Genomic DNA, 72,089 nt, shown 5'->3' with positions numbered 1-72,089 from the left:
TCTTCTTTTATCTCTCTGTCTGACCTGCAGCAATTACCTGGCGCTCCAGCTCTTTGTTAAAGCCCTCTCTTCCCTCCAGCCACGCCACGCTTCCCTCTTCCCTCTCTCCTCCCTCTCTCCTCCATCTTGGGCGCCTCCACAGCAGCCCCCTCATTCTCCAGCTCTCGGCCATCTTTGAAGGACCCTAAGCAGTGCGTCTCCAGGGTGTTCCTCTGAGTGGAGCACCATTACGTGAACTTTCCACCGGCTCAGGAGATTTCACAGATCGAGCCTGTTCTCCAGTTTTTGCAGGACAGGCTCTGTCGGAGCAGAGGTAATTAGCTCCCGATTTTATCTTGGATCCTTCCACTTGGGGTGGGGGGGTGAGGGGGGGAGGTAATGTGTTTTTTCCTAACGCAGTGATGTATTGGAGGACTGCGGGGGGGAAATGCAACCTGTCAGAGATGAGCTGTTGTGGGTTGAGAGCCACTCCCACAACACACACATGTTCCCAGAGCCTTGTATTATTAATCACAGACCCTCATCCATCACCTCTGATGCAGTTTGGAGAGCAGCTCGTGGCTTTGGTATCCTCCACACTCCTTAATGCATAAATCTTCTCCTTGTTATTTTTCCACATCTCACATTTTCTCATTTCAGATCTGATGGGGTGGAGACAGTGAGGCTGTTGGGCCGATCCAATCGAACTGGAGCGACTCTCTACGCCTTTCGCTGTGGTCCTTGATTGGTTTTCTTGTTTTTTTATATCCATGATAAAACATTTTCTGTATAAAGCATCAGAAAAAGATCAAGAAGACAACGAGTCCACTGTTCTGAAAGCAGCTCAGAGCCTTGAGCTAAACGCTAAAGTAACGCTCCTAACATGCTTAATAGATTTGCAGCTATTTGACATAGATGCTATATATAAAAAAAATGAATGACGTGATAACTCCCCCAGAGACAAGCCGAAACATCTCAACTCCCCCCTAGTGGCTGGCGGCAGTAAAGATCATAAACCCACCTCCTCCGTGTCAGTTGATGGGATCAGAGCCAAACTAAAAATTATTGCTGTAGATGAAGTTCCACTTGGAAGGGATCCGGGGTTCAAGAGTCTTTGGACCGTCCTTTGGTGCTTGAGGATAAATTGAGACCTCACCAATGTCAGCTAACCCTCGTCCTCTGGGGATCGTCTCTTCCAAATCTCTCTTCAAGATCCATCCTGCGCTCGTTGAGATATTTAAATCTTGACCAAAGTCACATTCATTCGGCATGAGTTAAAAGACCCAAAACCCAAAGTTGCTGTGAGAGTATTGTTTCATAATCCAGTTCCTTGTTGCACAGAGCTTTACATTTGGTTCTTCTTCAAACTTTATTACTTTGTTTTAGCCAATTGTCGCATGTAGTGTAATACGTGACTATCCAGGGAACTGGTGGAAATAAGTTGTTTCTTGTTTCACTGATCTTTTCAATAATCACATGTCTTTACCCAGTTTCTCTTCCTCTCAAATACCGACTCTATTGTTTTTTCTATTTATCTGTCCTCCTCGTTTTTCTTTATTATCTCCTGTGTACAGCACAACACACTCTCCTGAATCCTCCCCTTCTCTCTCTGTCTCACCATCTCACCCTTTCTAGAAAATACCATCTCCCAGTTAATTTGTTAAACTCAGGAATTGTGACATTTTAACACAAATGTCCGTCTGTGTGAGGAACTGAATCAAGCTTGTGTATTTTATCTGTTTTCAATAAACTAACACACCTGGGAGACATCCAGTGTAGGTGGAGATATTTCACTGGAGGACTGAAGAGCTGTCGATGAAAAGTCAAAGAGAAATCATCCTCTGGGAAACATGAATGGACCTAATGACATTTAGATGGTCTGTATTTATAAAGTACTTGTATTTATAAAGTACTTGTATCCATAAAGCTCACACACATTCATACAGTGAATCTAAATGCAGCACTTTCTTTATCCTACATCTCCTGCACAGCCGTTAGGGGCAGTCTCTGGATCAGTGTCTCGCCCCAAGGATGGTTTCGGCACGATGGGATGCAGAAGTCGGGGATCAAACAATCAAATGTCTGGTTATTGGACGACCCGTTCGACCACCTGATCCACAGGACCGATTCACAATCTTTATCTGAGAGGAGATCTCACTCTGGACTGAAATGGTGAATCAGCAAACAGACCAACATTCAATTTACGTATTTTAGTTTACACCTATTTTTACCATTAAACAACATGACACCAAGACAACATTAAATCTTTCAATTTTTAAATAACCATCCAAACATATGATATCCGTGAGGTCGGATATCATAAATACATTTCCAATTGTTATTTACTTCTATTTCACAGCCTCGACTTTGTTTGAGGAAGGTTATTCGGAGTCATCTGAATATTGAATACATTTGGTCTCTGATCTAATTGGAAATATATTTCCTTTTCCATTTCTTTTTCCTCTGTGTTTTGAAACAGTCCGACACGTTTCCTGTAGCAGTGAACGAAAAACAGGAACCAGTCATCGGCTGCTTATTCTCCTGATGATGGACTTGTTTGTTTACTGTAATTATACCAACACCTCAAATTATTCATGTAGCAGTTTATTGATGTTAAATTGCTAAATGCAGCAGCTGCAATTACGCAGACATTCAGCGTTCATGGCTTTTTATTCTCTGCTTCTTCTCTGCATCAAACAGAAAAGCACCGTCAGACGTTCTCTTCCCTGGCTGGACGTGTGCTTTCATGTTTTACACATCTGCACGGAAAACACCAGGAAATATGGACTTTGTTGGAGTCTTTGTTTTGCCCTTTTCACCACAATCCTATGCCTGTCCTCTTTCCCTCTCTGCTTTCTGGACGGGAACCTCCTCCACCAGCACCAGCACCACCACCAGCACCAGCACCACCACCAGCACCAGCACCAGCACCACCACCAGCACCAGCACCAGTGGAGTAATCGGTCTGGAACAGGGGTCCAGGTGCAGCTCGGCGGGGGAGACTCCTCCTTCCCCCGGAAAGCTGCTGATTACAGGACAATTAGAGTAAACACTAACAGCCGAGCTGGATCCTAACACAGCGTTTATCAGTCGGCAGCCCGCTTCTCTCTGGGCAGCAGCAGACATTTATCTCCATCTCCACAGAGAGACAACCCCCCCCCCCCCCCCCCCCGGGCGGCGTCCTGAACATAGCTTCACTGTAAACACGTCCGTCTCCGAAAGCCGTTTAATCTGCCATCGAGTTCTGCTGCTTCGTTCTGTTTGAAAAGTGAAATTGTAAACACGGCTAATTGAGGCAGGAGCATTTCACTTTCTTCAAGGGCAAAGGTTTTCCAAGGACGTGTCTGGGATCAGTAAGTTCTATGAAAAGCTTTTCCTAATGTGAGGCTGCTCTCAGTCATGAGCTGAGCTCTGGAGTCTGAGCCTCAGGAGTCTCTGCAGACTTTCTCCTCCTGGTCCCTCGAGGACAATGTTCCCAGATTGTCTGCAGGAGTCGATGTGAGAACACAGCAGGAGGTCAACGCCGGATTCCCAGTGAGCGCGTGGGGGGTGGGGGGGGGGGGGAAACAAATGTCTCATTTTGAAAACACGGTGTCACACGTAGAAGAAGCCGAGGAAGATGTCGAGGGAGATTCTTAAAGATTCTCCGGGAGAATTTAAAGTTACTGACAATATTCAAAAACAAATCATTCATTGATATTTTCCTCGATGCAAATCAAGGAAAAACACGTTTAAAGCCGAGAGCGACTTCAGGGCTAACGCTAATCCCATCTTAATAGAATTTATTAACGGGAAATGGATTGATAAGAGAAATTAGCGCTGATATTAATCACCTGTAAATTCCCTTTAAAACGTTTTCACAGGAACGAGTATTTCGTTTTTAGCTTCTTTTCAGACATGAAACTAAAAGAAAATTCTGTTTTGATTTGTTTACATTAGAATCTATATTCTTACATTTTATTAATAAATCCACACTACTCCATACTGCAAATATACTATAGTTTTAGAGTAAACAGTACACGTTGTACTTAGTATAAATTCAGAGACTTGACATCCTTAAAGCACTCGTCGAGGTCTATTATAAAATATTATATAATATTATGTAATTGGCACTGCAGACCTACACAAGATTATCTCCTCTCCTTGAGTTATGAGTTTAAATATTCATATAAACATGTTCAAGGTTCTTCTACCTCATTAACTGTTGATTTGCAGCAGATGCCAGAGGAAGCTGCCACATCAGGTCTGGTTGATGAAGAGAGGGGACGAAGAACCACAACATCTGAAATCTTGAGTTGATCAAAAAAGGAGTTTTTATGAATTTCTTTCCAGGAAACATCTCGTCACGGTTTTAAAGCTCAGTGATTGGACGTTTCCTTTGTTCACGCTGTTGTTCCTATGATATGTTTTAAAAACAAATCATTTTCACATAACATTGTCTCTGGAAGGATATATGAGGACGTGATAACTGCAACATTAATCATTCATCTCATGAGACTTGTGTTGGAGAGTTCTCCTCCTGCCTCATCACACAAAACCAACAGCTAAAATAAATTCATGTTAGACTGAACTTAATGTGCAGCAACTTGCTAACAAAGGTATTTATTGCTGTGTTTTCTTTGCTAATGTAAATCCACGCTGTGCAAATGCAGCATAAATATATTATATAAAGAGTAACTGTATAAAATATATATAAATATTTACCACTTAGAGTCGACATAAGGCTGCAATCTTCTCACAGGGGAATGTTCTTCCACCCCACGGTATTCTGCAGCTCTGCAAACCACCAATCAAGTAAACTGCACACAACACACACACACACACACACACACACACACACACACACAGACACACACAATCCCTTTCTGAGATATCTGGAGGCCAACAAATAAGAGCGATTTACTCTGCGATTAATGTGTTTTTAGTGTTTCCAGTGTTGTTCTGCTTCTTGCTCCCACAATGTTCCACAGCAGAGCCCTGTGCTCTTACTGCAGCGATGCCACAGCAGAGCAGTGTGCTCTTACTGCAGCGGTCTAACCCAACACATGTTTACTCTTAGTATTGCGTTGAGATTCTTAGCACGCTATTTGAGTGTTATTCAGCTTTCCTGCCTCCGGCCAATCACGTCTTTAAACTGTACTAATTTAGGTTAATGATGCCCATTCACCCTGTTCATTTCTGTGTGTGTGTGTGTGTGTGTGTGTGTGTGTGTGTGTGTACTGTACGTGCCTGAATATGCTGCATAGCCGTGAGGAAAGACAACTTCAAACACAAGGACGATGCACATCCATCTGTTCTCCTTCCGCCTCCTCCATCGTCTGTCACATCGTGCCCCCCCCCCCCCCCGGCACGCCGCCGTGAACTCTGGGAAACAAGTGTCCCGCAGCTGTGTATATACAGTACAGGTCCTGTGGCAATGCAGCCCGCTCTCTGCTTCCTCACAACATGTGATGCTGCACTGTGCCCCCCCCCCCCCCCGGCTCCAGAGCATGACAGTGTGTGATTTGATTTGTGTTTTTTTAATTCCATCGGAGCAGGTCCAGTGTTTCAGGAACTGCAGCCTCATTGGATGATATCATATTTTTAGCTTATTCCCAGTCGTTAGTGATCGGAGTTAATGAGTCGATGGAATTGAACATGAAGAGACGCAGCTGTCTCATAATCACAACAGGCCTTTGCTGCGTCTTGAAGACGTGAAACGTTTCACAAACCTAAACACAGCAACACACAACTTATAATGCAACACTTTCATGGGGCTTATCTTAACCGATCTAACTGCTGTCATCACTTTAAAAGGGAATATGCAGCATTCCCATTGAAGCATCCCACATTTAGGTTTTGTGCTAATCACCATTCAGGTGTTCTCCAGGATCCTGTGGCTTCACTTAGAGCTCATCTACAAACCGCTGTGGAGGCTTCCTGGTGCAGATCATCTGGAGGAAATTACCAGTTCGTCCAGAGAGAACTGGGAGCTCAGGGTCAACAGGGAATCACTGTCTGGGAACGTGGGTCTCGAACAGAACCTGACTCCAAGCTTTCCCATCTGTGAGTGTGAGCTCATCCCCGAGGAAACTGCTGAATCTCCTGTTTCCCTGTGTTTGTGAGGTAGTGCTGCTTTAGGTAACTGAGGGAATGTGTCAAATTCAGATACCACATTTCGTTTATAACCCTTTATGCTAATAAAACATTCTAACCTGCAGCTCGTATGTGTATGTGTGTGTTACAGCTGCCTTTCGTGCAATCTGCCGATATCTGCTGAAACAGATATTCCTCAATTTGAACCAGTTCAGCTACATTATGCTCAACGTGCGCTCAGGATGAGGAATAAGAATAAATGACTGAGAGAAGAATCCACGAGGGGCACTGACCCCAGGTCTGCTGGTTTCAGGATTCACAGCACATTGGAAATAACAAGCAGCATCGTTGTGTCACACGACAGCAGCAGCACATTGTTCACTTTCTTCCTCCCTCCGCTGTGGCTCCTGCTCATTTCTCCGCTGGGCTTTGACCTCTCCCCTCTCCCCCCCCCCCCTGAACGACCCCCTGACCTTGGCCAGCCCCCCTGTCCCCTCTCTCTCACCGGACACCCCTGCTCTCTCCGGAGACGGTACGACTCCAGGTAGATCTCCGTTCCCTCCTCGTCCACCTCCTCTGCACTGCTTGTTTGTAATATCAGTGATGCACATAGATGTAAAACGCACAACAGGCCTCAGTGTTTGTCTTTCAATAAATAATTGTCTCCTGGGCGTCCTCTCCGTCTGTCACATTTGCATTTGGTGCACCGTAATCTGGATTGCTCTTTTCCTTTTGATAACAGTCCACTGACCAGGCAGGGAACAGACATAATGGGGTGTTTTTGAAATTGACACAAACATTAAATCACAATCAAAGCCAGGATCTACAGCGCTCTATTCAAGCCATTCATGTGCTGATTTTAAAATTGCAAGCAGCACCACGCTGGGGCCGAGTGTCTATAATCACAGTGACAATATACAATACTCCGGCCTGTAGGCAACAGCTCCCTCTCCAATTATGTTTCTCTTGGCCCGAGATTGAATCTATTACTGTGTAATTGCCTCTATATCTCCAACTATCACCCGCAGCAGTTCCATGGATTATTCACACATATGGTGAGTAAATGTTTGGTGGAGATCAAAGCTATTTTTAGCTTGTTGTTGACGTGGGAGGGAGCGGTGTCCTGATGCCACCCGCAATTACCCAACAAACTTATTGAGAGGCACCATCTTATCCCAAATCATTAGTCACGGTGACTGAGGCCGTTTTCTCCGTCTGAGGATTCATCGAAGTGGATCGAGGGAAGAAAGTGATGGAGGAAAGTGTGTGTGAGAATGAAACCTCAATGAAGAGTTGTGACAAGTCCCTTCTCACCCAGGTGTGTGCAGGTCTCTGCAGCAAGTCAGGGGCATCAGTCACGCTGCCACAAACTGAACATTACTTTGATTTGATTCCACTGGGTCGTCCGTGGCTCAGCCTCTCAGACCGAACCCGACTTTGAGAATGAAATATCTGCTCCTTGACGTTGTGATTGGACCTCGCTGCTCGGCCAGGTGGAGCCGGGTCCCGTATATCACCTGTCGGGTCCTGTATATCACCTGGGCACGATGACTTCCTCCTCTCCTCATAGTGGAGCCACTTCCTTTGGATCAATACAAGTCTCCGACCTGCCAGAGGCATCGCAGAGAGTTCCACATTCCTCTGATCAGAACTTTCATCAACAGCCGACACGACTTCATCAACTGTGGGAAAAACCGACAGAAGATTCAATTTACTGTTTATACTTTTTTCCAGAGCAGGAAATATCTATTTTCGTCCAGTTTTTTAATATGTCGAAGATCAATTTCAATAAATTTGTTGACCCTTTAACTCCTTCATCCTTTTAACGCGACAGATCTTTTTTACTTCAACCAGGAAGGTGATGTTTTCGCCCCCTGTTCATTGGTGTGTTTGTCCGTCAGGGTGTCTCAGGTGCAGATGCTATTTTTGCTCATGTATATTAACAACTATGTGCATATGAATGCAGAATAATTGAAAAAGTTAATATCCAAATACATTTCAGTCTATGTGTTCCACCTCTATTCTCACTGTTTAACCAAAGCCTTCTAAAACATGATTGGTCTATATTTACAAGTAGAATCTATTTATGGAGATTACACAACACTTGATGAATGAATGGTGAGAAAAAAACCATTGAATTATTTAATATTGTGAGTGATTTGTCATTTGCACCAATGTCCCAGGGAATCCTTCATGGATCTTGATGAGTGAATATACAGGGGACTGATTTCTGTGTGTGAACTGTGGTGCGGCTTGATTGAATTTCAGGAGGCTGTTGGGCCTCGGTGTTCCCCTTTAATTGATTGTGTTAACACCGTTGTGTATTGAATGGTGTTGGAGTTGTGTGCGTAACAAAGCTCTGGTGTCACAGGACTACACTGGACAAGAAACAACATGTCGGCTCGATATCTGCAGAGCTGTCTTTGATCTGCAGCGCTTCTCTGTGGGCCGCCTCACACTCGAAGGTGTGTGTTGGTGTATGTGTCTGTGTGTGTGTGTGTGTGGATGAGAAGTGTTACCTCCAGATGCTGCCACCTTCAACGTTCAGGTTAAATCATAAATGTTGACCAACAGGCACTTTAACCTTTTCTCTTTCAAACCAAATCCTCGAGACTCGGACGCTGCAGCTTCCTGTCGTGGATTTCCCACATTTCAGACTTCATCAAACATTTTATTTATATTTATGAATTGTTGAACTTGCCTTTCGCGTTTTGTGCAAAGAGAACGTGTTTGATCCAGGACGATGACGCTGTTCCTCTGGATCCCTGCGGCACATTCACTCACATCATTTCACCTTTTCAGTGAAAAAGTGGAAATAACAGAACAGAAGTGTGATTTTCTCCAAACACCTTTTCACATCCTCACACAGGAGAGTGCTGACATATAAAAAATGCAGAATACACACTAGTGGAAAACCTCAGTCGTGTGGATCTGCAGCCGGAGAAGAACTCAAATCCTCCAGCGACTCGAGGTCAGAGCACTTTGACTAAACGCTGGTTCATTCAGATCAGAGGCTGCCGTCACAGCAGGTGATTGTTTCCTCTCTGAACGTCTGAGAGGAAGCAGGACGAGCACAAACACATGTTGCCTTGTGAGGATGGTGCAGGGACTTTTTTCTGCTAACAGCCGCACAGAGGCAGAAGAAAGAGTAACAGCTGTCCAAACTAAACCTGGAGAAGCAGCGTTCAGTGTCTTTGCTCCTCGTGTGGAAACCAGCTCCCAGAGAAACTGCAGATCAGAGACTTTCACTGTTTCCCTTTGTTTTAGATTAAATTAATACAAATTCACTTTTCTCTGAATTTATTAATCGCTGTGATGTAAACCGTTTGACTTTTCCTTGTTGTTGAAATCTGCTGTACAAATAAACTTGCCTTGCTTTTTATAATCCAAATTTGCAAATGAGGCAAATCTGAAACAGTTTCAACATTGGTGGATTTTATGCAAATACCCTCTGACCTACATGATTGTGTAGGAAACACAGAGCTAAAGTATTTGAATGTGTGATCAGTACGTTTTTTCTACAGAAATAACTAAATACCACGTTTTCAGCTGACTTCTGTTTGTTTAAATAAACTAAAAACAGCTGCAAGAATTCATTGCAGTCATTTGCAAAACAGGGATGTTGAATTCTTAAAAAAACAAAAAACGCCCAGCTTCATGTGCATCATCGTCACGCCTGTGGTTTCACTTCCAAATCTCTGACGCTAATGTTGTGTGTGGAAACGGAGCCGGCTGCTGCTGGATGCTTGTGCGTGGGCGTTCCACTGATGTTTTGACACTTGATGGATTTATTCATCTTCCTCGGCGCTGCCTTGCCCAGCAACGTGGAGCGCAGCCGTCTTGATGTGGCATCCTGTCAGAGGCTGGTACAAATGCAGCGCTGCTTTCTGATAAGAACCCTGCTGTCACTCTTTTCAGGGAACACATCAGAACTTCCAGGGAGTTTGTGTGTTTGCATAGAAAGTGCAGTTTATTTGTGTGTTTATAGGAAAAGAATGTTTCCTGACCGGTTCTGTATAAATGTATAAAAACGCTTGGACATGAGAGTCTTCTTGAGAATCTCTAAACACGGGACCGACCCAGACTGACGGAGTTGAGCTCGTGATAAGTTTCACACCGTTACACCCTCACCACACTCCTGAGTTTCTTTATCGGCAAAGCATTGGTGTGGACAGTTTCTCTTTCTCCACTAGGGGGCGTTGACAGTTGATACATTCACCGTCTTGTCAAACGCCAAGAACTTTGTCTTCACCTCCCTTCATTTAGCCGGAAGGGACTTGGACACAGATTCCTCAGGGACTCATTCATGCTTCCTGATGAGTTAGACATGTTACTGGGACTGATATCTAGTGTGTGAGCAATTTCTTGCGGATCCAAATACAATCTGGTGAAACTCTGGTGGATTTAAACGTGGAATTTCATTTGGGGAGGATTCGGCTTCACACAGTGACAAGCAGAGCAGGAGTTTGTTACCCAATCAGATGCTGTTTCCTTGAATCTAAGACAAAAGATTTCACTCACTTCCACCCGGAACTTTTCTAGACATCGGCCAGAGGAGCTGAACGTGTCCATCACGTACAGCTCGCCCCGGGCACCACCCACATCAAATGGAATATATCCAGTAGATGATAATGGACACTCTCTGGGTTATGAAGCTGTGAAGAGGCAGCAATTCCTGTATGTCCCAAGATCGTGGAGTTTATATTTATTGTTCAAATTGGTATTATTATACATAAATTATACATTTATTTGCGTCTAAATCTGAGGATCCAAACCCCTGGAAGAAACTCCTCCCTCTGAAAATCTGTGTATTTTGTGCAAAGGACAAAAAAACTGTCCGTTGTACATGTTGTAAAAAAACCTGCTTAGTCAAAAATATATTTTTGGGAAGATAAAATAATTATGTTGTAAAGCTTCAGTTTAACTTCTCACATCAAACTGCTGAACACGTTGTCGGCAGCTTTCCGGTGAGATTAATTTATTTGATTTGATCTGTTGGTCTCTCTCTGAGCGCACGTGCTTTGGGCGAGTGAAACCGACAAAACCAAAAATCAGATTCACAAAAATCAAAAGCCAGTTGCAATGAAACTCTTTTTGTTTTTCTCACCTCCAGTAAATTGGTGCAGCCGCGGCGGCAGAGGAAGACGTTCACCTCCAGTCTCCACTTGGAGTCGAGCGTGCTGATGAAAATGTTTAGTTTCCCGGCTCCAGCTGAGGAAACCCTGACGGCAACACTCTGGGTTATTTACCGTGACTCAAAGAAGAAAACTCCTCCACGGCCTCAGACGCACTGTGCAGCCGCCGTCACCGCGTCCTCGTGGGAAATTGCACGACTGATCCACGGAGCAGTCGTGTAGGAGCTGTTGTCAGTTTGGTGAACAGGCTGATTTCTGGCCTGGTTTCCTCTGTGATGAATTAGCTGCTTGTCCGATTGCTGCAATAACACTTTTTTCTTCATCTTCTAGAACAATAGCTTTACTCAAAGGTCCTTGTTTACTGTTATAAATGTCTGCGTCTGCCTCGGTGGTGTCGAGCAGCGGAAGCGACCCGTAGCTGTTTGAGCCTAATGAGGTGTCTAATGTATCTGAGAACAGTCGGGCTCTGTTCTCCACTCAGATCAGTGTTTTCATTCATCTCTGTCTGAGACACACTGGAAAGAAACATTACCGTTACCAAACCGTAACCTGTTGAGCTTCTGGATGTGTCCAAGCTGCAATCACAGATTAAATATGACTCAGGAATGTTTACTGGTGAATTCTCGTTAGAGTTTCAACGCAAAATCTGAGGGGAAATGTGAATATGGAAATCAAATATCAGCTTTTGGATTTACGGGATTCTCTACTGGGAATCGAACCTCGCTGCGTAATATATATAGAACCAGACAGAAAGCATGTCACTGTTCCGAAGAAATGTTTAATACTCACTTCCTGTTCTATAATATATGACCGTGTTGTGTTATTCTCCAGGTACAGTCGGTAGTAGCACCCACAGGAGAACATGGACGATCAGAGCATCAGCTGCCGGTTAAAGCTCTTTAAGAGATTAAGACAATAAACACTGAACGAGACACAGTAGGTAAACAGCATGTTCTGATTATCATAACCTGAATTAAGTTAAACCCAGAATAGGCAATAATCAGATTAGGATTAGGACATTAAAAATCGTCTTTTAGTCCACCGTGTTCCAGAAGCAAAAAGTGAATAGAGTTAAATACACATTCAGTGAAAGTAAGACATGCGATATAAACACGTTGAACTATTGAAAGAAATAGAAATACAGAGTGCAAACAAATTAAATGGATCAAACTTTTAGCAGCACATGTAAATATCATGACGTTTGTTGACAGAAACTTTCAGTCCTGCTAAACATGTGGCGACGCTCCAGATGTGCTGGTGTCCGTCCAATCCCTGAGCCTTTCAAAATATCTCAACAACCATTGGACGGCTTCTGGTGACGTGTCCGGACATGTGTCCTCTGTCCCCGGGAGGATGAGGATGATTAAATCCGGTGACCACATGATTTTCTCCTGTGGCTCCACTCTCAGGTTGACATTCATGGTTCGGAGTGAGATGTCTGGACAGCTGTCGGACGGATCAAGTGGGAAATTTATTTAAGGTCCCCGGAGGTTAAACTCTAAAGACTCTGATGATCCTTTGACTTTTAATCTAACGCCTTCATCAGGTCAAAACTTCACTATTTGAAGAAAAAACAAAAACCATCAGAAGTCCTGACATCTCTCGAAGTGGAGACATTCTATCCACAGGTTAATTTCCGAGTTAACCCCTGACTTAAAAGCGATTGAAATAACCAAATTCTGACCTCAACAAGGGATTTTAATCCACAGCAGCCGCTCTACATCATATATCTTTATCGGGCGGAGTTCTGTAACTGCAAAACCATTTGAAAGTCGACCCCCTGGTGGCGGCCCCCTGCAAGGTCATGAAATAAACATGATACACGTTAGAGCATTCATTCAACAGCATTTTTTGCAGCGGAAGCCTTCTGCTCAGGATAATGTCTTTACATTTGCTTTGTAAAAGAAATGTAAACAGTTCAAATAAATGGTTTAATGTAAGTATAGATTTCAAGATTCTCCCAAAAAATCTCCAATGTAGCCCCGGACACACCGTTTCTATTACAGAGTTCAAAAGGTTAAAAAACTTTCTGGCTGATGGTTTGAATATTTTCACAGAAACTCTTGTGTCCGTGCTCCTTCCTCGTGTTCTGAATAAACACCAGCTCTTCTAAAACTGCTGGCTCGCTAATCGTCCTCTGTCTCCCTGCGTGTTTCTAAATAACAGCTTCACTACTGTGAGTCAGCGCTTCTGTGGACGCAGCATCGGGGGATTTTTTGCTGCTCTGGTTATAGCTGTCAGAAATCGGGCCGTTTCCGTAGATAAGCATCGATGTAAACTACTATTAGTCCGACTTCATGTTGCTGCAGGAGAAGGGGAAGCTTTAGTTTTTCGGGGGGGAAACCGCAACACAACCTGCAGAATATAACGAGGAAACAGAATTACTGTACAACTGAGTGTATCTTCTGAAAGCAGAAGGAGTGACGGCTCTTTAGCTGGTGTCACGTCATTGACAGCAGAATATTACAGATGTCCCGTGAACCTTCAGTCTGCATCAACCCCCCCCCCCCCCCCCCCCCCGGCAGAGGAAGACCGTCGGGCTCATTACAGTGTCACAGCCGTCAAATCCACAGAATAGTTAATATCCTCTTCATTGTGAAGTTGTTTAAATCCCTTAAGGATCCACTGGCATGTCGAATGTGGCTTTAACAGGAGAAATGACAGCAAAGCCCCCCCCCTGCAAAATACAATCATAGTCTGAGTTAGGAGCAGTGTAGTGATTCTCCAGCCACTGGGACAGCACCTGCGTTTCCAGATACCATCATTCCAGATACGTCTAAACCTCTGCTTGTTTGAATATGATGGAAGTTCAGTGGGAGGTCATGAAGCGTCCACGAGAGGAAACACAAGAGGAAGAACGTGCCCTCACACATTTCAATAACATGAAGCGTGAGTGTCATCAGCCCACAGGAATCTCTGCAGATCGATCTTCAGGACCCAGACTTCATGTTGGGGTCTTGTCCTGCTGGAGACTGAATTCTGGGCCAATCAGACGCCATGGCTGCAGTAGTCTAAACCTTTAAAGTGCATTTTCAACTCCACTTGAGGTCATAAAAACTGCCAGACAACAATATTATATATTATATTGTATCTTAACAAAATATACTGTTGCACACAAATACTACATCATGCATTTTCTGTGTTGATTCTCTGTATCACTCAACTCATAAAGAAGTCATCCGAAGCAGAATCTTGATCTTTGAAAAAACTTGAATTGATAAATCCTTAAAATCTTTGGGGCGGGGGGGGGGGGGGGTATTTCTGATTGCAACTGTATATACATCCTTCTCTCACGGCTGTAAAAAGTTAGCCTACTGTATATAAATGAACTTAACATGAACATGGCTTCAGTGTAACAAGTAATCAACATGCTAGGTAACGACAAAGATTCTAAAACATCACACAACCTGATTTCTACATTGATTTAGAAAACAACAGCAACATCAGTTGTTTCAAACACATTCATGTCAGTGTAATTATAGATTTCTGTCTTTACAAAGTGAGAAATGAATACATGTGATAAAGGAAGGTCAGTGTTTGATTGACAGCTGATCTCTGTGTGGAGCAGAAACGTCACCACGACGAACTTTGATCAACAAACATGGAGACAAGAGAAGTTAAAGATTTACACAAAGAATCTAAATCACTGCTTTTAATGACTCAAGTCTATTAGAGTTTACAGAACTCAGCTGTGTCTCCACGATAATTAACCCAAACTCCAGCATAGAGAGGCCGAGTGAATGTGGTCTGGACTCTGTGGAGGAGAGTCATGGTGTCAGAGACTCTGTAGAAGGACAGAACACCTGCACTGTGATCCAGGTACACTCCTACTCTGGAGGACACAGGACCTGACACTGGAGTCTGGATCCTGTTGTAATAAAAGTTATAACTTTTTCTATCACAATATAACATCCAAGATTTATCATTTGATCCAAATCTACATTCATTTGAGCCTCCTCCTCTGCTGATATTCTTGTATGTGACTGCTACATAAACTCCCCCCATCCACTCCTGCTTCACCTCCACCTCCACCTCCCAGTAACAACGTCCAGTCAGACGCTCTCTACTCAGGACCTGAGGCCTATCAGTGAATCTGTCAGGGTGATTAGAATAAGACTGTTGTTTACTCATACGTGTTACTTTTCTGTTTCCCTCAGATAGTAACAGATGTTTGTTTACTGTGTTTGGATCCAGTGTGATTTCCTGTGAATATCTTAAGAAGTCAGCTCTGGTCTCTGGCTCTGGTTGTGGCAGTAAAACATCCACTTGAGACACAATCTGTAAAATCTCTGTCTCTGTCTCACTCAGAATGTCCTGTAGTCGACCTCTGACCTGGGACACAGCTGCTGTCACGTCCTCAAAGTTCCTCAGAGGACGGATCCTGATGCTGGATGAGTGTGTAGATTCACTGAGTGGTGACAGTGAGGGGTAGTTATGTAGAAACTGGTTGTGGTCCTCTGTGTCTGAGAGCTGCTTCAGTTCATGGTCTTTCCTCTTCAGCTCAGTGATCTCCTGCTCCAGTCTCTCCTGAAGCTCTCTCACTCGACTCACTTCAGTTTCCTGCTGGGATCTGATCTGCTGCTTCACATCAGAGCTTCTTTTCTCCAGCAGACGGATCATCTCAGTGAAGATCTCCTCACTGTCCTCCACTGCTTTATCAGCATAGCCATTGAGGGCCTCCTCCTCCTGTTGAAGCAGCTTCAGGTCTTTCTCTGTGTCCTGGACTCTCTGCTGGATTGTTTGTCTCCTCAGCCCGAGCTCTCTCTGCCTCTCAGTCCTTTCTGCTGCAGCTGACACTGTGTCGTGGTCTTTATGTTCCTCCACAGAGCAGAGATAACAGATACACTGCTGATCAGTGCGGCAGAACATCTTCATCACCTCGTCGTGACGAGAGCAGATGTTCTCCTGGAGCTTCTCCGAGGGCTTCACCAGCTTGTGCTTCTTCAATGCAGCTGACTGAAGATGAGGCTGGATGTGTTTTTCACAAAAAGAGGCCAAACAAACCAAACAGGACTTGAGAGCTTTCAGTTTTCTCCCAGTGCATACATCACAGGCCACATCTTCAGGTCCAGCATAGCAGTGATCAGCAGGAGCAGCTTGGAGTCCAGTCTTTTTCAGCACCTCCAGTGAATCAGCTAACATGGTGTTTTTCTCCAGGACAGGCCTCGGTGTGAAGAACTGTCTACACTGAGGACAGCTGTAGCTTCCTCTCTCCTCCCCATTGTCCCAGTGGTTGTTAATACAGCTCTTACAGTAGCTGTGTCCACAGACAGTAGTCACCGGATCCTTCAGTAGATCCAGACAGATCGGACAGCAGAATCTTTCTCTGTCCAGTTGAATTTCCTGCTGCGCCATTTCAGCTGCTGCCAGAGACTGAAGAACAGGTTCACTTCGTCTGAACAGCTACAGATCTCTGCTCCTCCCCCTCTCGTTCACTTCCTGCAGTGACTCATCTTCCACAGTTCCCAGCTTGTTGTTCACTGGTTCTTACACTGACACACCTGTGAAGGGAGGTGACACAGACATGTCCTGACTGGGAGGAGCTGGTTGTGTTTGAGGAAGAAGTTGTTGGTGTTTCAGGTTTTACTGCATTTCCCAGATGCCTGTTCTCTCCTGGTGTTAAGAGAAGATTCAGTGAGAGGCAGAGTGTGTTTTCCTTCATTCACAAAGCACAGGAACAATTACAGTCAAATCAAATAGATGCTTTTAATAATAATAAATCACATCTTTATTTCATAAAGCACATCTCAAAAGTAACACAGTAAAACTTGTAAAAGCAACAAATACAAACTCACTCATAGAAGAATGAAAAACTAACAAAGTAGAATAAAGGTTATATACTCATCACAGCTGAATCCAATGAAGGATCATTATAGAGTTCCCAAAGGCTTAATTATGTTTCAACTCCACTTGAGGCCATTAAAACTGACAGACAGCTTGAAAAACAATCATTATTATATATTATATTATGTCTTAACAAAATATACTGTTGCACACAAAAACTGCATCATGCATTTTCTGTGTTGATTCTCTGTATCACTCAACTCATAAAGAAGTCATCCGAAGCAGAATCTTGCTCTTTGAAAAAACATTAATTGATAAATCCTTAAAATCTTAAAAGGGGTGGGGGGGATATTTCTGATTGCAACTGTACATACATCGTACTCTCAGGGCTGTAAAAGGTTAGCCTACTGTATACAAATGAACTTGGTATTAACATGAACATGGCTTCAGTGTAACAAGTAATCAACATGCTAGGTAACGACAAAGACGTTCAACAACAACACAAAGTCATAGGTTTACTTTTCTGGCAGACAATGTTCACAACCAGCTGCATCCAGGCTCCAGCTGAGCTCGACTCGTCTGGTTTTCAACTTCCTTTAAGTTCCCTGTTACAGGCTAACTTCTGCAAAAAAGTGTAAAAATCTCCCAAATTCCTGAGTTTAAATTCCCATGGAAAGTTTCCAGAAAGTTTCCGGAAATGTCCCCCCCCGTTGCAACACTCATCAGGATCAACACAGGTTCTAAAACATCACACAACCTGATTTCTACATTGATTTAGAAAACAACAGCAACATCAGATCTTTCAAACACATTCATGTCAGTGTAACTATAGATTTCTGTCTTTACAAAGTGAGAACTGAATATGTGTGATTAAGGAAGGTCAGTGTTTGATTGACAGCTGATCTCTGTGTGGAGCAGAAACGTCACCACGAAGAACTTTGATCAACAAACATGGAGACAAAAGAAGTTAAAGATTTACACAGAGAATCTAAATCACTGCTTTTAATGACTCGAGGTCTATTTGAGTTTACAGAACTCACCTGTGGCTCCAGGATTAACCCTAACTCCAGCAGAGAGAGGCTGAGTGAACGTGGTCTGGACTCTGTGGAGGAGAGTCATGGTGTCAGAGACTCTGTAGAAGGACAGAACACCTCCACTCTGATCCAGGTACACTCCTACTCTGGAGGACACAGGACCTGATACTGGAGTCACGATGTTGTTGTAATAAAAGATATATCTGTTTACATTACATTGTAATGACCAAGATCTATCATTTGATCCAAATCTACATTCACATGAGTCTCCTGCTCTGCTGATATTCTTGTATGTGACTGCTACACAAACTGCTCCTCCCCAACCCACCTTCATCTCCACCTCCCAGTAACAATGTCCAGTCAGACTCTCTCTACTCAGGACCTGAGGCCAATAAGTGAATCTGTCTGGATGATTAGAAAAAGACTGATCTTCACTCATACATGTTACTTTTCTGTTTCCCTCAGATAATAACAGACGTTTGTTTGCTGTGTTTGGATCCAGTGTGATTTCCTGTGAATATCTTAAGAAGTCAGCTCTGGTCTCTGGCTCTGGTTGTGGCAGTAAAACATCCACTTGAGACACAATTTGTAAAATCTCTGTCTCTGTCTCACTCAGAATGTCTTGTAGTCGACCTCTGACCTGGGACACAGCTGCTGTCACGTCCTCAAAGTTCCTCAGAGGACGGATCCTGATGCTGGATGAGTATGTAGATCCACTGAGTGGTGACAGTGAGGGGTAGTTGTGTAGAAACTGGTTGTGATCCTCTGTCTGAGAGCTGCTTCAGTTCATGGTCTTTCCTCTTCAGCTCAGTGATCTCCCGCTCCAGTCTCTCCTGAAGCTCTCTGACTCGACTCACTTCAGTTTGCTGCTGGGATCTGATCTGCTGCTTCACATCAGAGCTTCTTTTCTCCAGCAGACGGATCATCTCAGTGAAGATCTCCTCACTGTCCTTCACTGCTTTATCAGCAGAGCCATTGAGGGCCTCCTCCTCCTGTTGAAGCAGCTTCAAGTCTTTCTCTGTGTCCTGGACTCTCTGCTGGATTGTTTGTCTCCTCAGCCCGAGCTCTCTCTGCCTCTCAGTCCTTTCTGCTGCAGCTGTAACTGTGTCGTGGTCTTTATGTTCATCCACAGAGCAGAGATAACAGATACACTGCTGATCAGTGCGGCAGAACATCTTCATCACCTCGTCGTGACGAGAGCAGATGTTCTCCTGGAGCTTCTCCGAGGGCTCCACCAGCTTGTGCTTCTTCAATGGAGCTGACTGAAGATGAGGCTGGAGGTGTTTTTCACAATAAGAGGCCAAACAAACCAAACAGGACTTGAGAGCTTTCAGTTTTCTCCCAGTGCAGACATCACAGGCCACATCTTCAGGTCCAGCATAGCAGTGATCAGCAGGAGCAGCTTGGAGTCCAGTCTTTTTCAGCACCTCCAGTGAATCAGCTAACATGGTGTTTTTCCTCAGGACAGGTCTCGGTGTGAAGGTCTCTCTACACTGAGGACAGCTGTAGCTACCTCTCTCCTCCCCATTGTCCCAGTGGTTGTTAATACAGCTCTTACAGAAGCTGTGTCCACAGACAGTAGTCACCGGATCCTTCAGTAGATCCAGACAGATCGAACAGCAGAATCTTTCTCTGTCCAGTTGAATTTCCTGCTGCGCCATTTCAGCTGCTGCCAGAGACTGAAGAACAGATTCACTTCCTCTGAACAGATACACACCTCTGCTCCTCCCTCTCTCGTTCACTTCCTGCAGTGACTCATCTCCCACAGTTCACAGCTTGTTGTTCACTGGTTCTTACACTGACACACCTGTGAAGGGAGGAGACACAGACATGTCCTGACTGGGAGGAGGTGGTTGTGTTTAAGGAAGAACTTGTTGGTGTTTCAGGTTTTACTGCATTTCCCAGATGCCTGTTCTCTCCTGGTGTTAAGAGAAGATTCAGTGAGAGGCAGAGCGTGTTTTCCTTCATTCACACACACAGGAACAATAACAGTCAAATCAAATAGATGCTTTTAATAATAATAAATCACATCTTTATTTCATAAAGCACATCTCAAAACTAACACAGTAAAACTTGTAAAAGCAACAAATACAAACTCACTCATAGAAGAATGAAAAAGTAACAAAGTAGAATAAAGGTTATATACGCATCACAGCTGAACCCAATGAAGGATCATTATAGAGTTCCCAAAGGCTTAATTATGTTTCAACTCCACTTGAGGCCATTAAAACTGCCAGACAGCTTAAAAAACAATCATTATTATATATTATATTATGTCTTAACAAAATATATTGTTGCACACAAATACTACATCATGCATTTTCTGTGTTGATTCTCTGTATCACTCAACTAATAAAGAAGTCATCCGAAGCAGAATCTTGCTCTTTGAAAAAACTTTAATTGATAAATCCTTAAAATCTTTGGGGGGGAGGATATATCTGATTACAACTGTACATACATCCTACTGTCACGGCTGTAAAAAGTTAGCCCACTGTGTACAAATGAACTTGATATTAACATGAACATGGCTTCAGTGTAACAAGTAATCAACATGATAATGACGAAGACGTTCAACAACAACACAAAGTCATAGGATTACTTCTCTGGCAGACAATGTTCCCAACCAGCTGCATCCAGGCTCCAGCTGAACTCGACTCGCTTCCTCTGATTTTCAACTTACTTTAAATTCCCTGTTACAGGCTAACTTCTGCAAAAAAATTGTAAAAACCTCCCAAATTCCTGAGTTTAAATTCCCGTGGAAAGTTTCCAGAAAGTTTCCGAAAATGTTCCCCCCCTTTGCAACACTCATCAGGATCAACACAGGTTCTAAAACATCACACAACCTGATTTCTACATTGATTTAGAAAACAACAGCAACATCAGTTCTTTCACACACATTCATGTCAGTGTAATTATACATTTCTGTCTTTATAAAGTGAGAACTGAATACAGTGATTAAGGAAGGTCAGTGTTTGATTGACAGCTGATCTCTGTGTGGAGCAGAAACGTCACCACGAAGAACTTTGATCAACAAACATGGAGACAAGAGAAGTTAAAGATTTAAACACAGAATCTAAATCAATGCTTTTAATGACTTGAGTCTATTTGAGTTTACAGAACTCAGCTGTGGATCCAGGATTATAAACACTAACTCCAGCATAGAGAGGCTGAGTGAATGTGGTCTGGACTCTGTGGAGAAGAGTCATGGTGTCAGAGACTCTGTAGAAGGACAGAACACCTGCACTGTGATCCAGGTACACTCCTACTCTGGAGGACAGAGGACCTGACACTCGAGTCTCGATGCTGTTGTAATAAAAGTTATATCTGGTTCCATCACAATATAATGACCAAGATTTATCATTGAATCCAAATCCACATTCAACTGAGTTTCCTCCTCTGCTGATATTCTTGTATGTGACTGCTACACTAACTCCCCCTAACCACCCCTGCTTCACCTCCACCTCCACCTCCCAGTAATAACGTCCAGTCAGACTCTCTCTACTCAGGACCTGAAACCAACCAGTGAATCTGTCAGGGTGATTAGAATAAGACTGTTGTTTACTCATACGTGTTACTTTTCTGTTTCCCTCAGATAATAACAGATGTTTGTTTACTGTGTTTGGATCCAGTGTGATTTCCTGTGAATATCTTAAGAAGTCAGCTCTGGTCTCTGGATCTGGTTGTCGCAGTAAAACATCCACTTGAGACACAATCTGTAAAATCTCTGTCTCTGTCTCACTCAGAATGTCCTGTAGTCGACCTCTGACCTGGGACACAGCTGCTGTCATGTCCTCAAAGTTCCTCAGAGGACGGATCCTGAAGCTGGATGAGTGTGTAGATCCACTGAGTGGTGACAGTGAGGAGTAGCTGTATAGAAACTGGTTGTGATCCTCTGTGTCTGAGAGCTGCTTCAGTTCCTGGTCTTTCCTCTTCAGCTCAGTGATCTCCTGCTCCAGTCTCTCCTGAAGCTCTCTCACTCGACTCACTTCAGTTTCCTGCTGGGATTTGATATGCTGCTTCACATCAGAGCTTCTTTTCTCCAGCAGACGGATCATCTCAGTGAAGATCTCCTCACTGTCCTCCACTGCTTTATCAGCAGAGCCATTGAGGGCCTCCTCCTCCTGTTGAAGCATCTTCACGTCTTTCTCTGTGTCCTGGACTCTCTGCTGGATTGTTTGTCTCCTCAGCCCGAGCTCTCTCTGCCTCTCAGTCCTTTCTGCTGCAGCTGACACTGTGTCGTGGTCTTTATGTTCCTCCACAGAGCAGAGATAACAGATACACTGCTGATCAGTGCGGCAGAACATCTTCATCACCTCGTCGTGACGGGAGCAGATGTTCTCCTGGAGCTTCTCCGAGGGCTCCACCAGCTTGTGCTTCCTCAATGGAGCTGATTGAAAATGAAGCTGGAGGTGTTTTTCACAAAAAGAGGCCAAACAATCCAAACAGGACTTGAGAGCTTTCCGTTTTCTCCCAGTGCAGACATCACAGGCCACATCTTCAGGTCCAGCATAGCAGTGATCAGCAGGAGCAGCTTGGAGTCCAGTCTTCTTCAGCTCCTCCACTAAATCAGCTAACATGGTGTTTTTCCTCAGGACAGGCCTCGGTGTGAAGGTCTCTCTACACTGAGGACAGCTGTAGCTTCCCCTCTCCTCCCCATTGTCCCAGTGGTTGTTAATACAACTCTTACAGTAGCTGTGTCCACAGACAGTAGTCACTGGATCCTTCAGTAGATCCAGACAGATCGAACAGCAGAATCTTTCTCTGTCCAGTGGAATTTCCTGCTGCGCCATTTCAGCTGCTGCCAGAGACTGAAGAATAGATTCACTTCCTCTGAACAGATACAGATCTCTTCTCCTCCCTCTCTCGTTCACTTCCTGCAGTGACTCAGCTCCCACAGTTCCCAGCTTGTTGTTCACTGGTTCTTACACTGACACACCTGTGATGGGAGGAGACACAGACATGTCTTGACTGGGAGGAGGTGGTTGTGTTTGAGGAAGAAGTTCTTGGTGTTTCAGGTTTTACTGCATTTCCCAGATGCCTGTTCTCTCCTGGTGATAAGAGGAGATTCAGTGATTGGCAGAGTGTGTTTTCCTTCATTCACAACACACAGGAACAATTACAGAAAAAATCAAATAGATGCATTTAATAATAATAAATCACATCTTTATTTATAAAGCACATCTCAAAACTAACACAGAAAAACTCGTAAAAAAAACAAATACAAACTCATTCAGCATATAAGTAGAATAAAGGTAAAGTTAAGGTTAAAGTTGTCTTTATGGCCTTGATGGACAAGTTGGTTTGTAAACGGTAATCACACACAACCCCTACACATAGACCTCAGACAAACGGCGGTTAGAACCCAGACAGAGCGAGAACGGCAGCAGCAGCAGCGTTCTGCTCCAGCTGCAGTGGAGTCCACACGTCCTTGTAATCAATGAACAGGACATTTCTCCGTGTGATCAATGGGGTTTTCAATATTAGACGTCCTGAAACACAGACCTGAGACTTGCAGCTGTACTACCAATCCCCAGGGTCCCCAAGTTGGGTCCCTTTGTCTTTCTAAGAAGCCAAATTTGAAAAATCAGAACTTCCTATCACCCTTTCATACCCTCAAGGTCCCACGTCCCTCCCGCTGCACTTTACAGCTTCATAATTGCTCTTGAATTACATGTGATTCAGCTCGACTCGGTGTAAGCGTTTCTCAGAGCCATTGTTTTCCGTGCAAAGCGAAGGGAACTTTAAACGCTTGCCTGCGTTTGCGACGAGCGAGGGACCCTGAAGTGCTCGCTGCCTCTGTCTGGATGTCAGCGTCCCTGGTGAGTGGCGCTTTTAAAGAGTACAGTTGCAATCTAAAGTTCCCCACAGGCTCTACGAAGCCTTTTGACCTTGGAGCGGAAGAATGAGGCAGAAGTCTCAGTGAATGTGTTCATTACTTCCCTCTGAACACTCTCTCCTGGCATGCAGAGATTTATTTGTGCAGAGAACTCTTCCTTCGACGAACCTCGGCATCATCATCATCTCTCTCTGTGCTCGTTCGACCTCCCCTGACCCAACTCAGAAATAAACCAAACAAATACACAGCAGCGACTTGTCACAGGTGAAGTTGAAAGTAATGAGAGTTAATAAGACGAGTTTAGCTTTTTAGTTGTTTTCTTTGTCATTTTCTCTTGGAGACGCTGAGCCGGGGCATCGGGGGGCGTTGTTCCCCCGGTCGCTCTCAACCTCACGGCTCTTTACCCGCCTGCAGATTTGCATAATATATGAAGAGCCCGGAGGAGGTGCCTCCTCGTTATAAGACATGTCATTACACTTTGTTAGCTTCACAATCTGGGCCTTTGAGTGCCCGGCCTGATAAGGTCGTTGACAGGAAGCAGACTGATGGGACGCACAACTGCACAGTCATGGGTTTGAGCATCTGCGGCTCGTACGGGACCTTTGAGGATCGGTTCAAGAGACGCATCACATCTGTCTCTTTACAGTGAGGAGGGTCTGTAGAATCCATCAATCAAGGGTAAAACTACCCAGAAACCTCAGAGAGCCACAGGTGAGGGATCCCTCTCCCAGGAGGGACACAGGTCCAGTAGATCCCTCACGTGGTTTTGAATCCCTTTCATTTGACAGGTGTTTCATTTTTATTCTTTTTATGAACTGACGTCTCCTTTTCCAGATTTTCCGTCGTTCATCTGCGTTTTCCTCCCGACGCTGTTGTTACATCAGCGTTTGGCTGTTTACTGCTCAGCTGGCAGGAGCCCGCGGTGCTTTTGTTATAAGTGTTTCCCGGCTGATTGTCATGCATACAAGTGCAACCTCCCTGTTGTGTTTTGACTGATCGTTCCAGGTGAAACTGCCAAAACACATCTTCATTGGCCCCGTGCGTCGGGGGGGGGGGGGGGGGGGGGGGGGGGGCAGGCGTTGCGATTCCCCCCACATCGCTGCTATTTACACGAGCTAACAAGGCCGGGGCAGGATTTAGACTCCTGAATGTCACGCTGGTTTTAAAGAAGCAGAATTTAATAAGCTCCCCTGTCAGGTCGGGCTGCAGCAGTAATGTGCATGAATATGTATAAGCATCTCCTCCTCACATTTAAAGGATTAGCAGCTGAGTCTGTTACCTGTTTTAGAATTGCCGGAGGAGGAGTATTTTCGGCTCTACCGTGGGAGAATTATTTATCATCATTATGATCGTGTGCTGGGGGCCATACCGCACCGAGCTAATGTCGACATTAAGGCAGAACTGGCTCAAAACAGCGGGCGCCTCTACGGCCCACCATAATTACCTGATTTTCATTTACATATTATGATAATTTGCGAGTCATACGCCGCTTTGCTCATTCGCGATCTTGAATTAATAGCCTCCGACTGTCTGGGTGGTCCGGGGTGGAGGTGTGTGTGTTTGACCCACTTCCAGGAGTCTGTGTCACTGAGGATCCAGCTGAGTCAGGTCTGGCCTCCTCACTCTCCCCTTTGTGCGCCCTCATCATCCCTGGGCCGATGTATTACCATTTACTGTGGCTGACAGTGGGAATGAACAGAGCTGCAAGTAGCACTGGCTCATTTAATCCAGGCACGAGGAACCTGAGGGGGGAGAACGGTGGGCGTTGTGCTACTGGGTGGGTTGCAGGTTCAAATCCAAGGGCAAGAGAGCACACACAAACATTTTATAAATGCAACACATGCACCTAGAAGGTCACTCAGAGGGTGCATAGCTCCTTCACAGCCCAAATTCAAGCTGCACCAAATCATCTTTCATCCAGATCCATTTATTATTCTCTGAGGAATCCTATCTCACAAATAATGGATTATATCCTTACACATTCGGAATCTGTCCAGTAGTCACACAAACGCACAAAGACGAAAACGAGGAAACAAGAATCCTTTACCCAGAAATACCCCAGGATCGATGGGCTCCATTTGAATAAACAGACAAGGGACAGATCCTTTATAGATTTTTAAGATTTTTAACAATGTTCTTCAGTTTATCAAAGTGTCTGTTTGAAAGTTTCCCTCAGATTCTTTCACACTTCAGACCTCATGAGGTGAACCGGTCGGGCGTGAACACTTAAATCCCTGAAGGCGAAGCTGAAGAAACAAATAACAGATATACTATCAATAGCACTTCTGATGTATGATCACATTTTAATAAACATGATTATCTTCAAACGAAATTACCAGATTCTGTGTGATCTCAGTGTTTTCCATGAACGTCACATGTTCCACGACTGTTTGGTAAAGAAATACATTTTCTTTTTTAAACTCATAATAGATCTCATATTTAGTATTTAGTGTTGTTGTACAGCTGAACATCCATCACTAGCACAGGAGTGATCCTGCTGTGGAAATTATTCATAAAGTTTTTACCATCCTGGCATTTGGCTTATAAATGATTTTAATTAACTAATGACTTCAAAAATTCCAGTAAGTTATATATTTCTGTCTTTGACTCGTCTAATAGCTTAATCATGTTATTTCACATGCACCTATAATATAATATGATAATTGCAGTTAGGGCGATTATCATGAATCATTATCAGAGCCAACTCCAGCCCGGTGGAGGTGTACTGCATGGCCCCTATTAAATAAACTCATAAATTAAATTAAGCACAGAAACAGTTGTTTCAAGCCTCAGATTTTTCTGACATCTTCAACCAAAATCTGTGAGAGTTCATATTTCATGATTCTCCAGCTCGTGTTGCCTCAGTTGGTTCTTTGCGTTGTGCATTGAATTCCTTGGATCACGGCTTATATAACATAACCCCCCTGGCCGACTGCTACACCTGCAGAAAGTCTAACTGTTCTTTAAATCCATGGCTGCGAAAAAAACAGGCAACTTTTGTTATCGACCCACACTGCTGAAATGCCTTTGAGCAAGCACGTCTCCCAGCGCCTGCAGGTGAACCACACAGTGGATAACATCTCAGGAACCTTCAGTGCAGCTCCATCCACTCTCTTCTCACTAATGTGGATATTTTGCAAAAACTTACTTTTTCAGAGTTCAGATTTTTAAAAACTCAGGTTTCTGTGTATCCGTGCGTACAAGTACACGTATTGAAAACGGAAATGATGACGTCACAGCTTACTTTATGTTCGGTTAGCACTGCTGGGGCTAGTTACGTTGAAGTTTGCAGCTAAATTTAGCGTCACTGCAGCAGGTTTACATCAGTCACAGGCGTCTGCCCCGTCCAACATAGGATCAGTGGTCTTCTTTGGTATCTCAGGGGTCGTTGATGTAGACTTTATCGCCACCTACTGGCCCTGCATGCTTGTTTGAACGTTTTATAGCTTTTGTGTTCTCCTCTGGACGGAGATATTAAGTCAACTGAAGGGCATGTGGACTAAATAATTTAATTAAAACATAATTTCTCTCTCAAAGATGAGAGAGAACCTGTGGCAGCTTCAGTTGTCATAAAAACTCAAAAGGTTAAGTTTGTCCATTCTGGGCTACTGTAAAAAAACATGGCCTCCTCCGTAGAGAGGAGCCGCTCCTGATGTAAATATTGAATATTAAAATATAAAAGGGCCGATCCGAGGGTAAAGGAAACAACAATTTAGATGAAACACACGAGTGAAAACATCACTAGGATTATTTTATGTTCAATTCAAATCTTACACACTGGACCTTTAAGAAAGAACTGAGCTTTAAAATTCAGGTTTTACTATTTTAGCTCCTCAGGTTTGTGTTTCGTGCCTTGAGGTTGAATTTGTGTAACTCGCATGTGGGCGAGTCGTTCTCTCCCGTCACAACCGGACTTCACGTTTGGAGATTTCCTGACGTTGACTGCCGTACCTGTTGAGCAAGCAGATTTTTATTTCACCCCTGAGACTTCACATTAGACGCGAGTTGATATTTGACTCAACTGTCGTGTCGCATTAAAGCTAACGGCAGACGAGGCGAAAACCTCTCGGAGCCGGAGCTGTGACAGAGGCACTTTACATATCAGGAGAAGAAGAAACGAGCAGGGGGGGGGATTAAATGAGGAAGTCAGATTTTCTGCATACAGCTCAGCTACTGTATCCTCGCTCACAGAAGTGTCAGCCTGAGTTCAAACAGATCTCCAGCTCGCCGGGCCTGGCTGAAGTCGCCGGTTCACTGCCGGTCGAACCCCTTTGATCAGGACCCGTGCTGCGAGGCCCCGGGGCCCTTTGGTGACGAGCAGATACGACCCAATGAGGCAGAGCAACCTGAGTCAGCTGAAAGCTAACCCCCCCCCCCCCCCCCCCCGCTGTCATAATAAGAAACGGATGAAGAAGCAGAGCAGAGCAAAACCACAGGAGAGACGACGATGACGCGGTCACGCATCCACAACCGGAGGCTCCATTGGTCCCAGGAGATCCAGCTTATTTCTCCTTAGTGGTTCTGTCACACGTAAGCAAAATAGCTCAAAGCTAATATGTGGCTTCAGCTTGAAATCATTAAACTTCCTGTTGTATTCGAGCTCTTAGTCTTACCAGTGTAACCATAATGAGCAGATCAACGTAAACAGGCATTTATGATAGATGTTTGCAGATTGACTGGGATCAAAGGGAATCAAAGGATGAACTTGAGAAGCGAGCAGAAAGAGGGAGGTGGCCGAAGCTCCTGGAGGTCAACAGCAAACGCTGCACAAGCAAAAAATAGAGACAGCTTGTGCCTCAGGACATCAGCTAATGAGCCGGGAATGTCTTCTCTCTTCAAGGATCCAGAGCACGTGATGTGAGGCCGGCAGCTGATGGTCCGTGGCAAACGATTCTTCATTATCGGACGGGAAGGGAAATCATACGATGCGGTAAACGAGGGGCTTTCGTGCCAAAGGCCTCGATGTGTTTGAGGAATGTTGTCTTTTCTAGAACTCATCAATCAATACCTTTGAAAAAAAAAAGAAGAAGAAATGAATATCAGCAGATGTTTGAGTAAAGGCCGATTTCCTCCAGCTCCAGGAAGGAGAGTTATTAACTAGATGATTCAGGGTTGTTGCTTTTTGTCTTTTCACAGGATTTGTTGACAAAATGAAACATAAAGAATGAATTCACTATTTCACTGTTGAGGTTCATGAAAAGCATTGAATGGGAAGTTAACGTCCAGTTGATGTTTCACATGGCAGAGGAAAGGGACCTCTGTATTTGATGTTCACAGGCAGTAAACTGAGCAAAGAACCTCAATTCAGTCGTAGTAAAAATGAGAATATAACCTTTTGCTAATCTGTATTTTAGAATTTACACTTTTTATGAATCATTCAAAATCACAGAATAACGGAGCCTTGATTCGTACGTTCATCGTTTTCAGTTCCTCCAGCAAATATTCCTGTTTTTGTGCAAAAACAAAAGATGAAAGGTTTTTATTTACAGAATCTCATGTTTTTCATAAAGGACTTCACTCTTCATGTCTTTCACTGACAGAGGTGACGTCTGCTGGTCTAACTGGTTGAAATTAGATAATTACACAGACAGTCCTACTGCTGGTGTGGTTTCACTGATGACAGCCGGCAGACGAAACACAGACACTTGGATGTGAAACCACTGACAGCTCCTCTGCTATTAATTAAGAAATGGTAATTAATGGGTGTTACTCCATGCAATAAGATAAAATGACAGTTTTCCCTCAGTAATGAAATGAAATTGATTTAGAAGGACGTGGTGAGTGTTTATGGATAAATTTATTTAAACTCCTTTATTGACATATGTAAACTTCACGAGTTGCACTGTGTGAGCGGCGAGTGGGCGGATTCCCTCGCTCCCGCTGCAAATGAACAACACAATTTGTCTCGTGTCCAAACAGCATCTTCAGAATAGAAATGAACAGCACGACCACAGCGGCCTGTCACGTTGTGTAGCCCCTTCGCACACTCGGGTTGTGTGACTGGGGAGGCTGCACCAGTTCTCATAAATTCCCGGCCGAGGGTGAAAGCGAACGTTGACGAGGATCGAGCCTTTATCTGAGAATGATAAATCCCCCCCCGCTGCCACACGGAGGATCACAGAGGAACCTTGAGCTGATTTATGGAGCTCAGAGAAACAGGGAGAGTGAGGAAGCCGTCCTCTGTCGGGGAATCGCTGCCATTCTTCATTTGGGTGACGTTTCACTCAACCCTTGAAAAGAGTCCCAGGGAAATACGTCACTCTCTGTCTTAAAGACCATTTTGTGGCGTTTCCGGAGAGGAGAGAGGTTCGAGGACGAGACGGCGGCCGGTCGTGAGATGCATGAGACACACGCCGGTGCAGTCGGTTTTCATTTTTATTCTTGTGGTCACGGCGCGTTATGTCAGGATACTTCCTGCCCAGCTCGGAGTTCACCAGTTCAAGCATGAATGATTTATTGAGGATGTCAGATTTCGGTGTGTCCAGACTTCTCCAACCACAGCAACTGTCAAAATACCTTATTTCAAGCATTGTCCAGGGTCCTCGTGCACCAGGCCAACCTGACCACCAGCACCAGTATGGCAGCCAGGACTAAAGCAAGTCAATGCTGGCATTAAATAAAAAATACCCCATCAAATAGTCCAAAATCAAAAAGTTCAAATCTGTAGAAATCTGTTCCCTGATTATATAAATAAAAGAAGTCCACGTTTAACAAAGAAAGAAAGTGATAAACTAATTCTTAGATCTTCTCCTTTGATCAGGATCCGGATACGCACCGACGTTTAAAGGCCTTTCTCATCTGTCCGGTAGTTTTGGCGTTATCTTCGTGACCGATAAACCAACCATCAAACAAACGGTCTGACTTCTTTCAAGAACCACCATTTAAAAAAGTTATTTAATTCATACATAAGGAGAAATCCACGTTAGCAGCGGCCGACAGACCAGCTGCTGCTGCACCAGTTCAACAAAAGACACAGGAGAAATGTGTTTTTGTGTTGTTTTTTTCTCCTATTGCATCATTTTCTCCTCCTCTACACGCAACCAACAGCGAAAACAAGTTCCCCCCCTTTCTCCGGAGGCTGCTGGAGTCAACCAGGCGAGGCAGCTTGAAGGACACTGGGTACCACTCAACCAACCAGTCTCTCCCTGAGGGCACTGAACATCACAGATCTAACGATTCGAGAGAACTCCAGGTCAGATAGTTCCCTTTAAAGCCAGTGAAGTCCGGCTCTGCACCTTTTCAGAACCTGGCAGCCGGCCGACCGTCTGCTGCCAGGTTCAAACTCTAAATCATTCATCTGCTGTTGAACTGAGCTTTGGGTGAATCTGCAGTCGTGGTTGGCTGATGTCATTAAAGCTGCTCTGACCGATGCCTGGGAGAATACTATTCTAAATTTAAGAGTTGGTGAAGAGTCTTTCTAAACTTCTAATTTCTTAAGCATATCAAGAACAGTTGTATGATCGCTGCAGATTGTTATGGATTCCATTTGAAAGTTTAATCAAACGACTTGCAGACATTAGAAGATCCAGTACACAATTATTTATCCAACAATTACTTGGTTTTCAAGTTATGAATTCACAATGTGGAACAGAAATGTGTAATTTTTCTTATTTTCCATTTTAAAAAGCTTTGTAGTCCCGTCACAGATGTGGGTTCAAGTACTTCTCTACTTTCTATAAACCCCTTTTTACATCTTCCAGCACTTTACCATGATCATTTGTAAATGATTAATGGTGTGTGTGTATAGTGGGGTCCCACTCCTACCAACTGGTTTGACACAGGGAGTAAACACAGGAGCGAGGGGGAGATTTCCATGGAGAGCTCTGACATCATTATATCAAGGATAATTGGTCCATTGAACTCTGTGTACACATATTTTATAGATTTCTAATGTGGAGCATCAGTTTTATAACCAAGGTTTGTCCTCATTTACCAAAGAAAGAGGAAAATATATAATATATATATATATATAGTACTTTCATATTATTATGCCTGGTTGGAAGTATTTTGCTTTAAAAGTATATATATATGAAGAAGGTTGGTTTAAACATTAACTTAACCCTATATATGCTATTGAACATTTCAGTTTTTTTTTATTATCATATAATACATACTGTGGAAAATCACATGTCACTTTAATGTTTCTACAGTTTCTAAATACGTCTTCACGTTGCCATCGTGCTTCATTACTTCATAGCAGCGGTACCAAAATAGTTCTCTGCCAGTTCAGCATCGTTCTTCATAACATGAATGCAGTTTTAAAGTCCCACTGCCGCTGCACCAGAGAGTTTCCACGGTCCCTCTTTTCTTTTAGACGCGTGTATCTTGCCTTTCAAATACATCCACCATCCATCTGCTGCTTCCGGAATCAGCCGCCAGTCATGTGACAGTGTTACCATCAGTCCCGCCAATCAAGTGGCCTCTGGACAGCGGGGGAGTGATGAGGTTACAAGCAGCGGGCAGGCCATGAACCGGTCACAGAGACGGAGACGTGGACACAGGACTTTCACCTCATCATAACCTCGGCTGCTGAATTGAACTCGTAGCAGTCGCATCCTTTCATTGAGACCAACACCAGGTCTGCTATTCTTAAAGCCGAAGCCCGTGTTGTGTGAGGTTTGAGTTCTCCATTCACTCGGGGCCCTGTAACATCTGGGTTGAACCTCTGGGTGATTGGCACGGGGGGAGTGATGTGGACTCATTGATTTATTTGACCGCACGCTGCAGCTCGGTCTCATTGCTTCAGAACAACAACAAACACAACATATACCTTTATGTCTTGATGCCATTAAAAACAACCACACACCCGTGATTTCTTAACACAGTAAATTAAGCGTTGAGGGAGTTTCTTGGCTCATGAACGTGTTATGATAATCTAACGTTGGCTGTAAAATGTAGATCCAGCCGCAGGAGCCAATGGAAGAAATACGCACAATTCACATTTATAATAAAACATGTTGAGCTGAAGCTGAGCTGCTTGTAGAATAGCAGACAAAACTCTTTCACGTTGATCTTGTCCATATGGAGCATTGTGGTGAACTGGGTAATGTAAAGGCATCATTGAGTGTGAACATTTACTCTGTGAGGAATCAGACTGTTGCATGTTGAGGCTGAATGAGATGCCGGGTTGCAAACATTAGCTACAGAAATAATATCTTCTATTCCTGGTGCAGCCGAGCTGGATCCCCTCTCCGATTCTGTGTTGTATAAAAAGATCTGTATTTTCCTAACTCCTCTTTTAGTCCCGTCTTTTCTCTCCGGCCGGTGAGACACTGGAGCGTTTCCTTTTCACACGTCAGGATTCACACACGACTCTCCAACCTGTCGTGAAGTGGACATGAAAGTCTTTCTGAATTCTTCTTTTCCTGTGTGTCTCAGGAAGGTGTCACGTCACGTGGAGGGAATATTTAAGGGAAAGAAAAAACAGCCTCAGCCTTCAGCTCTAGGTTCAGACTCTTTGACTGAGCTGAAAGGAACTCGGGGGAAACTCATCTGAAGGCTGAGCTGTTCTCACGACCTCCACGACGGCCGAGTCCAGTTCAATTTGTTTCTTTTCACTTTCACTTACCTTTGTTCCGCCTTTTTGTATCAGCGGGGGTTTGATAAGGTTGTTCTTCAAAACCATGAACAGAGTCGTTACTCCGTCAGAGGCCGGAGGTTTAAATTGCACAAATTAGTGAAGACAAAAAAAACGCCTGCAGTGACACACAAGCTTTTACACAAAGAACACACCACTGTGAGTTTGAATAGCCACGAGGACTTGTACATGAAAGTGGCACGTTGTTAGAAGAGTCCGAATCCTTTTGACTGGAGCTGCACGTCTCCTTGTGAAAGAAGTACTTTTAAATGGTGCCACACTGGTTTCTCATGTTATTACCATTTCTACTGCAACATGGTGATTTGGTTCATGGACAAACATTGGCTGAAACATACAAGATACATTATCTTCATGTGCAGAGCGAGTTGTTTTCTGGGTTTTAACTATGACTCGTACATTTTGACGTGAAAGTTGAGTTAACGAGTTTATCTCAAACTTTCTAAACAGCAGTGAAGTTGAACAGCTCAGTGTCCGCTCAGGCTCCACGGGTCACGACCATTATTTCGATGTAAAGATGGACGCTCTGACAGCTCCCCGAAAAGTGAACCCACAGCGTCTTGATCGCCCCCTGGTGGCTGGCTGCAGTAGAGGTGATAATCTTCACCACAACTGGTGTGCTCGGGCTGAATGATCATCTGCTGTCGTGGCTAGTAAGTTATAATCAGATCTATCATTCTTTGCATTAAAAATATAATGAATCTTCAAATGTGTCAGTGTTTGGTTTGTTTTATTTATCTATGTGTTATTTTCCCGTGCTTATTATCGCAACCTACTCTTTTAGTTCTCTGATTTGAATGAGTCTCACCCAGATCTCTTGTCATGGTCTCATCTATTCAATCTCCTCCTTCTGCTGGTGGTTGGGAGGAGGAGGCCCCATCTGGTGCAGAGTGGTGGAGCGTCACTAAACGAGCAGACGTCAAGCCGCAGTGAGGATTCAGATCTTTGCTCTCAGCGCTGTGCGTCAAACCAATTCAACAGCAGCTTAATTATGTTCAAGCTCGATTTCATTTCTATTTTGTTGCCGCCTTGAGCAACAAAGCAAAGCTGGTGATTGACTTTGACTCTCCGTCCACATCGGGGTGAACAGACGTGATTCAACACAACACACGACGACAGATCATCAGGAGACATCGAAACCTGCCCGGTCGGATTTACGTCCCTGCGAGGAACCGATTTAAAATATGAGAACCTCTCCGGTACAATGAAAAAAAACACACAAACATTTCCCCAGTGTTTCATCTCCACAGCGTCTCCACTACACACACCGTGAGTCACATTCACTCCGGAGACATGAACTCATAAGCCTGTTATGCACTGCCGCCCGCTGAGCTCCTCAATTAGCTTTGCCGTCTTTTGCCAAGTCGCATCACTAAAATGAAAAGTGAGCAGATATGCAGTGTGGAGCCGGCCTCCTTCTAGATAACCACAGAGTTTCTCCCCCGAAGATGGATCCTGCTCAGAGACTTACCTCGTGTCATTCTCTCCGCGTGATCGCACAGATGATTCTTTCCCTATCGGAGGCTTTTTGCCGAGGGTGTATAGGTGTGTGTCTTTCCCGTGCAGAGGAAGTTCTTCTGTCAGCAGTGCAAACACACACAAAAAAAACGATTACAGGGGCGGAATTATCTGGATTGCCTGTCTCTCTCTGTGCATTCCCCAGATGTGTAGGCCCCAAAGAACAGAGCAAGGTACCTGCCTTTGCACAAACTTGTTTATGAGATAATGTTTTTTATCTTTTAAGTCCCCATTTCCAGGCCCCGCCCCCAAACAATATAAATGCATATTAGGTAAAAACCAGCTTGAATCTGATTTCAATATAAAATACATGTTTGTTGAGACTTGCAGTTTTTGGTTGGCGGTGAGCGACGCCACATCCAGAGCATCAGTGTTCTTCTTCTGTCAGAGCGACGAGTCAAGTGGAACATGACTCAATAATCAGCGCCACAGGCAGATGTCACAGATTGTTATTTCTGTCAGGAATTATTCCTCTGATATGAAGCTGGAGCTGCTCACCTCCTCCTGGACTCGTTCTCTGCTTGCACTCGTTTACTGGAACCCCGGTTCGGCTGCACGGGCCCGAAATAGAACGAGCGTGAGCGTGGATCGTAAAGTGTTCTGGTTTTATTGGACTTAACGGATCTGAGACAGAACGGTGCGCCATTGAAGAAAAGGAGTGTCAGCGACATAAAGAGCTCAACTCCCCTCGGAGCAGGAAGTGAAGTTAGCTACGTTCATCCTGGAAAAGAACAATAACGCTGTGAAACGAGGGGGTCACAGAGAAATGATTTCAAATTAAAGGTGTTCTCAATGTTCACGTTCAGAATTCAGCAGCTTTTTGTGTTAATGTCACACATCACGTTTAATTGCTCTGTGGTTTCACTTTCAAAAGAAGTGAGGGGGAACTTTTCTTTTCCTCTGAAACTCTCTAAAGAATGATTCTGTGGTTCGTGAGCCCCCCCGCTGTGAAAGCTCATTTCCAGACGGACGGACACACCTGCCAGCTACAGCCGCCCGGGGGGGGAGTGAACAGAGAGGCTGATGGGAGCACAAAGACGTGACCGTGTCAGATTAGCAGGCCGCACAGGTTCCCCCCCCCTCAGACAGAGCAGCTGATTGACTCCTGCCTCGGTCTCATTAGTGAGTTCAGGGAGGTGCGTCTCAGGCAGGTGGGCCGAGGAGGGACTCTCACACAGAGCGTGAAGGCCAAACACATCGCTTCCCGAGACAATACCAAGGACAGGCCTCCGCCGCCCGAGAGTCCTTGGCTCATTGAAAGTGCTGTTTCACATAATGGGAGCAAGCTGAAAAAAAAAAAAAACATAAACCAACCTGGTAATGAGGCTTTTCTTCAATTTCTACAACGTCCAATAAGATTCATCTGTGCTTATAATAGACGACAAACATCTGTGCCGCTCTGACTCTAATTCGTTGGGTAATTGTTGGCTGAGCACAGACTGAGCTAACCGCGGTTTACGTCAATAGCTATTAGAGTTCGTAGAGACATGACCAAAAATGGTCGTTCATTACAGTGCGAGAGGAAGTGGATGAGTGCATGGTAAAAGTACGAGTTCGAGATGGGACATGTGTGCATGAATCTTATATTAATGAGTCTTATACACTAATAAATCACTTGTACACATGACGCAGTCACAGTTGTACATTGTGTTCATGTTTATGGTTAAACGCCAGGACGGCAACACACCTAAACAAAGATGGTGAATGTGGTGACACTTACTTCTGAACATTAGCATGTTAGCATTCTCACTTGGTGCACATCAGACATGATATTTTCCACCTCGGTGTCTCACGCAGCCACTAGCTCGGATTAACCTTCCTGCATTTTACGATAATTTGAAGGATACATGAATTTACATATTAATTAAAAACATTTCATTAGTAATTCTGCAGGTGAAAAGACTTCAACCCTTCAGCTGGATGAATTCAGCTGAAAGTTGAAGACACTTCCAGGATGTGTACGTTTCACTGACACAGTTTCATGCCCTGGTTACATGTTGGAATCTAATCATGCTGGAACGTTGTTGGAACAATAGTGTTACGTAACGTGCACATGGAGAAAAAGCTGTTACTCTTCAGTGAATCCAGTTATTACCTAGACTGCTTTTCAACTTCTAATCCTAGAATCAATATTCACAGCAAAGGTTGTTTTCTCCTCATGGAAGCTTCGTCTTTCAGAGATTCATTCCCCGGCCAGTCATGAGGAAAGTTGTTAGATGAAAACCATTTTCACAGAACATGTGAGGTTTCTACACACTTCTGTGATACACAACTAGACCTTGTGTGTTTCTGGTCCCTGACAGACTGGGAAGCAGCTGTGATGACGCACATCTGTAGTACATGTTAAAGCAGTTGCCGACACTCGGGCGGTGCAGAGGTTTATTCAATTAGCTGAAAGGCTGATGCTCTGCTAATTAGAGAGGAAAAGTAATGATCCTCAGATGTCCCCCATCAGGGACACCTGTCCACGCAGATCTGCAAATTAAAAAACGATTTAAAAATAACAACCTTGGTCGTCCCCTGTGAGTCGGAGGCGAGAAACAGGTGGAGGCAAGAAAACTTCCACGTGGAGATATTAGCCACTGTTAGGAAATTACATCATCTCTTCTCTCAAAATGACTGATAGAGGAACTGAGGACGGGATCACATCACCTTCTTACCAGATGGTAGGGAACTTATGACCTTCAGGGACAAATTGAAATTAATTAATTGAGTGTTTGAATGATGGAGGTTTAACGGTTTCCTCTTTAATGAGAGGCAGCACTCAGAGATGGGACTTCTTTAGGAAAACTCAAATATATATTATCAACTAAAGAGGAACAGTGGGAGCAGGGTTCTGGCTGATGGTGGTTAGTGTTGACATTTAGAAAAGAACATATTAAAAAGCTGTTTTTAGACATCAACTCCAGAAAAGATGTGGAGAGTTGACTTTGTCTTTTACATAAGAAGAAGGCAGATCCTGCAGAACACGATGTTTATGAACTCTGTTCTTATTTGCAGCGAATCAACACTGGCTCTCATCTGTGGCAATCTGTGGAATCTCATCATCAATCCACGTTAACATCAGATTTTAGCGATATTACGTGATTAACTAATTTTCCAGCATTTATCTTCATATCTGCAGCAATCAAAGTATGTGAAAAATAGATGAGCAATTTGAGGAGGAATTACAGTCAGCTTTATAAATATGCTTTAAGGTATTTTTGGTTTATTGGAGTAAACTGTATCTGACACTAAGGAAAAATACATTCATGCATAAAAAAAGGTTCAGGATTAAACATGAACTAAGGACCAGTATGAGGCTGTGACCACTGAACATGCTGCCACTGATGATAATTAACTCTGAGCTCATGGGGGGGGGGGGCCTGTGCTTCATGTCCTCTGCAGGTTTGTGTGTTCACGGGTCGGTGCCATATTGGATGTTCACCTATGGAAAGATTCACACACTGTGCACGACGTGGATGAAAAGACATGACAGCGATTCAACAGGTCCAGATAACAAACATCGTTTAGAGACCTGGTGTGTTTTTGCTTTTTTTTGCTTTATTTTTCGGCTCCTTCATTTGTTGTCGTTGTTAATTTGGGAGTTGATTGCGAGAGCGCGGCCGGTGAAGGCCGAGAGCTGCCGGCGGAGGCAGGAGGTAAAGTGAGGGACAGATTGGACGCTGCTGGGTCCAGGCCCCCCCCCGCTGAGAACCAAATAGAGGTCTCTGTCAGGAGCAGTGTCCGGGGAAGAGAAGTGCGGCGTCCCCTGACTTCTTCTGCTGCTGCTGCTGTTTTAATGTTGATTACAAAATCGAGCCATTGCACTTTGTTTTTTTTACGAATCACAACATGACTCATGTCTTTTTATTTTCAATTAATTTAATCCTGGTTTAAAAGGTTAAATCCCATTAAGGCTGGAGACCAAAGCGACACTGAGACAAACTCAAAAGGCAAAAACAATATTAACACAAAAAATAAATAATGAAAAAGACGATTGTGGAAGATTTAGAGCTGGATCCAGGGAGGTGTGGGCTCCGGTGTAATCTATTGGTGACAGATGGTGTTAATAACACGCTCATAAGAAATTTACCAGGAGACTTACTGAACTTTAAATATGTATGTGATGTTTCTGTGACGGCACAACTGTGAATGAAAAGTGAAATTAATGCTAGAAATACAGGTAAATCTATATAGAATACAAATAAAGGAAGTGCTAGAGTTTGCTTAAGATGCTCAGAGGGAAAGACGTGTTGAGTTCAATTAAGAAATATGAGAGTAATAATAACGACATAATGATTAACTTTGAGTAATATTCTAATAAATCCCCCCCCACACACACACACCTTTTGGCATAGGGTGGCTCCTAGAGATTCTCCTCAAGTCGGCAGATCTGCAAGATTAGTGTCACCAATCAGGTGTCGGGGGCCAAATGGGAAATATGGTCAGAATCTCCCTGACTGAGTTATGGAGTTAATAAGAAGTTTGTTTTTTGCAGGACAGTATGATGTCACTTTGGAGTTGACCTTTAACCTTCTGGATACAAGATGTCCTCACTTTTTTTGTCCAATTCGGTTATTTGTGCTGGACCACAGAATTGTTGTGTTGCGTTGTGTTGTGTATGGCAGCAGATTGACGTGTCTGTGTGTCTGTGTCTGTGTCTGTGTCTGTGTCTGTGTCTGTGTCTGTGTCTGTGTCTGTGTCTGTGTCTGTGTCTGTGTCTGTGTCTGTGTCTGTGTGTGTGTGTGTTGTGCAGCTGATGTCAATCTGTTTCAGTTAAAACACGCTGTGGACTCCAGTGCGTGTGCTTAATGAACTAGATTGAAATGTAAATGTGACTCACTTGAAAGCAGCTGTTCCATGATGAGTCTGTTTGTGCTTCTGATTTAACAAGGACGTGGAATTAAACTCCCCCCCCCCCCCCCCCACTGGAGACCCGGAGCCCAGATGCTGTCGGACGTCTCCCCCCCCCCCCCCCCCCACACGCTGCCGAGTCTCCATCTCAGCATCTCACCACGTTTCATTTCAGATGTTTTTAATAAAAACATGGAGCTGCTTTATTGTGAAGAAACAACAAGCGACCACATTAACTGCAAATCGAGAGAAGCCCCTTTCATCACGAGTCTTGAAGGTTGTGCGATTAAATAAAAAGAGAGCGAGTGCGTGGGTTGTGTGTCTCACTGATGTTGTTGTTCATTTGACTTTTAAAGCAGGTGCATTTTTTAGGGAAAAAACTAAAGCTGTGCTCTTGAACTGCACCTGCCTTGTGTGTTAATGGACGGCGTGCAGCTGAAGGTGGAAGGCTGCAGCCCTCCAGGGATCCTTGATAAAAAGCCATTAGTCTCCTGTGGGCAGTGCCTGGTCCTCTACAGTGTATAATGGACTTAACATGCCGGTGCTGTTGCTCTGTGTTCTGTGTTTTAACCGTCGTACTGGGATTAATCCCTGAAGGCTGATGGACGCTAAATGAATATTTATGACCCCAAGCGGTGAGGGTGAGTCCTGTGGACACACACAACCGCCCGTTTCACCACGTGTGTGTGTTTGTTTGTGTGAGGTTTCGGCCCGACACCATAAAATCCTCACAACATTCTCTTAACAGAAGCACTTTACTGAAACATGGGTTTATAGATTTCGTTTTTCAGGGCTGAAGCAGCCTCCACCTCTCGCAGCTTGACTCCTCGTCCTCAGCCGGCCTCTGGAGAAATCAGCTGTTTTCACCAGCTAGCCAAATAATGATTAGTTGGGCTGATTAAATTAAGACTAAATACAGACGTTAGATGGTATCCTACGTCCAGAGTCTAATATCTGTATTAACACTCCAGACAATATGGACGACACCTTCATGCTGCATAGACACCATGGTTGGAACCCCCCCCCCCCAACCCCTGACACTAACTTTCTGAACATCTCAATGTGTGTCTGATGTGTGTGTGATGAAGGTTTGCACTTTAACTTTACCACATGTGTGTCTATGGGCTCCGTGCAGTTAGTTCATATCTCTGACCCCAACAGAATCTGCCTAATCCACCATATTGCAACTAACAGAACATGAAGTCAAAGTTTCCCTCACAGGTTAAAATGGTTCTTTTAAATGCCTGACAGATTTGTACCAGACGTGTCGGAGCAAACATCTCCTCTGAATGCATTCGGCTCCTCCCTGCAGGGCCTCCATCTGGACTTTGAGGTTGTGTTCACGTCTTCGCTCTTCTCAGCACGTCTTCCAGTATCATTCCTATTAAACGCTGTAGCCTCCAGCGACTGCTACCACGTCTCTGGACGTTTAGTTTAAAGACCGTCTGAATGCAGCACAACACAAATCAAAGTTCACACCTACACATTTTCCTTATGCAACCACGGGGCGAAGAAGATTCTGGAATCAAGCCTGAGCGGCGCAGCGAGGACGGGAGGAGGTGTGTAACTTTTGAGATTGTTGGAGAAAACTTTCAGTGGTTTGCTGAAGCAGCGTTTTCCAGCTCGATGCAGAAGCTCGTGAGATTTGACCTCAGTGCTAATATGTTCATATTAAAACCAGTCTCCCAGTTGTAACTGTGTGCTGTTTAACATTCACATGGTTACAACAACACAGCCTATCTGCAACTCTGGTTCCTGTATCGTGGAGACGGAGGCAGCTTCACCCTCCAGCGGGTCCACAGCTCTGCTAAATACCAGCATTGCATTTCGGATTTGGCTTATCCACCTTATTGCCGTCAGTGGGAGACGAGAGCGACGGGAAATATTAAAACATGTCCTCCAGAAGAACCAGTGGAAGAAGAGGAGCGGCCGTGACCGGTGGGATCGGCTCGGCACAATGGAGTTCAGTGACATCGACTGGAGAGAGAAGATTCCCAATCCCTTTACTGGCTGAAGCGTTCCAGAGACTGGAGGAAACCACAGGAAGCCCAGTCAGATGTCGGTATTGGTCAGAAACCGGTATGAGACAGATACATGCACCAGTTTCCGACTTCTCCAGGTTTCTCACAACTGGGATACTGGAATCTGGATGTAATGTTTGCATGCTTTAACACGAGATACTTCTCAAACCCAATAATAACTGGGACATTCATAGAGACATTTGAAGCGTGAATCCTACTTTGCTGAACCCTACATTTTGCTCATGGACAGACGGACCCCCTGTGGTTCATCGTCTGTGGGAACCAGCTTGTTGAGCAGAGTTTCCTGGTTTCTTCATCTGCAGAAATGAATCGTCTTTCTCCCACTTGTCGATTGTGTTACTTGCAGTGTGAACGCAGCGTTTGCATCCATCTCCTGCTGACTACTGAGCTGCATGGAGAATTTAGTCCCCCCCCAACCCCGATGGGAAGAGTCAGTGTCACGCTCTGCCCAGTGAGATCTACACAACCAGAGAACAACCTGACGGCGCGTAAAGATCCACATTAAAGTCTTTCTGATGTCAAGTCTCCGTAATGGCTTTCATGCAAATGCTGGAGCTCTCCCACATGACAGTTCTGTGGTTCAGGGCACTTCTTAAAATGATTTTCTTATTGCTGCATTGCAGTTCAATCCATCGGGATAACTTGCTCTTTCTAACATCAGCCCGTTTGCCGGGGTTCCACAAAATTGCAAATCAGCGGCTGGTGACACTCTCTGTCATGTTTGCAGCGGGGAGGAGAGAGAGAGAGAGTCGGCAGGCGGAGGAGAGAGAGAGAGGAAGCACCACCGGTATCTAACACCTGCAAATGGAAACTGTCACAGCTTGATAACAAACCTGGAGGAGGTTGAGCAGAACAAACACTAAGCTCTCTAGTGTGGCGGCTTAATGAGGTTTTCAATGATACAACCCAGTGAGACGGAAACAAGTGAGTGGCAGCGGAGAACGGGATCCTGGGGGGGGGGGGGGGCACCTGTGACCCCTGCTAGGATCTGTAGTTCTCAGCCACCGTACATTCCATTCCTCTCGATGAGCCGGGATCCTGAAGAATATCATAAAAGGAGTCACCGCCACGGCTCGGCGCTCGGCCCGTGATTTAGTGCCGGGAGACGGCCGCAGACACCGAGGCAGCCTCGCATGACTGGAGGCAAATGAAACAGGAAACTGACCACCTCATCTCCTCAAGGGTATCTGAGGGGGTGGGCCGGGGCGGTAAGGTTGGGGAGATGTATTCTACTAATGAGGACACCGACGCCCACACACACAGAGGTGACACCAAGATATAAATCATGTTCCTCCAGTGCACCTGAACATGCAGTCAGCTGAACAACGTTTAAGAGATGAGACGACACCACGGCTCCCCAGATGTGGAGTCAAATCATCTGGATGGCCCCCTGGTGGCTGGGTGCAGTATGGGCCACAAACCATGTGTCCTCCATGTTAGTAGATGGGACGTGGACCAAACCAACAACTCAAAAAACACATCGAGTAACATTTTGTCAAAGATGGTTGCACTCATTTCAGGTAGAAGGGTGAAATGTGATGATTGACAGCTGAGATGGAGTCGCAACTGGTCGAGTTACACCAACATCACTTCTCAACTGGAGGAACAGGGCATCCATCTTTATGTGCGTCTATGGTTAAACTCTGCAGCTGTGCCAACTAGCTGTTTACACAGCTGCAGTGTAAATAGTTATGTGCACAGACTAATGAAGATATACATTAGAGAGTGATGACATATGGTAGATTTAGCTGATGGAGCTTTATTTATAATGGGGACATTATTGTAGCAGTGTGTCAATCCCTAATCAGATGTGTGCATTGTGTGCAGAGGAATCTCCAAATGTGTAATGAGACTTGTGAATGTGTACGTGGATCTGAAAATCTTTATTTAGAATGTGTGTGTGTGTGTGTGTGTAAACAGACAAAATTTGTGAAGAATTATGTATTCAGATTTGAGTGTGTTGAGTGAATCTATAAACACGGAGATTAATGGCTGAAAAGTATTTTGCTTCAAGAGCAGAGAATACAGACGAGTCCCATTCACACGCGGCTCTATAGAACTTTCTATAAATTGATAAATGGTTGAAGTTCCATCCAGAGTGAGATCTCGTCCCTTTTCGCTGCCTCTTGTATAATAAAACCTGATCTTTAATTTCCACCTCTGAGTCGTGACTCACCCGTCAGAGTGGAAAGTCGACTTCTACCCTCACAAACATTTCATCTGCAGCACTTGCTCTTGACGTGTCTTGCGTTCTGAAGAGTTATGACCACACTGACTTTGAGCGATTTAACAGTTTCCAGCTCAGAGTGTTTCTCAAGGACACTCTGGGTATAGAACGCCTTTTTTTCTGGGGATCTAACCCGTGATCCTTTAATTACGTCTCTGTGAGCGCTAGGCCACCCGGGCCACCTCCTCGTGCCGTTCACAGTTCACGAGTCCATAATCCATTTAGGTGAGGGAGGCGCAGGCTTCATTACAAATGAAATGGTGTGTGCACACGGGGGGGGGGTCACATTAGCAGAGTGGACCTGATATTCCACGCTGTCGCTCCTCAGCCCGGAGACGAGCTGTGACTCTGACAGAAGGAGCTCTCGTCTTCACGCTGCAGTAAGTGGACCGACTCTGTTACGAGCGGCAATGACACGTGAACTGCAAAATGCCAAAAGTGCAAGAGGATGATTTACCGACAGTCCGGCTGTGACCAAGTGCTGTAACATTTCCATTTGGCCAGGGCCTTCATCCAGAGCGTCTCAGAGAAGAACCTCTGTCCTTGTCGTTCGCCTCGAGAACGATTCGACCAAAATGTTTCCTTCAGTCGAGAGAAGTCGGACGAGTGAGAAGAGCTTTATCTAAACTGAGCTCAACACAAGCAGGAAAGCAAACGTTTGATGACACGTGTCGATGGTCATCGCCAAAAAGATCCTGGAAACAACAACATGGACCGAGTGAAGCTGGAATTCAAGCCCTTCCCAGAGAATTCCACACATAACTTCCTAAAGACTGAAATGTCCAGAGTCAGTGTCTCACAGACTCTGCATCTGCTTGTTGCAGCACTTCATCCTAGTTGGAGTGTGTACAGTAAATACTGCTGACAGTGAGTTGAGCATTTGCATTTTATGTCTGCAGCATTACATCAAATAAATGTTCTCTCTCTTGGAATTCCTCCTGACGTGTTTATATCCCTGGAACAACCGGTACATCACCAGATTTAGGGATGTGAACACAGAGAGGACGTATGACCCAAGGTCCCTGGTGGTTAGATCCGGAGTGACAGGGACAGAATCCAGATTTATTTGGGCTTTTCCATTGGAGGATTGAGGAAAGTGGCTCAGTGTGATACAGGTGGACACACGTGTGAGTTAAAGTAAATATCCTAAAACATGCTCATCAGCAGGAGTGAAATCAAACTAAACTTTTCATGTTTCTAGAGAGATTCATTTAACTTCTGAGTGTTGAGACCTTTAACCCCGATATTTGTGTGGTTCAGGACCCAAGGAATTGCACTTGTGAATTTGGTGGGATTTGGACACACAATACGTTCAATATGAGTAATCTTTGAATCAACATAAGTGACGACAATGGGGAACTTTGAATAAGATCAAACTTTATTGATCCACACCCCGGGGGAAATTCAGTTGTTACAGCTCCAGCAGGTCAGAGTGATGTAGAAGAGGGAATAACAAACACTTAAAGGTAATAGAATAAGATATTAACTTAAAAAATGCAGATTATTTACATTATAAACTCCTTTCACTGTAGTGGTTTGTTCAGAGATGTTATGAAGTCCAGTGCAGTGGCACAGGATGAGGAATAAATTGGTGGAACGGCTCTTTGTGAAGCCGGCGGTGACTCCAGGAGTCCAGCAGCGGCTGCTTTTGCCGCAGCTCAATTACCGCAGGTCACTTTTTACAGTTTCACTAGAAACAGCTGCAGCCCGCGTCACCGCAGGCCAAAGCAAACAGCCCAGTCCCAGCAGAACGGGGGGGGGGGGGGACTCGTTTTGCTGGCTGCATCTCGGAGAGGAGGCGACACCCTTCACGCCTTCAGGCCACTTCTCCACACGACTGTGACGAATGAACGGGAGGTGCCACTGGTCCGAGTTCATTCAAGCTTCATTTAATAGAAGTTGATTTGTTAAATCAGCGTAGTGACACAGAGAACCACTTCTCAACTTCTCTATAATGAACGGAATAATCAGCTGGTGGAGGCCGCTGTCGAAACTTCTTCTCCCCCCCCATGGGCTCATTAGTGTGCTGCTGAAAGCTGCGCCCCACTGCTACACAACATATTTATTATTTAGTCTCTTTTTGCCTATTCTTCATTTTTGTTTAACCGACTCGGCTCGTTGGCATTCTTCAGCAGCCGCTCTGTGATCCAGCTCCGAACTCTGCTTCATGTAGTTCCCTCTCCTGCGCTTCATGTTCCTTAAAGGAAACAATAAAGTATCGTTAATTTGGCGAGCTCCAGAGAAAGCTGTTGGGAAGTTCTTCAATTTGAGTATTCACAGTGTTTTCATTGTTCCACTTACTGTGGGATCACACTTTATAGTGACGCGTCAGGAAGCCTCGTGAAGATGGAATAAAAATCATCTGCTGAAAAGGTTGATGTCCCTCGGCACCTTCCTGCGTCAGGGAGAACCGAACGTGTTCAACAAGCAAATCACTGACGTCCGGGGGGTTGAAAAGAGAGAAGCACAGAAGGAATGTAGGGTTTCCTCGTGGAGACACACTGGTCAGCCCAGACTTCCAGATATGAAGATTCTAGAAAAGGTATCTTCACGTCCGAGATGTGCAGTGAAGACAGAAGGTATCAGTGCCTCTTGTGTTGTTTTGTGTTCTGTTGTGTATTCGTTAGAGTAGATCATTTCGGCATGTGCTTAAAACATAATGACAGGCTTACATTTATAATGCCTGCCCTCTGAACTCCAGATATTTATCTTATTTGTTCTCTACCTTTTTGGGATGACCTTTGACTTAGGGAATTATCTCTGACCAGCTAATGGATTAGTGCAGAAGGAATGTTCTTGACCAATGTGTCTTCATCTTCAGACACATAAACATGCCCTTCTTTACTCAGAAGTCCAATGTGGGATGTGTTTTACCTGAAGTCATGGGCAGAACCAACCTCCCTATATAAATGTGCTTTGGACCCCTGCAAGTCAGATTTGACTTTTGGCTTGTGTATCTCCGGGTATCTAGATGCCTGTCCCGACCTATCATATCTTGTAATAAACTTTGTTATACTGAAAGTACTGGGTCCTCGGAGTCCTTCCTTCATCATCAACAACTTCTACAACATCATCAACCTCTCGGCTAGATAGAATATATCCCATAGTTCCAGCTTTGGTTTTGCGGTTGTTTACATCCAGAGTCGATAAAATCCTGCATCTACTGCAAAGTCCTTTCCCTTTTGAGGAGTGAATGTAGACTTCAGAGTGTTTGTGTTGTTGTTTTTTCGACCAGTGGAAAAGAGGCTTTACTTGTCATGTGGTAGCTGATGTTTTGTCGCCGGTGTGTGAAGTCTCTGGCCGAAGCCGACACCGTGTACCCCCCCTCACTGAGTCGGTGCCAGGCGCGCTGTGCAGCCACCTTCACTCTCCTCTTTCAGCCCGGTCTTTAGAAAGCAGCGTTGGATCCCAGCCACGGGAAAAAACGACTCTGCCAAGAACCGACCTGCAGAAGAGCATCAGAGTGAAGGTTCCTGTCTTTCATGTCGGATGTAGTTCAGGCTTCAGTGGATTAATTTACTCTTTCATAGTCGGTGATGACTTGATGCACCTGTCACAGCACCAGCCGAGACTCAGTTTCTGCAGCTATAGAACAGACACTTGCAGATATTTGCTCTGCACAGGCCTGATGATAACATTTAACTGTTTACAACCTGTGGGAAAACCATCAGACTCAGCAACATGAACACCAGTGAGGATTATTAGACAGTAAAATTGAATACTGAGTCTTTTTGCCCATAAAGACGCCTCTGCCCAGAACAGGGTTTTCCATAAACACCACGTCTATCCTTGTGTGTTGTGTCAGATTTGTTAACTTATTTATTTATATATGTTTTATATGACAATCGTCTACACATCATTGGGCTGCTGCTGTGTCCTAAAGTCTCATTAAATCTCATGTTTCAAGCTGTTTCTTCTTCAATGCACTTGGTCCCTATAAACACGGTGGACTCTAATCCTCGGTTTCCTGGTAACTCCTCGTTGTGTCTTGAATATTTACCTCACTTCACTGTTTTCTTGTAAAGAGGTTTTGTCGACAAATCTGTGGTTTTGAAAAAAATGTCTCGGGGCAGAACTTCATTGGAAAAACATGTTCTCTTAAAACACTATTAATGTTTAAGAGTATTTTGTGAGCTCCTCTCGTCCCGGGCGCTGCAGAATGCACTCGACTGCAGGAAAACCCCCTAAACTTGTTATGAACAACTTGAGATACACAACTGTGTGCGTGCAGGCGTTTTCAGAGCGAGCGGGCAAAGCTGTGTTTTTCACACCTGCAGACGGGTGATGGAGGAGGAGGAGGAGGAGGAGGAGGAGGAGGAGGAGGAGGAGGTGGAGGAGGAGGAGGAGGAGGAGGATAAGAAAACAGTGGATCGTGACCTGACGGCTGATGTCGGGAATCGTCTGAGCAGCAGGGAACCTGGACGTGGGGGGGGGGGGGGGGGGGGGGTTGATGAGTTATTCAACAACTGACGTGCCCCGAAACCCCCCCTGCCCCAGTGCAGCTGCTCGGTGTTCATCAGGCCGACGCTGTGGTCGTACCGGTGGAGCTCCCGGCTGTGAATGTAATTGTGTGCACGTGAAGCGGGGGGGGGGGGGGGGGGGGTGCTGCTGGAACAGCCTGCTCAATCAACTTCCCCTGGATAAATCATATGGAAAGAGATTAGAGCGCCAGCAGCAGAGATGGTGTTTGCGCTGCATACATTTTAATTTGTCGGCCTCACATTAAAGCTGTTGAGTTGTGTTGAATAAATGAATTCTAAAATTGAATCTGAAGGGGGAAATTAAATACAGAATCTTTATGTAGATTTAAATTAAACTTGTGACAGAATTGACAGAGTCAATATGAAGAAAGTAAACAGGGTCCAAACATGAATGATCTGCTTACAACCGGAATCAAGACAGTAATCGGATGAGAGGACTTTTAATCCTGTTAAATTTAAATGATGTATATGACACTGTGACCACAAGTGGCAGCAACAGGATAATAAGACAAGGTGAAGCAGTGGGACAGTAGCAACAAGTACATTAAGCATTTAAATCAGTGAACAGGCCCCAGTCAGTCCAGAGACATGTTTCAAATCAACTAACTTTATCAAACTTTAGTTACTGGTCATACAAGGTGTCTTCTATTACCATGTGGTACAAGTAAGTGCCCTTTTAACTTGGAGGTATTTGTTCACACTCACTTATTTCTATTTCACACTTATGTTTACTTTGGATTCCTGCTGACAAATAACAGACCCAGGTGAAAACATAACCTCCTCAGCATGGGTGATTTACTTTATTTTAAACTCCAACGTGTTCATTTCTTGATTTTCCATCACTTCAAGACGACTGAACTCACTGACGATGATAAAAAAACAAGTAGAGTGCAGATTTTCAATTGTCACAGTTTATCACGAGTGGTTCTGAGCAGCTTTCCCTGAAATCAGTTCAGATTGCTGCAGACTGCTCCTCAAGTGTCTGCAGGTGTTGACGCCGACAAGTAAACTGCTCTGACACTTTCAGTTGCTTCGTGAGTTGATTTATTAACTTGTTCGTCTTTCCTGTCCAGTTTGGTGTCTCGTCCACGTGATAGTAGAGAGTGAAACCCTGAAACTCTATTGTCAACAACCTTATCACCTGTACTTACACTTACTATAATGAAGTGTTTGTTGGATTCGGTGGGAGGTCATTTCACAATTCACTGAATGTGTCACAACGACTAGACTGAAATTGTTATTGTTTAAATAATAAAACTAGCTCAAGTGTGTACATCTCTGTGTGTAATCATGTTTTCTGTGTGTGTGTGTGTGTGTGTGTGTGTGTGCATGTGTATGTGCGTGTGTGATGACTTCTGACTCAGCTGGAGAGGGCAGACAATGACAATGATGACATTCAGTCACACTCACGGCCTTAATTTAGACATGCTGCACTCACAAAGAACAAAGCCACACTGTGTCGCCCACTGACAGTCGACACGTAATTTTTGTATTCATGAAATTGCTGAATTTATCTTTTAAACCTTTTCCCTATTCCACGTATTTTAGAAACGATAAAAACGTCAAATTTGATCCAGAGCAAAGTATAAATACGTTTTTAATTGTCTCCTCTTTCACAAACATCCTTTGACCTATAACTCATCTGATTCGTGTCATGAAAGTAACAAGGCTCTCTCTCCTTTTGTTGCATCTCGGCGATGAATGGAATAATTAAGGCTGTGGGGTTACTGTCGGGTGAATGTCAGCATTGAGCCGTTCCTCATCGTGACTTCCTCTCCCCAGATGGCCTCATTGATTTATCCATTTCCACGCATCCTCGCAGGGAATCTGAAATATGCCGCCGCAAACACACCATGAAAACAGCCCTAAATAACCAAGGGCGTATGGTTCTCTTTGTTTTTGTGTGTCACACTTCTTTCCAGACACATTTGTCTCATCACCTGCCCACCGCGATGGCCAGATATGCTCATAATTACACCTCAGGACGGCTTTGAAAAGCCCCAGCATGCCCTTCTCCTGCGTGTTTTCTCTTCCTCTGCCAGGATTCGGCTGCAGCTCGAGTCTGCGACGAGGACAGAGGATGATGCTGCAGTACCTTGGCAGCACTACAGGGGGAGCAGCTCATATTCTGCCTCATAATCAAACAGAGTTCATTGTTGCAGAAAGGGCCAGAGACACGTTGGCGCTGTGATGTCATGAGTGAAGCTAAAATATGCTGCTTGATACAAACTCTTGTTCCGACTCCGATGTTTGATTTTTCCTTCGTCAATACCAACTTCAACTCTGTTATCACTGTCATGTGACCTGGCTCAGGCTCAATCCTTTGACATACAAATGCAGAAAACCTCCTTTAGTATCTACAACACTAATAAATAATTCTAGTACTACACGGCTGTTCAGCTGAAACTGAAGTTTGCAGAGGGCACAGGTCGCCATTTTACTTGTGGGGATTAAAGCCAAGTAGCTCTATAGCTACCACCACACCAATTTGAACCAAACTCTTCAGAAAAAATGATTCAACACTTGAACAAACATCAGTGGGATAAGAACTATCCCAAATAACAGAAACCATCTTAGATAAAATCATTATGAGCTGGGACTTATGACCTATACTGCCGCCAGCCACCAGGTGGTGATCAAGACACTTTGGCTTCACTTTCAGGGAGCGGTAATGTCGTCCATGTTTTTATAGTTTATGATAAAACATTTGAAAAGGAAGTGACTCTGAAAGAGCAACAGAGAGAAGTTTGCACTTCCAGACACAAACATGCAATAGGTGTCAGATAGGAGAGCGATTGATAACTCCAAATATATTCACTTGTTCATTTCATAAAAGTTTTTATTAGAATATCTAAAAGAAAGTTGAAGACGCGGTGCAGTAAACATTAACAACCAAGCTGCATATTTTAATTACAGACTTCACAGTTTAATCTCCTCACAGAATTCTGTCCGCTGAGATGGTCACACCTGAAAACCCTGATCCTGGACCCGAGAGGAGACGTGCTGCGCTTCCTCCGACTCACATCTCTTATCTCTGCTACACAAACAATAGCTCCCCTGCTTCTAAAGGCCATAACGCACAGCAAATGTTTTGTGACAGCGTGGCTTTGTAATTTTTCCCACAGCGGGGACAGAATTTGCAAATGGGACGGAATCAGTGTGACGGCTGAGGGAAGAGCCATCAGTCCTGAGCTTCAGTCCACGCACCACAGGCTTCGACTTCTGCCCGAGGGAAGGCAGAGTCAAATGCAATGAGCTAAACGGAGCAATGCAACATTAACTATATATTAACAACATGTTAGATAGCAGAGGTTTGAAAAGAAGAAGACCAGAACAAGACTTGGAATGAAGTTATTCCAGTGTGAGGCCAAAATATGAATCAACAGTAAACATCAGGATGTAGGAACCTTCAGAATAATGTACTTTTTATTGCTGGACCGTGTTTGCAAATATTTTCTATTAACAGTTCCTGCTGCAGAGTGACATTAGAAAATCCTACCTGGTTTATTGTGGAAATTTTTTTATACATTTAATTTTGGCCTTTGAACAATCTTCAAACCCGAGTTCACAACCTTTCAAAATAAAAAGCTCTGTAACTCAGCTCATAACAAAGCATTGCCGTAACAAAAACAAACACTGTGCTTTTACTTTGACGACTACTTGTGTGAATGTATGACTGTTGAGTTGAATCTAGAATTTTTTTTCTTCCTCGTTAACATTGTGAGATTGTTTTAACTTTTACCTGATTTCTCAGAGAATAATTAGTAGAATCTGAGAAACAGTGAAATGTGGTTTCATGAGGGGACTGTCGGTCCAGATGTGACTTCTCTTGGAAGCTGAAGGATTTATTTTATATCATTGTAAATTCAATATACCGATGAACTGTCTGCACTTCTGAATCATGGGAGATACAGTAGATCCGGATTCCCAGTGTATGTTTATATTCTGTGATTTGCAGATGTGCATCAAGTGATTCTTCGAGCTTTGCACCAGGGTTGAGGAAGGGTTGAGGTATCAAGGTCGTGCACTACAAACCTTCTGCACATCTCAATCACATTTACACCAAGGAGAATAACTGAGCATGAATGTGGTGACTATAGCAGGTATTTTATTCAGGAATGAGTCAAAATGGAATTTAACACTGTGGCTTGAATTCCAAAGTGAATCAAAGAATCCGAGTTATGTGGGAATAAGACAAAAGCTGATCAATGAAACCTGAAATGAAGGAGTCTACGTCGTACCTGAGTCAAGTGGATGTCGGGCTTCAGACTTCCTCCTCAACGCCACGAGAGGACGAGAGGAGTGCCGGATTCCAAGTGAACACAAGAAGACCAATCCTCAGTTCATCATTGTGCACCGAGCATCAGGAAAACAGCAGGACGGGTTGTTGAGTTTAACAAAACTAGTCTTTGCTTAAAATGTGCACATGTAGAGGAAATAGAGACGAGTGATGGAAGAGCACGTCCAACAGCATTTGGAAGCTTTAAAGTTTACAACAACTGAAGTGCCCTCGAGCAATATACTGAACCCTGAATGAATGTGTGTGTTCTTCTGCAGCAGTTGAAATGACGGTTCAGATTCCATTTTGAAATTTCAAATTCTAACCTCCAGTGTAGAGACGTTACCAGAGAAATGAGCAGGTTTCATTTAAGGATGTATGTGACGAACAAGAAGCCATTGTTGGTTGCAGCATCATTTTGTGCTCTAACAAGTATAATACTATTACATTAAAGGTTCAGTGTGTATGATTTAGTGACATCTAGTGGTGGAGTGTCATGTTGCAGCAGAATACCTCTCACCTCACCACCCACCCACTTCCAAACATGACAGAGAACCTGTGGCAGCTTCAGTTGTCATAAAAACTCAAAAGGTTTAGTTTGTCCAGTTTGGGCTACTGTAAAAAAACATGGCTGCCTCCATAGAGAGTACCTGCTCCTGATGTGAATATAAAGTATTTCAATAAAAAGTATCTGAATATGAAGTATTTAATCATAAAGGGTTCATTCTAGGGTAAAGAAAACAACAACTTGTGTAATTTAGATGAATCACACTAGTAAGAACATCACTGGGATTATTTTATATTCAGGTTCTGCCAGTCGATCCTTTCACCTAAATCTAACACACCGAACCTTTCAGTTCTTGCCAAGTACATAATATGCAAGAAGGAAGACAATACCAGAGGGGGGGTCAAGTCCGAGGTTTGGATTCATACCCTGGCAGTTATCCAGCGCATCTCCTGAGCACTTCCGGTCGCCTTGCTCAAGGGCAAACTGGCTGCAGGTGCATGTGGGACGGCAGTAACAATCGATTCATATCTCCAAACTAGCTTTTCCGTGAAGGTTATTCAAGATCAACTCAGGATTCCTTCTCACTCCCGACACCCCCTGAATTACAGCGTGTGCCAAACACGAAGGCGTATTGATCCACACCTCGACCCTTTGAATCTAATGTCCCCCCCCGCCTGCTGTGGATTGGATCCTTCCAGACACCGAGCTGGGTATCGACTCAAACAGAGCTGCCTCGCCCCTCAAAACATTTGCGACGCTGATGTCATAAGTCAGTGGAGCACGTGGCACAGGCTCCTGCTGGGTTGGCCATGAAAGAGCACAGCCATCAGACCCTCGGCTGGTTAAGACGAGTTAATGCACACACATGAACGCTCCAGGATTGTGATGCAGGCGCTCTGTGTTCCCTCCATCGACCGGAGACAGAGCTGAATCACATAGAACAACTTCCAAGGCCACAGTTTGTAGACAGAAGCTTTCAGAGCGGCCGAGGCGATGAAAGCACGGTTACATGATCGAGTCTCAAGGCCCGACTGCAGCACTACACAATCTGCTCTGTGTCCTTCTTCAACTCCACAGTTTAACTCGCGTACACTCAGCTCGACCCTTGTTCAGGATTACACAAAAATATCTTGTTGATGCTTTTCATTCTTCACAATCTCTGCCCGGTGACACACCTGCAGAGCAGCTTTCACCTGACTACACACCAAACTTTAACGTATGTGTCCTAAAAAATAAAGTGCACGCAGAAATAGTGGGTCCAGACTTCTGGATCTTTCCCTTTCACATACGAACAACACAGCATCAGATTGTGCGACCTCGGACATGATCACAACAGTTTCCTTAGCAGGCAGGTTCAGAAACGATCATTGAACTAATGTGAAAGAATTCTGAACCTTTGTCGTCATGAAGAAAGAGAAAGATTGTGATCAATCCTCCTCAACCTCCTCCCCACGAGGACTCGATGGCTCTGTGATCATGTCTCCTGACGTCCTCCTGTCACCCAGTCCACAACACAAAGACTCAGCCTACTACTAGACTCACTCTCCTCATCCTGCAGATCACCTTGTTCCTCCCGTTAGTCGTCTGGTGTTTTAACTCCTGGTTTCAATGCCACTCGAGCCCCTAGCGGCGACATCACACATCAACAAGCGTCCTCATCACCTGAGCCACTTGGGCCTTGTTACCTAAGAATAAACTGATTCTGTTTTTGTGCGTTTGCTGTAAAGAACGACTCTGTCATTTTGTTTCCCTGCTAGTGATGTGAACAAACAACTTCCTGGGATGAACGTCTCAGCAGCTGTAGTGATAATGTCAGTGAGTGTACAAAGCTTTTTGTTATTTTTCCGAAATAATTGAGACATTTTGAAGAGACAGTTGCTTCCTGACAAACCTGCTGTGGATACACCTGGTGTGCTCACTCCAGTTTGGAAACACTGCTGGGACCAACCACTGGTAAATTAGAGGTTTTTCATTCGCGACGTAGCTTCTGCGAATTCGTCAGGCTCCACGTCATGATCCCCTTCCGAAAGACATCCACCAGCATTAGCCTCGGCTATGTTTTTTCTTGGCTAACATCTGTCGTTCAATTCAATATCTTACAATGCAGCTGTTTAGACGTAAAGGACTCAAGCTGTTATCGGATCAATCTCGTTGGATTTTCTGCTTTTCATGAGGAGTTGAGTTCTTCTTGGGTTTTCTCTCTTCTGTTACATTGAAGGTTTCCATTTGATGGCTGAATTCTCTATGTCGTTTTCAATTAAACACAAGATGAATTACCCAACATTTAAACTCAAACGCATTTTAAGTCCTTTAAGACGATATAATTTTGAATTTTTTACCATTTATTGCACAGGGTTAAATTCAGTTTTATTATAAACTGTGTTATTGGCCTTGGAGAACAAATCCTGCTCCTGCAGAATCTTTTCCTCCCGTCTCAAATCCTGAGAGTAAACTGCCCACTCTCCTCAGAAAAAACACAAAATACCAAACAGAAGGTTGTGTGTAAGGTTATGCAGCTTATTCTTCAGAAACCGTGCACAATCCCAGTTCCGTAAGTGCCAGTCATTTTTACATACTCCCAGAGAAGCTGTTAAACCTCCAAAAATAAGCTCCACGAGGCAAAATCACTCTCAACAGAGAAACCGCTCAAACATTAATTTCTCATCCTGAGTGCTAGTTTCACGGTTCTCAGATAATTCACCCTTTGACGGGAAAAAGGGCCACTTATGGCACTTATAACCGTATGAAGAATTAAAATACCGTCCATGATTTATGGGGTGTTTCTCCTCCAGGGTCACTCCAATTATTCTGCACGGCAAACAAAAAGTAGGCTACGCCTGGAAATAATGATAGTGCAGCAAATCAGACCCCCTGTCCCTGAAACCCAGATCAAAATAGACGATTCTTTTGTCCTGTTTTGAAAGGAGACCAGTGAGAGGAGGACATGAGACAGCAGGTTAAGCCTCCAACATGTCCATCGTGGCTGCAAGATGGACCCCTTCATGAAGAGGAGCAGTGAGTCAGCCTGGCTCTGCCTCCACCGGCTGCTCCTCCTGGGATGCGTCTGCTGTGGGGCCCCGAGAATATCATGTCAACAGGCCCCTCAATCACTGACACTGTCAACTTCTCTTCTGTGAGGGGGGGGAGAGAGAGAGAGAGAGAGAGAGGTAGAGAGAGAGGGGGGGGGTAACCTACTTCCATACAGCAGTATGGATATGGTCTCCCAGACTCGGCACCATTTAACGCAGGTTTTATTGTTTCCATTTTATGACGGTATGAAATAGGCTTATCGATTTCACTTGTCCTATTTGAACTTTTTTTTTTTTTTTCTGTGCCAAGATTGGATTTTTCTCTTTCTTTAGTGGGGGTGGTGGTGTTGTTAGTGGTGGTGGTGGTGGTGGGGGGTGTCCTGAACGAGTTGGGGCTGGGCACCGTGTCCGGTCACACGCGCCCGGGAGCAGAGCGGATCACACGGGCTGCGGTGACTCGCGGTCGGAGCGCGCACAGCAACGCGCCCCTTGAGATTCATGCGCATTCTGCAGACGGTGCGCAGGTGGAGGCGAAGCGGAGGAGAGGAAGCGGACGGATGGAACAGCCTCGGATGTTCCAACATTTACTCCCCGTTATAAGGAACGATCAGCTATCTCTTTCTCCGCTCCCCTCCCCCCCACCCCCCCTCGGAACCACGGGCTCTGATCCGGTTCTGCGGCCGTGACAAAAGTTTGACTGTGAGAAGATGCTGCTCCGCTTCCTCACGCGCTGCTCCGGATCCATCTCCTGAGAAATAGCTGCGATCCTGCGCGTGTCCGGTCGTCGGAACCAGTTTGGACCAACTGAGGGATTTTTTTTTTTTATTCTCGCACATCATCACCATCATCATCATCATCTTCATCATCATCACCATCTCTTGCCCAGGATTGAATCATGTCTCGCTCCGTAATGGACTTCCTCGGACTGTACTTCTTGCAGCTGGCTCTTATCGGTGAGTTAAACAACACTTGGATGATAATTGAGTTGAACTTGCCCTTCAGTGTTTTGTGTCGCTTGATTTTTGTGTTGCAAAGTTGCGTAATGAGACGTTTATCTTCCTGCAACAAATGCCGCGTGCGTGTGGACCAGCTGCGTGCTGGAGAGAACATGAGCATTCAGGGTTTTCTTATTTCATAACAAGACCCCACAAAACATCTGGTGTTTGATTGACAGCTCTGGTGGACTGGATGGAGACGCGTGCATGTCTTTGCTCTGCATTTTGTTGGTTGTTGTTGTGGCGTGCGTGTCGCCCTGGAGGCCGTGCACGCAGCTGTGCACGTGTACCTGCACGGATGTAAATGTCGGAAGAAAAGATGGAGCAGGATTTGTTTCTGCTGCTGGTCCCCAGTTTGACGGTGGAGATGCAGACAAGTGTGTGTTAAAGTGTTGGTGCGCGCGTGCAGCACTCCGCCTGGTTGGGCGTGCGCGTGCGTTTGCTTGTGGGAGTGCGGTGAGCGCGCGTGTGCACCTGCCTTTGCAGGTGAATTGTGTCGTTTGTGTGTGTGCGCGTGTGACTGTGTGTGTCTGTGTGTAAGTGTGCACGATGGGGGCGGAGCAGAGTGGCAGCAGCTTGTTTGTGTGTGTGTGTGTGTGTGTGTGTGTGTGTGTTTGTGTGTGTGTGTGTATGTGTGTGGTCACTGGTCATGGATTCAGTGGGTCTCTCTCCCTCTCTCACACAGACTCACACAATCATACACACGCACACTCACTGTGTCTCTCTCTCGCACACGAAAGCACGAACACACACACATTAACGGGCACAATTACACAGCTCTCTCTTCCTCTCAAACACTCTCTCTCTCTCTCTCTGTCTCAAACACACACATACACACGCACGCACAAACACAAACACAAACACATACACACACACACACACACACAGCTTTCCCTCTCCCTTAAATCTATGAATCAAGTTACCTTTACACTTCATTGTTCCAGCAGTTGTGAGTCATTTCTGATGCTGTTTTCTGTTCGTCTACTTTCAAATTCATATGTGGTATAAACTCTGCACCATACCCCCTCACCCCCCCCCCCCCCCCCCCTCATCATGCAAAGAAGGAGAAATCCCTCCTGCAGCGTGAATCCAGGAGGAAACGTGCAGACGGAGGGATTTGTATTTGTGAGATTTATGTTCCTGGTGATGACAGCTCTGCGTCTCAGACTCCATTTCCCTTTAGTGCAGCTGTGGTTCCAGCCTCACGTGCTGGGAGCGTTCCGGAGCTACTGGAGTCGTTCCACCTCCTCGAACCCGCAGCTCACGGGCCTGCAACACTCCCCTCCTCCACTCTCTCTCCCCCGGAAGGTGACGCTATACGATGTCCCCCCTGTCTTCTCTTACTGTACCCGTCATATGTGAAACCTCTCTCACAGCACTGCGCTGTCACTCAAGACACAAGACGGGCGGGTGAGTGCAAGAGAGAGAGAGAGAGAGATAGAGAGAGAGAGAGAGAGAGAGAGAGAGAGAGAGAGAGAGAGAGAGACAGGGCGGGGGACTCAGTCCCAGTCTTTTCTCTGTGGATATTCTCACCTTGTCAAAGAGATGTGTCAAAACGATGGAGAGTCTGTCACCCGGGGACTCATGATCCCGTCCATCAGCCACCAAGGAAGGGGGGGGGGGGGGGGGCAAAGTAACCCAGGCACTTCCAGCCTGAAGGTCAGAGAGGAAGAGGACGGTGGTCGGTTTGCAAATGCATGTGACTGCTTGTTGCTTTAATTTGGAGATGAACACTGGGAAATGTCTTGAGAACTGGGCGTGGACCAGCACTGAACTCCAGACAATCTCCTGAGATCATCTGGAGGGTCTGTACGTGGGAAGGCAAATGTTACGGTCAGTTGCTGAGGACATTCTGCAGAGTTTCTACTTCCTGATCCTTCAGTGGAAACTAAGGGCCACGTTAGAAAACAGCTGGAGATAATCCAGAGAATTCGATAATCCAGCAGGTGATCTTTCACCTCTTAAACACGTTCACAACAACAACAGGAACCTTTCTGGAATCGGGTGGTTCCTGGGTGGAGCAGCAGGATCCAGGACATGATGCCAAAAGATCTCAAATCTCCTAAATTAATATCTCCTCTTTTCATCCGTAGATATTTGTATTTTTCCAGTTTTGTGTTCTTCGCTTGTTAGAAACATTGAAACCCTGAGTTTTCTGGACATTTCTTTGCTGTATTCTCACTCTGATGTTTTGTTCTGGAAAATCGCGGATATTTGCGTTTTCACATCTGTAAAATTCAACAAGCTTCTTTGTTGCTTGGTGTGTGTGTGTGTGTGTGTGGATTTGCTTAGCTGCACGTATGAGCACCAAGACCTGACAGCCCACTGTCCTTGTGAGGACCTTTCAGTGTAAAAGAGTATACTAGCAGCCGCTGTGTGTTTGTGCCTCTTTCTCAGGCTCCTGCTGCAGATAAAACACTGCTGAGCCAAATAAGGGTTTCAAAATGCCTGAATGCCTGTGGTGGCCAGAGTCGCAATGATATCTGTCCCATCTAATGACCGTCTCCACCTGATGAAGCGTGCTGTGCAATGTGGACGTATGAAAGACGGCCGTGCTGTGCTTCTGTATTTCGTTAAATCGTGGTCGGACAAACCAGGCCTCTGTTTACGTGAGATTGTTTAAATTAGCATATTTACTGCTCAGCCCTGATTATCTGCTCGTTCCTGCTCTGAACATTTTTCCAATCATTACTGTAATTAGATGACCAGGTTTATCTGCTTATTATTCTCCTCTAAGTTGCGGGCAGTAAACAGCCGACCTCGCCGTTTGCCACACTGCAGAAGGTTTTGACTCGTTTACATACGGTGAACAGGGTTATGTGCACGTCAGTAATTGGCTGGTAAGAGGTTGTGTATTTTTTTCCCCCAGCAGGATTGTGTGATGCCTGGATCCTCACAGCGGTGGAGGGAACGTGTGACCGTTTAATTACCCAACACAGAGGCTGCTGTAGATTAGATTCATCAGGGAGGCGACCAGGATCTCATCCTATAAAGGTCTAATGGGCTGAGGACAAACACAGCTGATTTCAGATCTGCGTGTTGCAGTAAAGCGATGATTATGTGTAAAGTGTTTGAAAGAAGAAGCTGCGAGGGGAAGAAAGAGCGAAATTATGAAATGACTCCTACAAGAAATTGTTGCGCTGATTATAAAATGATTGGATTTAACTACACACACGATGGAGCTTCTATCATATCATAACATTACATCATAACAGCTAAATTCCAGATTTTATTTGATATTATTTGTTGTTATTCAACAGTTTTTGCACCTTTCATCACTTTCCTCAGTAGCTATTATCAGTTTATTTCCTTAAGGTCGATGATGGGAATAAAAAGTTTTTGTTGCCCAAAGTCATTATAGTGTTTAGACTGCATCCCGCCAGGTAATTATTTACTCATTAACTTCCTGGTCCAATTGAAAACATCTTTAAATTCTCGGTTGAATTGTTATTCGCTGCTGTAAAATCGTCTCTTTAGAAAGAAATGAAAAGCTTCAGATCCTTGAACACTGTGAAGTTGATTTCATGAGGAAAGCAGCAGGAGATCGTGTTGATCAGACACAACAACTGGAGGATGACCCGTAATGTTCAGATGAATGGTGGCGTCAGGTCAGAGCGTAGAGGAGACGTGTACATTCTGCTACGTCTTTGTTTACAGCGCTTTCACACGGCGTCGGCCCTCATCGCCAAAAGCTCTCGAATCCCCTTGTCTTTCCAAGTTCACATCTCCCAGGCCTTTCCTTTCTTTCTCAGGTCGGAGCTCTGACATCTTACTCGATGACTCGCAGGAGAAACTCTAAATTCAAGAGAACATCGGAAGATCAGCGAAATGTCCGTCAGCAGTTTTCTTCCCTCAGACAATCCAAACACCTCTGTTCCCTTTCGAGATTCACCTGGAATGTGACTAACATTATCTACTGGGATTTCATTTCTCAGAGTGGACGTTGCGGTCCACTGTGTTGTTTCTCCTCTCACCAGATGAGGCGTCTGGACAAAGCTTGAAATGAATCCTTGGAAACAGACAGTGTTCATGATGAGGATCCTCGTACCGATACCGACCGGAGGATCGGGTTTCATCAGGATGTGACAGATCCTGATTTAATAAGGGTTGGCTGCTGAAAATGGGCCCGAGGCTACGTTATAAGATTGCAGCATTGATAGGCCCTGATGGTTCCGCTTTCACTACTGGAGAAATTAAGATAATGGGTTTTCCTATTCATTATTGCTTCATCAAAATTATCTCGCACATTATATCTCACCAGCTAAATCGCCGATTAAGATATTTGCCTGTGATGCATTTGCTGCCATCCCCATCCAGAAGAGAGATCTCTCAGTGTGAGGGGCCGGGGCGGCGCTCTCTGTCATCCTCGGCTCTTACTGACAATGATGGAGAGAATTACACATTCAACAAGACGTGTCACACTTCATTTCAGTCAAAGGAACAAACTCTGGTGCCTCTTTAGTTCGCTGGTTTAATACTGTTATGAAATACTCAGTCTGGAAGAAGGTGAAAACACAACCGGGCGTTCAAAAATGGACCGAGCAATGTTAGATGCATAGAAAATGTCACTGCACATAAATTTTCAGGGTTTATTTTATTTATTTGAGATTATTATTATTTTATATTTTGTACCGAACCAGCTTTTTCTGGACTTTCTCTCTGCTTGTGTTTGAGTGAGCTGAGCTGAACGTGGACTCAGTCTGTGTCTATCACAGGTTGCAGGTGACGTTAGCATTAACAAGCCAGATGAGCGCAGGGAAAACCGCCTGATGTTGATGAAGGAGATTTATTCCTCTGCAGTGGCAGTAAACACAACCCACCGGCCGGCGGATAACTCTGTGCTGTATTCAGAGCTTAACAAGATGTTAAGTCTGACAAACAGTAATGGTCACTGCGATAAAGAGGCTACGGCTACAAGCTGACACCCGCGCTCACCCACCGTTTCTCCAGCAGGGACACAGAGTCCAAATGAGGCCGTTGGCCGAGTACTGGCCACAGTGAGGGTCAGGCGGGCTCACGTGTTACACCGACATGCATGTGCGACCGTAAGGAGCCGTTCGGTTCAAGATTCGTGAAACTAAAATAACGAGCTCTCGGAGGCTTTAAAGTTCATCAGGGGACGAAAGCAGTTTGGTGAAAAGTTGTTAGTCGTGTTTTTAACGTCTTGTCACTGGAAACCCACGGAGGGATTTGAACCAGTGTGAATAGAAGAATCAACATTTCCTTAAAGTGAGACGAATGTGGACAGTTTGCGGTGGGAGATTTAATTACAGACCAGAACAGATAGTACAGAACAGGGGGACAGATAACAAGATCACTATCACATCATAATACAACACCACACAAACACACAAACACACACAATTATTTGTCTATAGTTGTGAGAGCATTGACATTGAACACATTCCCAAACACGAACCTACAGGATCAGCCAAAATATCCTCACAATGATGGTATCCAACGAAAATTGGCCCTCATAACTAAAGATAGATATACACACACACACACACACACACACATAAATGCACGCGCACACACACACACACACACACGCACACACACACACACACACACACACACACACACACACACACACACACACACACACACACACACACACAAAAAAACATAGCTCTCCAGTGAATCCAAACTCCAGCTGTTGAATAATTTCCTCTGTGTGTTTGCTGACCTTAAATTATATGCAGATAATATTATACATATATATATTTCTGTAAGTGTTGGCATTGCTGCATTTTATTCCGACAAATCTGGAGGGCCCCCCCCCCCTCACTGCTGCCCCCTGCCACTTCTACCATCCACTCTCTGTCCCTGTAGCCGGTTGCAGCGTTTGCTCAGTTTCTTGATTTCCCTTCAAACCAGACACTTCCCTGTGCCCTGAAGTTCCACCGACAGAGAGAAGCAGGGGAATACTGTCGGAGCGATTGACCGCGGGATGAGGATGTGAACGTGAAAGCGAGAGAGCAGATTTATTTTGTTTCCACCAGGCTGGAGCTGTTGTTGGGCATCGAACGGAGACGCGCTGCGTATCCTCCGCTCAGAGTCTCACAGGAGCTGAGCCGCTCTTTAGATCCCGGCTGCGTCGGCTCAGGTCTAATCCACACGTTCACTGCTGCTACCCCCCCCCCCCCCACACACACACACAATCTTCTATTTACACCATCCTGATCCTGATTGGGTGTTTATGCCGAACGCCACTCGCTCCACGTCCCTGAAGACGAGACGGTAGCAGTCGCTCGGCTCAATCTGCATCTCCCATCTTCACACCGGCCAATATCGTCTTCTGAAGCCCAATCCATCTTCTGTGATTGATTTGTTGATTACATTTGTCAACTGTCGACTTGCTGATATAATCCTTTTTTAGTTTTTTAAATGGAAAACTTTTCCTGACTGTCACCATGATTCAACAGAGGAGTTGAAAAGAAGTCAGATGGCTGCAGGCGTGTTTCACTGGTGACAGGTTAGAGCTTCTCACTGCACTTTTATCTCCACCAGGACCAGTAATATGTATAAAGAGGAAGCGGGAAGCAATTACAGGCTGGTCGTGAAGAATGGAGCAAAATGGAGTCTCCTCCTCTCAGATGGAGATAAACATTCCCAGGAACAAAGGGAATCAGACTGCAGCCCTGATTCCAGTCGAGGAGTGGGACCACGATGACGGCTCTCCTCATTATGTTAAAACCCTGTCATTTCCACGGGCTTTTGTTGAGGGACGATTACGCCACAGAGACAATTATTATTGCCGTGCTGAAAGGATACGGCATTTACTGCCACCAGCGCCAGGCGTTTAACTTTGCAATGAAAGTGCTGCAAGTGGCCTGGGCTGATGGCGAGAGTCTAAAAGGCTGCAATTAATCAGAAGACAAAGTTCGGTGACTGACGGGGAGGATGGGGGGGGGGGGGGGGGGTAGCTGGGAGCCAGCATGGCAGAGCAAAAAGACGAGTGGTATTGAAACAAGCCGGCGAGGCCTCAAGGCCCAGTCATCGAGTGCTCACAGTACTTATAGCCTTTAAGTGTGTCTGTCAGTGCGTGTTTGAGTGGAAGCAACTTTCACTGTGCGCTGCAAAGCATTATCCCAGCCCCCCCCCCCCCCCCCATCACACACACGCACACACACAATAAAGGCTCTTATGACTCCAGCACTTTATTGAGAGCGCCGCTGTTAGTGACAATCTCATTCTCATCTGGCAGAGAAGCAAGGTGACATAAAACTCTCTCCCGGATAATCACGAGGCCTCGGCTTCCATTCACATGATCTCCTGCATCAATCAATCGCTTGTGTGACAGCCCCTCCTCCGATCGCAGGCCACAGCATGCGTTCGTTGGTTAATTTGTTCTGAGTACATTTCAGATTTGGGCACGAAAGATTATATTTTTCAGTTCCAGATACAGAACACAGCTAAATCAGCAGATTGTTTTACGCAAACCTCATGTGCCTTGAGAGAAATATCTGTAATCCTTAAAAGTCTTCTCCGTCCAGTTGCTAAGAGATAAACTCAGAGGTACAGACGAGTACATTCATTTCACTTAACTACAAAAAGTTTCTGTAGCCGACTGACTGGAGAACACTGCGTACTTTTCTTCCTCGTGTCCCCGGTGGTCTTGGTTTTCCGTGGTTGGACGAGCTACACCAGTTTGTCCTCGTGCAGCAGCTGGACAGAGCGAGCAGAAGGCCGGGGCCACTGGGCTGCACCACTCCTGCACTGGTCCACAGGCAGTTACCCCTGGCACCTGTTTTGTTCAGAACAGACTGACCATCACCATTCGAGTTTCCCAGTGAGGTTTGCCAAGTGGCGACTGCAGGATGAGCTGTATGTCACTCAGGAACCAATCAGCTGGAGGAGGACAGCGCGAGAGAGAGGCAGGAGAGACGTGAAGCTACGTTCAGATGACTTTCAGCATCTAAAAGCACAATTTGATCTTCTAATGGATCCAACCATCCATTATCCAGACCACTTATCCTGTGAGGGTTGCAGGTTGGGATGCTGGAGCCAATCCCAGTTAGCACCGGGCGGGAGGTGATGAACTACACCCTGGACATATCGCCGAGTCCATGACACGTCGAGCAGAGACGCACAATCACACACAAGCACATTCACACCTGCAGACGATATAGAGTCTCCAGTAAACTGACCTGCTCGTGGTCAGACTGTGAGGAGAAGCTGGAGGATACAAGATACAAGTTAGGTTTATTGATCCCAAACACATGCACAGTCACACTACATGCAGAGGGAAATTTGTCCGGGGAGCAGATGTTGGGGGAGTAAGGTGCCTTGCTCAGGGGCACTTAGACAGAGGGGGTAGGAAGAGTGGTCTTTGGACTTTGGAAAAGATCCAGGTGTTGTCCATCCAGGTATGTTTTTTATTGTCACTTCAAGGAGTCGAACCAGAGACCTTCCAGTCCGATGTCTGTAGCTTTCTGCCCATTGACCAATTTTTCTGCCATTAGTCCACCGACCCTCCTGGATCTAGAGAGAAGCAACGTGTGCAAACTCTGCTCGGGCCCGGCAGTTTCAAAGTTCTTATGGATCTGAAAACTTCTTATAAACTATCAGAAAACATTTAAAACCTTTTTTATGTTCTGAAAAGTATCAGCTGAATCCACGGCTTCCTCATTTCTGAGAGCAACTTTTGTTTGGATACCTTGTAAAACTCCGCCAGACAATTTATTACTATGGCATCAGGGACGTCTGTGAGGATTTTAACAAACTGCAGGTTTCTATAAATCTTTAATGAAAAGGTTTCATTGACTCTCAGGTCATCTTTGCCGCAGGAGTCAAATATACAGAAAAAGATAATTACGAGGCAGAAACTGGGGCCGAAGCTTTTCCATCTCCGCCTGCCACTGGCTCACTTTTAGGTCAGGTCATGTTACAGAAGTGGCTCCTCCACTGCCTGTCTTACTTTTCCCAGAGAACTCCCAGCAAATGAGAGCGGACCAGCAGGCGGCTGAGTGTGGGGGGGGGGACAGAGATCCCTGTCCGGACCAGCAGCCGAATCGAGATGACTTCCTACAGCCTCTACATCATGGGGCCGCGGGATCTGCGCTGCCAATTGGTTTCTAATCAGAGCTGCAGTTTCTGCCGCGGCGCTCTGCTCGGTCTATTGAGACAGAAATAGAGGGGAAGTGTGAAATGGGGACTCGGGAATCAGGTTCGGGCGCCAGGCTGTCATCTGACTCAGCCAACAGAAGGGTGAGGAGGATGGGGCTGTGCAGAACGGGCCAAACCGCAGCGGGCGTTCCACTCAGACTGTCTCAGATATGAGCCAGATAACATTTATGAGGCCTAATAAAAGAGTTTTCAGCTCCACGGTCCTACACGGCTTCTTACGCTCGGCTGATTGTCTCAGTTTGTCTAACACGTTGCACATCGGCACCCGGGCAGAGAGGAGGAGAGAAATCTGAAAATGTTTCAAGATTTCATAAAGATACCAGAAGCTGTTTGTTGGCAGCGACGCCAGGACAGAATCTGACTTGTCTCTTTTCCCAGAATATTTATCACACTGAGTCAGATCCAGTTACTGAGCTGCGCAGTCTTTCAGAACCAGAACCATATGTTCCACTATATCAGTTTGTGTGTCTCTGTGACCCTGTGTGGTCACAACCAAACAAAACCATCCAGGAACCTTCTAGATACTAGCGTTTAAAGGGAAATGGACCCGATCTGACTGGTGGCTGGACTGGTGGAGTCATCAGAATCACCAGACATCTGAACCGTCGCCCTAAGCCGTTATTTATCCAGTGACTTGCTCGTCTCATTTACTGATCAGCAGCTATTTCTGCTGATGGAAGGAACATTTGACTGATCTGGGTTTTGTCGGCCGGATTACGAGGGCAGACGTCAGGTAGCTACCGGTTATATCCACGGAACATGGTGGAGAGGAATGGAAGAGAAAACCTTGACGAGCATGCTTGGAATTGACAAACCTGTAGGATTAATGTTGACTACTCATATAAATATAAAATGCTTAACCTTTTTAAATATTTATCTGGTCACTACTGCTTTATTATCCATGTGGAATAAAACATATTCCTTCCAATCCATCCTTTTTCAGACAACCAGACAAGCAAGCATTGAGAAACATCAGATTTCATTTTTGATACATTTCTCTTTTTCACATTTGATAAACCAGTGTTTAGAGCCTGAACAATACAAATTCCAATTATAATATAAATGTCTTAAATCATAAATAAAGAACACATAAAATACAATAAAAAAAAAATCTCAACTTAAGAAAATTAATTTTTTTAACATAGAAATACAAACATCTTTTCTGCATTCTCCATTTTTTAATTACAATTATTAATATTTCACTCAGCCACAGACACCCGTAGATCTGTGAAAGGCTCGTACTGGATGAATCGAGTCCTACTAATTTAAAATATTAAATTCCACCAACATCTAAAATATTTTTGCATTTGAACAATGAAAAGCTCCACATCGTCCATTAGCTATCAGCTGACTGAATCCCCTCTGGGAGCTGGAGGGAGTGAACGAACCCTCTCACACCACACGTCATCATCTCACACGTGAAGCTCTAAGTCTAACGGAAAGGTTTTCTTTTTCTCGTGGAGGATTTATCTCCACGTTAACTTTCATCCTCTGAAGCTCCTGTTTGACTCATCGGGTTTGAGTGACAGCTGCGGTGACACAGACCTTGACGGCTGAGTGGCGGGTCGTCTCCACCATCAACTGACTCCCCCCCCCCCAGCCACAAGCGCTGCGTGTCGTGGCTTAAAGTTGTGTGTCAAAAAAAAGGAAACGTGACACAGACATTAGCAGGAACGGGGGGGGCAGGTCTTATCAAGTTAAACAGTTAATTATTTGTCCCACAGGCATTAAGTGTGAATATCCCCCGCAGCTTTTCCTGGGTCTGTGGTTAAGCTGAGAATCAGACCGGGGCGACCTCCTCCTATCTCCGCTCAGTGGATAACCTCCCGCTAGCTGAGCTGATGAATCCTGCCCTCCAGCTCTTTTTGTTCCAGCACATCTAAATACAGTTTGTTTTATTCCTTTAGAGTTATTCCTCAGGGGATTTCAGTGTGTGGTGTGATTGACACCTTGCACACAGTGTGATGAGGAATCAGTCGCTTTTCTCTTCTGTTTTCCCTCCGGTACATGTGGGCATGTCTCCACACCTTCTGGGGTTTGAACCTGTGACGTTCCCGGATTCACCGTGTGTTACTTTCTCTATTACAGTGAAAGAAGATATAAACCTCTGAGCCATTAGCTGAGCCATTAAATCCAGATCCATCTTATTGCTCCCGACACGATACATGTGCTCGTCTCTCCTTTTCCTTTCCTCTTAAAGTCTGAGACCTGGAGATTAGTTGAGCCAATATAACTAAGGTAAGGAAGCTTAGTAGCACAAGAATGAATGTAAATAGGATTCAGCTGCAATAAAAGGTACAAAGTGGTCTACTCTAAATCCCTCTCTCCGTGGGAATTCAATTTCCCCAGGCCTCACGGCGTCCTGCCGAGGACAAAGACAGACGCTTCTCTCTGTCTTCCCTCTGAGCAAATTCCAATTAGTGTGTGTGTGTGTGTTGGTGCCAGTCAATCACGGTGGAAGCCTGTGTTTCAAAGATGATGACAGTGGCAACGTATCGACTCCTATTTGGAACAATAGAGAGTAAACTGGGATATTGATTTCTCTTTATAGGCTCATTGGGGATAGGGCAGCCGGGTCATTTAGAAACCAGGCCACTTGCAGCCATCCCTGCTCCGGAGGGGGGGGGGGGGGGGGGGGGGGGGGTCTAGAAAAAAGTATTGATAACACTCTTGCACGGCCCATTTGTACGGTCGCAGCTTCTCGGGCCCATTAAAACTGGCACCCACTGCTGGAGGGATTATTCATCTCTTTAAAATTGAAAATATTTCCCCCTGGCGTTATCCATTACGGATCATTATGGGATTACAGTCTGCCAAACTGGCCTGGTTAACTGGTTTCTGCTGTATAAGCAGCAGGGAGAAGAAACAAATAAGGAATGTGATGTGGAGGCGGACGGGCGACACCTACACCTGAGGGAGAGAGAGACCACAGCTACACACCATCCTCACCACACAATCACAAATACACACACACATATTCAAACACTCTTGGATATTTTCTTCAAATTGAATTGCTGATGCCCGTGGCGAGGGGCCGGTGCCGGTGCGCCCCCCCCCCCCCCTCCCATCACCGTGTGTGTTCGACCTTCACAGAGCCTCATTTATTTCTGAGAAGAGCTTTCTCTTAAAGATGCGCTCCCCTCCTGTGGATCGGGGAATATTAGATATCAAAAAGACCGTCTGCCCAGTGACTCTGTGCCATGGTGAGATCCAACAGACGGAGTGAAGGGGGAAAAGGGACCGAGGGATGGAAGAGAGGAGGAGGAACAGAAGAAAGGGTGTGTGTGATAATATATGATGTCTCTTCCACCGGCTCCGTTCCCTCGGTCACTGCACGTCTCATCTCCAGGTTTAATTAGAATCTTTTAACTCCGTCCATCCGTCTTTTCCCCGGTTTCCATGTGATCCCGGTTCCTCTTCCTCTGTGGCTCCGGGGGGGGGCCTCGGCCACTGAAGTGTGACCCAACCCGCTGCCATTGATCTGAGGTCAATCGCCATCAAGCCGCTGACCTTTCCCAGATTCACAGGTTTTTGATAATCCCCGGTATCAGCTCTCCTCCAGATGGTGAGGTATTCAACTTTTCATCTGTTTTCATGAAGCGCAGCTGTTTTTTTTTTTGGGGGGGGGCAGGTATTTGGGTTTTAATCTACTTTCACAGCTTGGGGTCTTTTTTCGCGGCTCCTTGATCGTGCTGCTGTCGTGCTGATGAAGGATTATGAGGAGATAACCTCAGAGGTCAGAGCCACTTGACTCGCTCGGGTAGTCCGATGGTATCAGGTAATGGACGGGGCCGCCCTGAAAGACAGGAGAGGAGATGGAGGAGGTGGAGGAGGCCTCGAATGTATCATCGCTTCACGCTACAAGTGCCCCCCCCCCCCCACCTCCTCCCCTGATCAGCAATGTCTTCACATCACGCCGGCCAATCCGGATAACTGCTAGATTGAATGAAAGCCCCAGAAGAAGAACGCTGCTCGCCGGAGGCCAGCTTTTCACGGGGGGGGGGGGGGGGGGGGGCACCATCAATATCATTTAAGGACTTACACACTGTACGTGTGGGAGCCGTGTTGTGGGAGCGGCGCCAAAAACGCATTACAGGACCGCGAGGCTGCCCCCCCGTACAGCGAGCCAAGAAAGTGCCAAGGCCCGAGTGGTGATGGAGTGTGTGTGTGTGTGTGTGGGGGGGGGGGGGGTTATTGAGGCTCTTGTGCAGCTTGTCATGAAAAATCAAAAGGAGTGAGATCCTCCCCCCCACCCCTCCACTCACCCTTTTATTATTACTTATTCACACACAGCAATAATGTTGCCTCGGTTTCCTTCGCTATCACTTTGCAAAGATGGCTGTTAAACTGTGAATTACGTAACACACACACACACACACACACACACACACACACACACACACGAAAGAGAAGGATGGAGGCTTATCAATACCAGTGCGCTGAGGATATTTACGGCTCCTCCTCAGCGCCGGGGAACACTCGTTGTGCCGGGAGTGGGGGGGGGGGGGGGGGGGGGCAGAGAGCGTATGGAGATGTCTTCCCTCTTCACTGTTCTCACCTCTCTGCTGATCCTTGATTAGAGAAATGATAAACCCGTCCTCCTGCTCTTCACAGTGTGATGGTGTCTGCATGGAGTGATTAGAGCTCAATCACTTCATCACTGGTGACAGCAGACCTGCTGCGTGTGTTTGCGTCTCATTTGAAAGCTGTAGTTAACAGGATTTGTAAATGTGTCATTGTGTGTGTGTGTGTGTTTATTTTACACATTTCCTCTGTGGATTCCAGAGATTATATTCATGTGGGATGTGGATATGAAGACGTGGACATGTTTGCTTGGTCAGCTGCTCCTCTCTTGTGGTAGAAGATGTTTTTTCTAAGGGTCAGTTCGAGCCACAATGAAAGTCTCCGATCAGAAACACATCCGTCCCTCCGTGGACACAACCTTTCTGTCCACAGTTCCACTCGAGGCGTCTTGCCTTGGTCTGTGTTATCAAGGTCAAGGAAAGGTCAAGAGGTGATGATCTTTCTATCCTTCTTTTTTCCCTCATCTCTAAAAATCGACATCATCTCAGAAAAAGGAAAACCTGGTCCCTGCGTGGGGAACGTAAATCTCAGCTCATTGGATTTTGAAGGTTTTGATAAACCATAAAGATTTACCTCATCAGCTGACATGAGACCAAGTGTTATTTAATGAGATGATGAGAGCTTTCTCAACCAGACCTGCTGTTTTATAAGTGATTCATCACAACCCCCCCCCCCTCCTCCCGTGATGTATTACATGATGGATTTAATTATACTGTATTATACAGTATATCATTATATGTGATTAGTAAATGGAATGAGAATGGAGCCATGAATCTTTGATGAACTTCTTGTTTTCATCGTGGGAGCAAAATGTTGTTCATGTTGATAAAGTGTAAAATAATTTGTAATGATTTGATGATGATGATGATGATGATGATGATGATGATGATGATGATGATGATGATGAGGTTTTTCTCAGTGTGGACGATTATTCTCTTGTGGATATCTGTATCTAATGCAACGGCTGATCTGTGTGCAGTTTCTATTCTGCTCTTCACGGTGACACATGCAACACGTGAG

At 45.0% G+C, this 72,089-nt stretch overlaps 2 protein-coding genes and 1 pseudogene across 2 annotated transcripts in view; 1 reads left to right on the top strand and 2 right to left on the bottom strand.

The window, feature by feature from the left end:
• Window positions 1–14,468: 14,468 nt before the first annotated feature.
• On the bottom strand, window positions 14,469–22,826 carry LOC133962021 (E3 ubiquitin/ISG15 ligase TRIM25-like). Its single transcript, XM_062397453.1, has 2 exons — window positions 21,110–22,826; window positions 14,469–16,578 (listed from the first exon to the last, which is right to left on the bottom strand). The coding sequence occupies exons 1-2, from the start codon at window positions 22,795–22,797 to the stop codon at window positions 14,859–14,861; spliced, it is 3,408 nt and encodes a 1,135-aa protein (XP_062253437.1). The 5' UTR covers window positions 22,798–22,826; the 3' UTR covers window positions 14,469–14,858.
• LOC133961738 (tripartite motif-containing protein 16-like) lies at window positions 16,906–19,707 on the bottom strand (annotated as a pseudogene).
• Window positions 22,827–56,999: 34,173 nt separating the features above from the next.
• Window positions 57,000–72,089, top strand: part of gfra4a (GDNF family receptor alpha 4a) — a 102,163-nt gene continuing 87,073 nt past the window's right edge. Inside the window, exon 1 of the mRNA XM_062397651.1 lies at window positions 57,000–57,311. Within this exon, the coding sequence (XP_062253635.1) occupies window positions 57,254–57,311 (58 nt within the window). The 5' untranslated portion in view covers window positions 57,000–57,253. The remainder of the gene's footprint in view (window positions 57,312–72,089) is intronic.

The sequence above is a fragment of the Platichthys flesus genome, chromosome 10 (assembly GCF_949316205.1).
Source record: "Platichthys flesus chromosome 10, fPlaFle2.1, whole genome shotgun sequence".
Classification (NCBI taxonomy): Eukaryota; Metazoa; Chordata; class Actinopteri; order Pleuronectiformes; family Pleuronectidae; genus Platichthys; species Platichthys flesus.
This window is presented reverse-complemented; position numbering and strand designations above follow the sequence as displayed.

What these genes read in the sequence shown, in the direction of transcription:
- LOC133962021 (XM_062397453.1), bottom strand. Translation starts at nt 22,797, where the DNA reads ATGGCGCAGCAGGAAATTCCACTGGACAGAGAAAGATTCTGCTGTTCG. An exon ending in GAGTTCTGTAAACTCAAATA is followed by an intron (nt 16,579 to 21,109) that starts GACTCAAGTCAT and finishes GTTCAGACGAAG; the next exon opens with TGAACCTGTTCTTCAGTCTC.